General features: G+C 40.6%; 2 protein-coding genes and 12 non-coding genes across 14 annotated transcripts; 8 read left to right on the top strand and 6 right to left on the bottom strand.

Moving 5' to 3' along the window:
* The first annotated feature begins 20,337 nt into the window (after positions 1 to 20,337).
* exoc3l4 (exocyst complex component 3-like 4) lies at positions 20,338 to 41,368 on the top strand. The gene is made up of 13 exons (XM_070920435.1): positions 20,338 to 20,616; positions 22,651 to 22,770; positions 23,906 to 24,148; positions 25,134 to 25,752; positions 26,696 to 26,813; positions 27,525 to 27,650; positions 28,150 to 28,250; positions 29,518 to 29,616; positions 31,478 to 31,601; positions 32,126 to 32,248; positions 32,933 to 33,085; positions 34,543 to 34,664; positions 39,709 to 41,368. The coding sequence occupies exons 1-13, from the start codon at positions 20,388 to 20,390 to the stop codon at positions 39,926 to 39,928; spliced, it is 2,397 nt and encodes a 798-aa protein (XP_070776536.1). The 5' UTR covers positions 20,338 to 20,387; the 3' UTR covers positions 39,929 to 41,368.
* LOC139298335 (small nucleolar RNA U3) lies at positions 36,761 to 36,967 on the bottom strand. Its single transcript, XR_011598607.1, has one exon. It is a non-coding gene; the product is annotated as a small nucleolar RNA U3 (small nucleolar RNA).
* LOC139298332 (small nucleolar RNA U3) lies at positions 37,336 to 37,542 on the top strand. Its single transcript, XR_011598604.1, has one exon. It is a non-coding gene; the product is annotated as a small nucleolar RNA U3 (small nucleolar RNA).
* On the bottom strand, positions 38,171 to 38,377 carry LOC139298340 (small nucleolar RNA U3). The gene has a single exon (XR_011598611.1). It is a non-coding gene; the product is annotated as a small nucleolar RNA U3 (small nucleolar RNA).
* On the top strand, positions 38,762 to 38,968 carry LOC139298338 (small nucleolar RNA U3). Its single transcript, XR_011598610.1, has one exon. It is a non-coding gene; the product is annotated as a small nucleolar RNA U3 (small nucleolar RNA).
* Positions 41,369 to 42,733: 1,365 nt separating the features above from the next.
* Positions 42,734 to 42,940, bottom strand: LOC139298343 (small nucleolar RNA U3). Its single transcript, XR_011598614.1, has one exon. It is a non-coding gene; the product is annotated as a small nucleolar RNA U3 (small nucleolar RNA).
* Positions 42,941 to 43,324: 384 nt separating this feature from the next.
* On the top strand, positions 43,325 to 43,531 carry LOC139298337 (small nucleolar RNA U3). The gene has a single exon (XR_011598609.1). It is a non-coding gene; the product is annotated as a small nucleolar RNA U3 (small nucleolar RNA).
* A 596-nt stretch (positions 43,532 to 44,127) lies between these two features.
* LOC139298341 (small nucleolar RNA U3) lies at positions 44,128 to 44,334 on the bottom strand. Its single transcript, XR_011598612.1, has one exon. It is a non-coding gene; the product is annotated as a small nucleolar RNA U3 (small nucleolar RNA).
* A 483-nt stretch (positions 44,335 to 44,817) lies between these two features.
* LOC139298344 (small nucleolar RNA U3) lies at positions 44,818 to 45,024 on the top strand. The gene has a single exon (XR_011598615.1). It is a non-coding gene; the product is annotated as a small nucleolar RNA U3 (small nucleolar RNA).
* Positions 45,025 to 45,620: 596 nt separating this feature from the next.
* Positions 45,621 to 45,827, bottom strand: LOC139298342 (small nucleolar RNA U3). Its single transcript, XR_011598613.1, has one exon. It is a non-coding gene; the product is annotated as a small nucleolar RNA U3 (small nucleolar RNA).
* A 483-nt stretch (positions 45,828 to 46,310) lies between these two features.
* LOC139298333 (small nucleolar RNA U3) lies at positions 46,311 to 46,517 on the top strand. Its single transcript, XR_011598605.1, has one exon. It is a non-coding gene; the product is annotated as a small nucleolar RNA U3 (small nucleolar RNA).
* A 628-nt stretch (positions 46,518 to 47,145) lies between these two features.
* LOC139298345 (small nucleolar RNA U3) lies at positions 47,146 to 47,352 on the bottom strand. Its single transcript, XR_011598616.1, has one exon. It is a non-coding gene; the product is annotated as a small nucleolar RNA U3 (small nucleolar RNA).
* A 384-nt stretch (positions 47,353 to 47,736) lies between these two features.
* LOC139298336 (small nucleolar RNA U3) lies at positions 47,737 to 47,943 on the top strand. Its single transcript, XR_011598608.1, has one exon. It is a non-coding gene; the product is annotated as a small nucleolar RNA U3 (small nucleolar RNA).
* A 4,335-nt stretch (positions 47,944 to 52,278) lies between these two features.
* tnfaip2b (tumor necrosis factor, alpha-induced protein 2b) lies at positions 52,279 to 60,264 on the top strand. Its single transcript, XM_070920283.1, has 12 exons — positions 52,279 to 52,299; positions 52,816 to 53,013; positions 53,581 to 54,223; positions 54,985 to 55,096; positions 55,525 to 55,647; positions 56,228 to 56,322; positions 56,410 to 56,502; positions 56,587 to 56,713; positions 57,021 to 57,140; positions 57,542 to 57,697; positions 57,880 to 58,001; positions 59,565 to 60,264. The coding sequence occupies exons 2-12, from the start codon at positions 52,848 to 52,850 to the stop codon at positions 59,710 to 59,712; spliced, it is 1,905 nt and encodes a 634-aa protein (XP_070776384.1). The 5' UTR covers positions 52,279 to 52,299; positions 52,816 to 52,847; the 3' UTR covers positions 59,713 to 60,264.
* The last annotated feature ends 684 nt before the right edge of the window (positions 60,265 to 60,948 follow it).

The following is a 60,948-nucleotide window of genomic DNA, read 5'->3' on the forward strand; positions in this document are numbered from 1 at the left end:
GCAGCCTACATGAGCCACAATTTATAAAAATATATGTAAACATTCAGTTGAATATACTTACACAATATTGCTTGTTTAAAATAAAGTTTAAAGAATAATAATAATTGTAATGTATTTTATTTATGGCGTACGTCAGTGTGACCAATTCTTCCTCTTCAAGTTCTTATTTTAACAAAATATGAAAACGTTTTGTGACATAAAAAACAAACAAAACAACAGTGAAAAGTTATATCAAGGAAACAACAAAATGATTTGGTCCATGGTAATAACAAGAACGTCATAAAAGCATGACATTTATCTTGTTATAAGGTGAAAGGGGTCTTTTTAAAATAAGACGCTTTTCATGTTTTGATGAGAAATTGAGCAAATAACTTTTTATCATGCTTGCAGTAATATTCTGCTGTAATTAAGGGCTTTTCTAGACATTTAACGACGCATAACAAGTAAGGTAAGTAAAACACAAAAACCACAGCTGTGCAGAGCTGGAATTTAAGTCAATCAACTTAAACTTCATTCTATATCAAATTCAGATTCATTTCTCAGTTTAATCAGGCAAATTCAGATTTTAAACACGTCTTCATTTAATATTTCAGACTATACTGTATTTGCACATGAATTTAAGGTGAACTTGATCGGAATAGTTCAACATTTTGGGAAATACATGTATGAGAGTTAGATGAGAAGATTGACACCACTCTCATGTTTGTACGCTAAATATGAAGCCACCTAGCTTAGCATGCAGACTGAAAACAGAAGGAAACAGCTAGCAAAAGACCCGGCTACTACCGGCATCTGTAAAGTTAACTGATTAACATGTTATATCCTGTTTGTTTAATCAATACAAAAACTGGAGTGTTGAATACGTCAAGTTGTGGTTTTTCGGGGGTTGTGTGTCGGATTTCTTGGATATAATAATGGATATAACTTGTTGGTTAATTAGCTTTAGAGGCGCTCGTAGTTGGACTTTGTTACCTTTGGACAGAGCCATGCTAGCTGTTTCCCTCTGTCTCTAGTCTTTGTGCTAAGCTAAGCTAACTGGTGGCTGTTTGTAGCCTTATATTTAAGATACAGATAGAAAGCGAACAAGCCTATTTCTCAAAATGTCAAACTATTCCTTTAAGAACAAAATCAAAGTTTAAGAGGTTAATCTGTTAAACTGTAGTTGAGCATCTTACAGTCTTGAGGTTAGAACTGAGTCTTGTCTTCTTGTCTATTCATGTCTAATGTTGATGCTTGTATTGAACATTTTATACCTGAGATGTTAACTTTTGAAAAGGCTTGTGATTGGCTGTCTATCATTATGTCCGTAAAAGCACGACTTTATAAACACAGCTCTCAGCTGCTGAGTGTTTACAGACTTCAAGTGTTGCCTTGAACCAAGAAAAATGTTTCAAAACAGAACAAAGGTTTGGTCTCATTATATAGAATTGATGCTGACAATGTGCCGCACAACATAAGAAGAAAGGAGATTTCTTGAAAGGCCGAACTGATGAAACACAGCATGAATTTGATGAAACACTTAAATGTGCACTGACCAAATTAAAGAGCAGCGAGATGCAGTGTGTTTGATTGTATGAAGAGCACTTACTGTATGGACGGCTGCCAGCGAGGAGCTCCGTCTCCTCTGAGGCCTCTCAGCCTTCGAGCTGGTCGCCCACACAGTGAAAAAACACCTCCATGTTAGACTCATCATGGCCGCCCAGCACGGCGCTGCGACTGGAAATGTTTAGCAGAAAGCTAAGCATCTGCTAACTTGTAGCTGCTGCTGTAATTGTTTGGGTGACTTAAGGTGGTAGATATTGTTTGTGTGTGGCTGATGCCTGTAGTTCAGATAACATGCAGCTACATGTGGAAGCCCAATTAGAGACACTGTTTTATGAGAAAGTATCTTTCTCTTTTATATCTTCTAATTAATGAGATACTATTCGTAATTAGGTCATTTTTTATGCCAAAACTCATTTAATAATGACGAAAAAACATTACTTCTTTGGTGGAAACGACCTCTGCCACAAACAGTTTAAAGTAGAAAGCAGTAAGAGTAAATGTGTCATGTAATTTCTTATTTCGTTAAATAACTGAACTTAAATTGTGTCTTTTTCTGCCACTCAGAAGTTTTTCTTTTCAACGATGAAACAATGAATTTAATGATGTTTGTCGCTTTTGTGATTGCAGTTGGACTTAAAAATAAAGTTTAAAACTATTTTAAATGGGCATTGTGTGGAGGCGAATAAGTGCATTTTTGTGCATCAACACAGACACTAATAGGAAGAAAACATGGAGGCTGTGTTTGTAGTGAGTTTTAACACCATGGTCAGGTCGGTTTCACCACTGAGAGTTCAGGTAGGATGGAACAGAAGTGTTGTTGCCATGGTTACCTGCAGGTTAATATCACCCCTTTGTTGCTGATTAAGAAAACCGAAACTCTGATACACAGTTTTAACAGACACCCGCCAGCCAATCAGATTCTCCGCGGCCGTGTTGTAAAGCAGCTTTACGTTGAAGTGTCTCCTGCATTTTAAACAACAAGAGAAATCATTCAGAAAACAGACACAAGCTCAGTAATGTACGAGAAAGTTTTGATCGTCATCAACTATGTTTTGTGCAAAAAAAGGGGCTCCATCAAAATACTAGAATATTGATTTTACAGTAATAATTTAAACATTTTTTTCTTCTATCTTTAGTTTTTAAAATATAAACAGAATGGGGGGGGGGGGGGGACGGGGGGGATTAATCATGATCTCAACCAAACACACAGCAGATATGCATATTATTCATAATTACACAACCGGTTTGTCATTCAGCTCCAGTACACAGTCGTTCAGTGAAGAGAGCCTCTTCATTTGTTTGGGAATAATGTTCCACTCAAACATGCGGCACAGCACAGGGTTACTCTAGTAACCTTTTCTATGAATAGTAAATGTCACCGTAATCAATTTTAGATGGGGCGGCTCTGCAGGTGGAGCCTGGAGCGGGTTGGGAGGAGGAAAGGAGGTTGATGTGAGCTGCTGCTGCTGGAGTGAGTGTGCCTCCGCCTACTGTAGATGGTTTTATAAAGGCTTCGTGAGGTAAACAACCCTGAGACTTAAAGAGGCTGAATATCTGCTGTGAAGAGCTGAGAGGATGAGATGTCAGACACCAAAGTGCAGCGTGTCTGTATTTCATCAGTGTCGTGAAATGGTATTAGGTATTGTATTATTGTGATACAGCTTACAGTACATTTATTTATCTATCAAATAAATAAATAAAAGGTGAAACAAGAAGGAAAACAAAATGGCAGCTATCCCCTACAGAGCTTCCTGACACAGACTTAAAGGTGCCATTTGGAGTTTTTGACCACTAGTAGTGCTGTGGAGCAATTTTCTACATCTGTTTGTGTTTGTTTGTTGTCTTGCACGCACACACAGGTGGGACACACATTACAGGTGGAGGTAATGAGCCAAGAAACGCTGCAACGCGCCAACAAAGACGGGGATGAAGAAAACTGCTGGCAAGTAAATATGGATGTAAACAGTGCAGGCGTCTCAGCCGAAATATCAGCTTTACAAATTATTGATGGGGAAGGAAATGGATTCAGCATGTCTGACAGACCTCACATACTTAACTTTAATTAGTTAACAAATCAGCAGCCCCTCAGACTTTCTGTGCCCCCAGATGGTCTGTGATTGGCCGCAGATCCCTGCAGTGGTGGAATTAATATTTCTACATTTGACCGATTTAGCTCCTTTTCAGATTACAATTATTCATGCCCTTCCTGTCCAGTGAAACACGTGTGAACATCGCCACATGTTTCTGATAAACTGAAGGATGAAGAGTTCCTTTATGTGTTGAGAACATCCTCCTCCTCCTTCAGCTAAATAAACTATAAACCCTCCTTGGATCAGCTGTAAAAATGCATGATGATCTTATGGAATATGATGCATCGCTGTCGATTAAACTACCCAACAGTATATAAAGCAGTTAAACATCTACAGCAGTAAAATGAATCCAGAAACATCAGTTATAATAGAAACACTGACAGGGAGCATTTTACTGCAACATGAGTATTAGTACTTTTACTTAAGTAGAGGATGTGAATACTTCTTCCACCACTGCCAGATTCACAAACCAATAGTACGAGGTAGGATGACCTAAAGCTGAGGCTTTGGGAGCAACACATCACATTAGCACACTTCCATATATTGGATGTAGTTTGAAGTACAGCGGGTGAGAAAGAGTCACACGAAGAAAATATCTTTATATGTAAAAGTTGTGGGGGTTTGAATTAGTATAATTTTGTTCAGTGGTCCTGATGCTCCGTCTGTGAATAAATAAATCTAAAATTCAAATCTGCCTTTGGATGTTGTCCTGTTGGCTCAGTGGATGACGTTGGCACATGCCTGTGTTCAGGAGTAAGAATTCAGCTCACGAAGTGTTTTCTGCTCTCATTTCACTCGCATTTTCTTTTTCTTCTCCTTCCTGTGTCTGCTGCATACTGTCTTAATAAAGCAGCAATATCTTACCCAGCAATTTCACCCGCACAGCAAACACAAGAACGCAGACAACGGGGAGAGTGCAATCAAGGAGCAGGCGGTGTTATTTTACTCTTTTGGGAGTCGCGGCAAGCCCACAAAAACAAAACAAACTCCTGCAGACGGAGCTCCTCGCGCTGTTCTTGGCCGGATGCAGTGACGGGCTGGAGTCTATTAGACTGCAAATACTTTTAATAAGTAATCACCGAGTGCCTTTATGTTTTTAGATTAGATGAAGGATTCAAATTACTCGCGCAAATGTTCAACACTGGTGAACTTTGACTGGTGAATTCACACTGTTGACCAATAGCAATCTGACAGTGCTGATCTGTGAGTGGACGGAGACCTGGAGAGCCCAAAATAGAGGGAGCTAATTGCACCGTTTACTTTTATTTAACCTTCTCTGTCGGAGTAAAAACTTCTCCGAAATACAGTAACGGTTTGCAGACAGTTATGAGACAGCACTCGATGGTACAAAGGCGCTTAAACTGCGAGAACTTATTGTTCTAACCGACTGCTCCTGTGAGTAGTCACTGCGTCACCAAGTCGTATTTGTCCGTGGACGGACAAATGTCACCTTGTGTCGTGTCTAAAAGTCCCAACTTGTGGTGTGGACAAGCACAAAAGGGAGATTACATACTGCTGCTGCTGCGTGTTGCTGATTGATTTACACCGGATTTCTAAATATTAGTGTTGTCAATTTCTTCTTCATTCCCCAGATGTAGGCGATGATCCGATGACGGAAGGAAACTCCGCTGATACTGACTTTTCACATAATATTCTTTATTTGCATCAAAGATCAGGATCAACAGGCCTGCGCATCTTGACCTGGACAGCACCCGTAGCCGAATCAGTACTGCTGCCTCGAACACTGTTCAAGCTCGTCTTTTACACCTTTAGACATGCATGGGGTCCTACTACAACACACGAGTCTGTAAACTTCCGTTCCCTATCTAGGGGTCAGGAAAAGAGACCTCTCAGAATGACCTTTCACATACCAAGCAAGACCTCGTCTAAACAACAATACATCTTATCTTTACGCGGCCCCAACGTCTGCTAGTTGTTTACCTGGAACATTGCATACGTGGCAACTTTGCACTGCCTATCATTTTATAAAAAGACTACTTTTATGATTAGTATCAAATAATACACATCATTAGAAAATATTTCTGATATTTCAGTTGAGTGAAGGTAAATTATACAGTCTGCAGCTGCATTTGTCTGATTTCCCTTCAGAAATGTGGAGGGAAAAGCAGAAAAACACCCCAAAAAATTGAATTGAATATAATTGAATATACTGAGAGTAAAGTACCTCACATTTGTACTGCATGTAGTTACGTTGCTTCTCTGTTGACGTAAAACCTGCTTCAGTCATGAAGAGGAGACGCAGGCGAAGGGGAAGAGACATTTACAAAGGTATTCTCTTGATGTTGTAAAGTAAATATCACCTCATTGAAATTGAACTGTTCTTCATTTTGCTCGTTGACCCGCTCGAAGCCTCGGAGGTCCGGCAGGTCGCGCAGAGCCTCGGGGGCCTCTCAGGCTGAACCCAGTCTCTCTGCATCTTTGGCTCGTCCACATGACACAGAGCTGATGATGCTGCATGCATTATTTAAAGTCTATCCAACTCCCAGTGTCGTAGCATTTTAATTTGCTACCTCTCATAACCCCCTCTGCAGGGCTTGTGTTACGTCACCCCCCCCAGGTGGTACTGACAGGCAGAGTCGAAGAGAGGGCACAGATATTTCTTTCAAAAGATAACTCTGATGTTGTTTTATCTTTTTATTTTTATCATTAAGTTCCCCAAAGAGACAAAGAGGAATGAATTTATGCTGCTAAAAATTATTGTCTGTGTAGCTAAAACTTAATATAGCTCCAAAAAGGTATTAACAACAAGAAGATCTGGAACATCCATTTTAAGTTTGTATAAAATGGACTGGCAATACTTTATTTACAGGTACGTGATTTCCCTAACTTTACTGAAAAGGTAGATGTGATTGACAACGACATTAGTCCCACCCAGCAGCTGATTAGCTAATTGTTATTCTCCCGCGGTGTTTCAACCAATGCCAGACCTGGAAGACCAAAATACATATTCATTTACATTTTTATTTAATCTATTATCAGGAAAAGCGTGCCCAGTTCTTTAGTAAAGGAACCTAAATGCCCCAAAATAAAAAAAAGGATGTGATAAACCCATCACCTGCCCAGCATGTTCGTTAGAGTTATAGCTGGTTCCTCAGGAGCAGGTGGAAACAGAGCTGTAAGGACCAGCCTGGACGATGAATCCGACTGACTTCGGTGATCCCCTTCAAAGCCACCAAATGTCAGCCTCGGCTAAGATGATCACTGGATGATAAGAAAGCCCCCAAACTCCAGTGAAATTACTGGATAAAAACCGTGAGGTGGAGCCCCAGAGTGACGACGGAAGTGACGGATAATTGTCTTCATGTTTCGGACTGCGTGCCACGCTTTAGATGTTTTTTGCTGAGGAGACAACTCTTCCAACTGATTCTGGCAACGTGGCAACAAGGCGACCCGGTGTTTCTAGAGGAGGATGGTTAGTGACGATAGTTAGTGAGACCCGGCGTTCCTGAGGGAGTTTGATGATGTAGAGTAGAGCTGTGTGACCTACTACTTGGCATGCTTCACCATTTATCTCTTGTCCCCCCTGAGGAAACTGTTTCTTCCTGCTCTGTACAGGATTTCTCTCTTTCTGTTCGGATCGTGTGAATGTTTGTACAAAATAATGAGTCTTGGAAGAAGCAGTTTGTCTTCATTTCTGAGCAACTGAGAACAAAATCTGACATTTAGCATTGATGCTGAAATTGTGATATTTTGCCTCTTTTCAACTCACATGTTGACAAAAACATCTCGACATGATTTCATTCTCATCTCATCTCTCTCTCTCTCTCAACAACATGAATAAAATAAAACCCAAACAGCAAAGTGGATCCAGGAGTTCAGAGTATTTCACAAATACCTGTTATTTACCTGTTATTCTGTACTTTTACCAGTGGAGGCCACGTAGGAGGAGACATACAGATGGATTCAGCTCTTTGAAAACACACATCCCTGAAATTATAGGCTGCAGGTGGAAGGCAAATACATGTTGCCTCGTCTTGCCTTTAGATGACTTGTAGGGATTTTATCAACAGAGGAAAACATCAAGCAGTGGTGGATGACAGATATCAACCAGTAGGGACTCTGCTTCCCCCTAACGTTCACGGAATGAGCTCAATTCAAGAAATGTGACTACAGTCTGAACGTATATCCTGAATGGTCTCTTTCAAGGAAAATCTTACTTATCACCTAATGATTACTCGAGCTGAGCACAGACTACATGTCCATAGACTGAAATACTCTGAAATTACACAAATTAAGACTATCAATTAGAGAAAATAGCTATAAAGAAGCTGCGTGGCTCTATGGATGGTCACGGTGCCCAGACGATGAATCCTACTGACTCTTCCTTTAGCGCCACCATGAGGTTGACATTCGGTGGTTTTGAGAGAAACATCTCAGCAACAATAGAGCGCTGCAGGGATGTGAACATGCCAAACATCAACATGGTAGCATTGTCACTGTGAGCATTTTAGCATGTTGATATTAGCATTTAGCTCAGTAGTACAGCTAGTTTAGTCGTGTTGAAATGTAAACACCTTAATGGAATACTTGTTTACTGAAGTTTTACAGCTGCCTCACCGTGTGCACCGTACCGTGTCAATGCTCACCCTGAGCATTAGAAGAACAGCTGGGCCGTCGTGTGGAGGCCTGCGATGGTGTCCAAACTGCAGGAAATTACACCAGAAGAAGAAGTGGAGGTTCTGCAGTATCCTTGTTTTGTTTCCATCAGCCTTTATCGCCTCTTCTCTGTTTCCAGTCACTACCTTTCCCACCTCAGCTATGGATAAAAACTTGTTTGCAATATTTAAGTGGATTTTTTATTATCTTTGATTGCCGTTCGGTTGTTTTTTTTCTTTTTTTCAAATTCAAAATGTGCAATACAACAGCTGGAGGAACGTTTGTAAACCGGATGATATCATGAGAATATAACGTCATAATGTGGATGGATCATTAATCAGATTCTGCTCCACAAACAGAAGATACTCTCCTGCTAAATCGTAACAACAACGTGTTAATTGAATTAGAGTCTGTCTTAAGTGCATAAACATAGAGCAGAAGAGAATAGATAGATCATGTGTAACCTGCAGTAATCCCCTGCGGCGGCTTACATTTCCTCCCCTGGTGGCGTCCATATGCTGGCAGAGCCGGCCAGGTGTGTTATCGAGCTCACAGCATCACCTGAGGCCCCTCACACAGCAGGTGGAGCATGACTTTCACCCTGAAGACATTCCTGGAGCTTTGGGTCACCAGATAGGGAAATAAAAAAAACTCCTGTATTGCTTTATTTATATTTATCCTGGGGTTGATTTTCTGAACTTATAACCTTTTTTTTTTTTTTTTCTTTTCTCAAATTCAATTTCATCAACATACCTGGAAGCTTCCCGGTCTGACTGCAGCCCCCCCAACTGTTGGCTTCGCTGAGGGCGTTTCTAGATTGAAGCGTTCTGCTTGAGGGCATCTCAACCTCAGCTAAAGGAAGTCCAAGTAATATTCTCAGGTTTCTCCCCCCCCCCCCCCCCCCCCCCCCCCCATCTTCTCCTACAATCCAGCCCCTTTTCCTTTTAGCCTGCAGCGGACACAGTTTGAACTCGTGCTCTCTCCACTTTGATTTGATTCAGTATTTCAGCTAATTCATCCAAACATCTACGACTGGAGCTCCTGTCCTCTCACATCAAAGGTTTTTAAAGTCACTGCTCATAAATTCCACAAGGAGTGATTGCATCAGATCCTGTGCAGCAGAATATATACGAGGTAACGCTTCTGTGTTTAACCTGGATTCGACTTCAGTGTCAAGCAAAAAAAAAAGCTTTGTCTGCAAAGTGGAAAATAACAGAGCCTCATCCAGACATAAAAATTGAGGTGATTTAAATTGTTCATTTTCTGTCTCGTATTTCCTCTCTCTGTTGTAGAAACAGTTTGTTGTGACTGAACAAAGAAGCTCTAAAGCTTCTGTATGCTACAAGCAATCATGGTGTCATTTACATCTGAACAACACGAGACAGGAAGACCATTGTGTGTTGAACACAGACAGACAGACAGACAGACAGACAGACAGATGATTAGGGTTACACTGTTTTACAAATGAAAAATGTAGATTTCCCCCAAAAGTCAGCCAGACATGCTGAAAACTTTGGGCTTTGAACAGTGTTTTGTTCCACAGCACGAGTTTGTAATTATTGGCTTAATCATTTATATTTTAAACAAGTGCAGACACACTTGAAAATGTGACTTACAACAGAGTGAAAGTGAGACTGAACGCATGTTTGATGTTCGCATCACCGAGCGGCGAGAGCGCTGGTTCAGGTCTTTGAAAGAGGATCTCTGATGTCAAATGAGACTTTCATTGAATAAATGTAAGTGTAGGAGGTTGTGAAGTGTGATGAAGTTTGACTCATTGACAAATAGAGCTCCTTACATTTCAATTCAATTCAAAATGTACTAAAGAAGTGTCCTGATCACGGGCATCATTTCAGAAATCTCTTCAGTCCAATCTGAGAAATGTCCTCATTTTGATCTCAACTACACACCTGTAAAGTTTCGTGGTGTATCAAAGCCCTGACCTCAACCCCATCCAACACCTTTGATGAACCAGAAAAACACGACTGAGAGCCAGACCTGACCACCAACATCGCCGCTGGACCTCACTGGTGCTCTTGTGGCTGGATGGGATCACATCCCTGCAGCAGGTGTAACACCTGGCGGAAGGAGCAGCAGATTAATACTCACGGTTTAGACTGAGATATGGATGTGATGTCCTGCTGTCGTGTCGATAGACAGACAGATACGCTTTTCATAATAAGATGCCAAAGTTAAAAATGTAATAACATGAAAATGGAAGCAATAAATAAGCCATAGAGAGGGAGTGTGTGTGTGTGTGTGTGTCTGTATTAGATGTGTGTGTAGGTGTTGATATTGCTTTCTCTGCACAATAGAGAAAGAGTGTGTGTGTGTGTGTGTGTGTCAGAGAGAGAGCGACTCTGACAGCCCGTCTCACAGCTGGGATACCCGGTCCTCAGGAGTGGGGCGATCAAGCCACGGGGGCGGGTTATTTTGGGAACCACTGAGGAGGAAGCGCTTATTTTCGCCGGCATCCAAACCTCCCCGCCACTCGCACCCCCACCGTCTGACAGCTCCCTCTGTTAATTTGCACAACCTCAATTAGCCTTCAGCGGGGAGAATAAAGGAAGTGGTCAGACAAAATCCTCTAAAAGGGTCTATTCAGCGCAGACAAGGGGGGGTGAGTGTGTGTGTGTGTGTGTGTGTGTGTGGGGGGGGGGGGGGGGGGGGGGGGGGTGTAAAATAAGGGGATAAAAATACATCTGAGACAGAACGTGTGTTTGATGTTTGTGCCACGCAGCAGCGAGGCGGCTCAACCTCTGAACAGGGAACAGGTCTTTGAAAGCAGACCTGTGATGTCAAACGCCACTTCCATTGAACAAATGAAACATAGGACAAATAAATATTTATATATATATATCTATATATATATATAGATATATATATATCAAAGAACCTGAACGTATTTATCACTCGCAGGCGAGACGCTTTTTCTTTAAAGTAGATGTAACAGGTGAGTACAGGTGGAAAAGCCAAACTCCCTTGATGATTTCACCTATTATGCAGTAGAGGGAAGCCAGGTTAAAGTTGGATTTTCATTATCACAGCTGTGACATATAGATTGTGCAAATTGGGGTGAGGCTAAGCTTGAACACGGTGTCAAATTTCCTATATACCCGAGACGATCTGGATCTCAGCTTAGACGTCTCTTGCACTAAGCCTGGCAGGTATCAGGAGTTACAGTTCTGATGATAAAAGGTGTCTTGGTGTTGTCTTTAGTCTGTAATATGTGGATATGTTTACTGTCAGTCCTTTAAATGCAACAGATTCCTTAAAGGATAAGGCTGTATTTATATTTTTTGTCAACAAATCCCATAAAAAGACCAAAACCAACAATGTGTTAGACCGTCTCTCAATACTTTCTGACTTTCTGTCTGTGGCCCAAAGCCGATTGGTTCCTGCTGAGGATGTAAATTTTTAAAAACAGATCACAAATACATAGCTTCATGTTTTTTTAAAAAGGCTCAGTAATTACCTAAAACAGCTGGGCACCGTAGTTTTTAGCAAACTTCACTCAAATAGGAGTAAATAATTCATTTGTTAGGGACTATTTTCAGTGGCGGATTCATACACATTTGGTGCTCTATTGCGTATTACCAGCAGCAGGACAGTGTATGTGACTGACTCCAGATAAAGTTGGTAATCAGTGTGGAAGTATGGAATTAGTAGATATAACAAAGAGCTTTACGGGGAACAAAAGAAGAAAATAAAAATGAAAACGTACTTTCATAACAAGTCATTTCAAGTAACTATTTACCTCCAACAGTTCCTCTGCCTCACATCTGAAACACACACTTTGTTAAACACATAAGTGACTGACAACTTGCTAATGTATTACATAATGCATTTTCTTCGCCTCGTGCTTCCATACGAATCTGCTTTTACTGACAACACTTGATGCTGCAACACGGGAGCAACATGCGACGGAGAAAAGGCTCCTGTTAGGGTTCGTTTATTCTCTGAAAGAGGCAGCGTGGAGGATGGTGTGTGTGTGTGTGTGTGATCTGACCCAGGAACCAAAGTGGCCAGATGTGAGCTATGTGTCGTACCCAAGTGGACTCTCTATCAACTGATACCACCACCGTCATGTGAGAAGGAGATTACGTGAGAATCCAGCCCTGATTTGCAACATAGCCTGCCTCAGATATATAGCAGAGACACCCGGAGACAGCTCCAGCGGTGGAAACCGTATGCTCCTGCTCTAACACATCCTGTCCTTTTAGCACCATTCTCAGGACAAACTTGTAATTTCTAGCCTGAAATCTCAAAGAATGGCAGAACCTCCAGGGTGTCAGTAACTTCTTTGCTTGTGGAGTCTCATAAAAGCAGGGTTTTACACTTTTACGCTTATTCAGATCGGGTTATAGGCGTCTCTTTCTTCTCTCTTTTCTCACTTCAGCCTTCATCCAACAGGGCAGCCACGCTGATCCATTATGTATTTTTCCATTCATTTTCAATGAATGTGTGCTGTCCAAACAATTATTCATCTCCCCCAGACTTCCATCTTTCTTTCATCAGATATGGAGCTTAATTAAACTGAAATCTGCTGGACAAACTGACTCACCAATTAACATTGAAGGTTAATGATGGCAAAATACCAAGACCTTGGAATGTGACTCATTATAAGAGGATCACAACAGCAGAATATGAACATGATGCTCCGATTAACAATGAGACGATCAAAGGTTCACCAGGTCGGGTTTTTTTATTGTATTTATTCTGTGCCAGGAGATATTAACTGTTTTTTATTATTGCTTTATGAGTCAGTGTAGTCAAAAACAATTACATTCACATTAAATGACTATAAGCTGACATTAACTTCCAATTAATTAATTCAGATTTTTGGTTTGTTTTTATGTGCATTTGGTCTTTATTAGAGTTTCTGGATATAATTGTATATTTAATACATTTTCAAGACATCGGACTGTGTGTTTAATGTGATTTGAGTCCTCAACATCAGTAAGTCACAACCTTGTTTGCCTGTGAATTCACGTCTACTTGTGAGCTCTTGTCCCGGGTTCAAAGAGTGCTTTATGCTCCTCTGGTTGTTTTACTTGAGTATTTTTTTTTAAGAATAAAAAGGTTTTGTGCAGCTTTTGTTTCTCCTGATCCGGTGATCAGCTGGCGACCCCTTTGATTCGTCTCCTGACCCCTTGTAGAGGTCCAAACCCAGAGGCTGGGAACCACTGCTTTATAGCCGTGATCTGAGAATGATGTGAGAAAATGTTTAAATACATACCAAGACTTCTTAATTTGGTGTAGAGTTTAGACTCTTTTGCTTTGCCTGCGTTTGACTGAATCATGTGTGTAGGACTTGAAGGAAACTGTAAGAAAACTGAGGCGGATTCAGGTGTGAACAACACATTTGCAAGAAAAAAGAAAGTTCGCTCTCTCCCTAAAACCCAATTTTCACGAATCCGATACCTCCAGTTCACCATATCCTCTCTACATGTTCCAGCTCCTCCATTAAGCTTCCCCCCCCCGTACTCTCTTTTCATCTCATGCCTTCACCCCCCCCCCCTCTCTTTTTCTCTGTCAGTCTCCCTTTCCCTGAAGCTCATCTTCTCCGTGCACGTCCTCATCTTTTGTCTCTTTTTCTTTTCCTGCTTTCCCCAAAACCCATTTTCATAAAACCATCTGTGACAGCACAAGTATAAGAACTCACCTCACCTGTTATTTTCTCTTTTCTTCGCTCTCCCCTGAGCAGAGAAACCTGAAAACATAATGAGTCACGGAGCAGGAATCCAACCAGACAGATGAAGAAAAAGACAAAAAAGATCACTCAGCTTCCACTTTGCTTGTGTGGCTGACACTCTCCTGCCATCTGCCTGTTGACTTTTCCTTTCTTTTTGTTCTTGAATTTTTCATGTTGCTCCGCTGTTTGACACAGTGGTTCCCAAATGCTTTTAATGTCAAAAACCCACTCCAACACTTAACATTTCGTTTTTAAAACGTGATCTGAGATGAGACAGTTTCATTTTAGCAAGGATGTCACATTTTGAAAAACCTGCAAATACGCCAACTGTCCTATAGGTTTTTATGTTGTAACCAGAGGTTAACGTGTAGTGACGAAGTCACGGATTCTTAATTGATCGTCCCCCTCAGTTACTGTTGCTACACCTTAGACGGTACAGATTTACTATCAGAAATCTTAGTAATATTTCAAACAATGAGTCCTTGATTACATCCAGATGTAGACAAAAGTTGGCTTTGCATTAAAACATGACTTTCGCTGGCAGACTAAGCTAATGTTAGTTCCATGAGATGGTCGTAAAACACCATCTACGGCTGACTTTTAATGGTTCCAGATGATTCCTTAATATGCCGTTGATGCTACATAATGATGTCATGCTAAATGCATGCATGTGAGGAGCCTGCCTTCGTCTACCTCTGTCTGAAGTCAAGGAGCCATTGTTTCAAAAATTACTGATACTTCTGGTGAATCTCACACCGTCGTAAATCTGCCTCTGTAAACTGCATAGCAACAGCAACTCATAGAGGCGGGTTTTAGCACCCAGTTGATTTTTGGCTTTTGAAACTCACATTTCAACATGTTCCCAATCCCTCAAACCTGTGTTCATAAGTTAATTAAACTGAGTCGATTCGTTATATCTGTCTTTCTCATTTTTCTAGAAAATGACCCCTCAGTCCTTGACGCTGCATAACAACCTAGGGTGAGACGGATAATGAAAAGATAAACAGGCTCTGCAGCTGATAGACGGACTGACAGCTCGAGACAGAACAGAAATTCACCCGGGGCAAGTTGATGGGAAGGTTAGTGGGGTATTTTTTGTCACAGCGTTCTGGGGTAAAAATAATATAAACCCTCTAAACAATGGTGGTAGACGGCCAAATAATATCCACTCTGCATTTAAACGAACATGGCATGAAGGGGATGCAGATGAGGGAGAGAAGATGGGCTGAAAGTCCTGAAGAAAGTGCAAAAGATAAACCAAAATACACACAGATAAAAGGCATTCCTGTGTTATTTTTAAGGATGAACGCATCAGACACAGTGTGCAGCTTTGTTCAGTTGATTATCCTGGTTCAGTTGTCTCCAAAGAGCAGAGTTCAAACCTGAGGTGCCGTATCTGGATAAGCCAGAGCTCTATCTGCAGTGAAGCAGTGGTGAATAGATGTGAAGCTCCGTCGGGGTGATTTCCTGCCTGGTGTTACTGTTTGAGTGACGGGAAGAAAACCTCCGAGCTGTCTGGGTCACCTGAAAACCAGACAGCTGACAGGCATGAATGGATCTAATTTCCATATGTCGACTGTGTAATTTTCACAAAGCCGAATGTAATATTTTGTCCAAATAACACGACTGTGTGTTATTTCAGTGTTGAAGCTGTATGAGCACTGAGCTTTCATTTAAAGGAGAAATACCAGCATCAAGATTTTCTCTTTACTCCAGGGCTGCCCGTGGATACAAGGTGACACGACGTAGTGACGTGGGTGGTATATGATTCTGTGTGTGTGTAGGTGTGTGTGTGCAACTGGGACTAACAGCTAAAAAAACTGCAGCATAATACAGCCGAGGTAATCATAACTTTTATTTACAGACCAGAACAAATACAATATACCTTTTGGCAAATTGGCACCATTAAAAGTATGCCGAATTAGCTATTAGCAGTTCCTGTTTGCAGTGTACCCATGGATGCACAGGCAGATATCACTGGATTACTCTGATACTGAAGAAAACTTAAAAACCTGCTTATTCTCAGGCAAGTTCTGGATTCCCAGGAGCATTTTTTCCCTCTATGATCTCTAAGCGGCTTTATGGACGTTTCTGCAAGAGGGATATCAGAGCTAATGATATCCTCAGACGGTGTAAGTCACACTGGATCTAAAAATATGTGTATCATGTCTGTGTGTTCAGATGGTTTCTGTGTGGGTGAGCGTGTAGGAATTACATGTTAGTTTGAGTTTGTTCAAATCTGACTTTTTGAAAAAAGTGACAGCCCTATAATCGTGTTTAACCACACAGAAATGTATTTTTACCTAACGTTATGTAATGTAGGGTAGCATGTGGTGTAACATAGCACAGCAAAGCATAGAATAGTCGTCCAGCATAACATAGTTCAGTATAACTTAACTTAAGGTCACAATGAAACGATCCTTAGCTTTAGCATCTTTAGCTTTAGTAATGCAACTTATTTCCAAGTCAGGCCTTTTACTATGACATTGCTCTCCTAGACACTAACTGACAGTCAAGTGCAGTTTTATATGGAGGTTAGCTACCACCCAAAACGTATGTATAAATTATTATAATGAGATAAATGATCAATTATCACAGGGACGCAGGATTAGAATTTAGCACAATACATGACATTTAAACCCTGATGTCATTTAGCTATAATCATCGGCTATTTCTAAGTTGGTTGTTTTGAAACAAAATGTGCAAAGTGCTTTAATGAAATCAAACTGAGAAGATTTTAAACCTGCCGTCTGAAGGAAAAGTACACCGAGTAAATATCCGAGTACAGCATGTTGGTCATTTGCTTCCTGTGCTTCACACGATACAACAACAACAACAACAACAACAACACACTATCAGATAATCTCAATTACATTTCCTCTGTTTGTTGACAATAAGGGTTTTACAGCACTGCAGTATAATTGGACATTCAACATGGTCTAAGCTCATGGATCTGGACACACACACACACACACACACACACACACACACACACACACATCATTGACACACCATTATGCAACATTAATCTAAAGCCTGGGCTCTTGAAAAGCAGCCATTGTGTGGCGGCAGAGCTGCTGCTGAGTTCAGCAGCGCAGTGGAAATCCCTGGACTGTTGATGAAACCGGTTACTGTCATTAAAAGAAGGAAGTAGATAATAAATATGCTTCCATAACTGACATGGAGAATAAAAGGACAATTTAAATGAAAGGATAAAGAAATGAATGGATTGTGTCACACCTTTTTCTGAATCAGAATCAGAAACCAGAAATACTTTATACAGTACTGGTGCTCCCATTCAAGAGTAGAGAGTTTAGAAATAAGAGTATGCACAAAAATATAAAAATAAGAAATAGAAAATAAAAAATATACACATTAACAAGTCCAAGCCCTTCTAACAACAGGGATCAACAGATAAACACTTCATGCTTCGGGTAAGTGTTTCATCCCCAGGTACGCTTGTCAAAAAGAAACAGACTCTTGACATCAGACAATGAAATCAAATACTTCAAAACAAGAATAACTAGCAATAACTGACTCATATCACCACCTTTAAGTTGAACTCGTTAGCAAACAGTTACTTATTTACACGTCGTGTGTGTCCAGTATTCACTCTCTGTTAACTGCACACACATTCATGTTCCCCTCAGGATGAACTTGAAATTAAACTTGTGTCTATCTGATGTTAGCATGCTAAGAGGCTAAACTAAGGTGGTGAACATGGTGCACAGTATAACCATCAGCATGTTGCTAGCGTGGCTTTATACGAGTAAGAGACGGCATTTTGTAGAATGTAATAATATACAGTAATGTAGTAAAGTGAGTAGTTACTTTTGATACTTTACTTATTGTTTTAGTACAATTTTGAAGGACAACTTTTACTTGTAATGGTAATAATTTTACATTGTTGTACTGGCACTTTTATTAAAGTAAAGGCTCTGAGTACTTCTTTCACCACTGCTGAAGTATTACACCTATTCATTTATGACCCACCACCTTGACGCAGGAGTTTCCGGGGGGCACTTGAATGCAGCATGGTGGTGGCCTGCTTTAACGCCACATTCCAGGTAAGAAAATAATCTACCTGTAAGCTGATCAGGGGGTTAAAAACAAAACAAAAAAACAACTACATTTTCTTTGCTATAGTCACAAATCCTGAAGTGAAAAGAGTTTGTAAAGAAGAGTTTACGACACTCCTCCCTCAGTTTATATCCGTCTAATCATTAACTGATTCTCTAATGACAGCAGAGGCAGCGAGGTGATCTTTGTCATCACGGCCTTGTGTTCACGAGAAGCTGCTTTCACCCTCCTGACGCACAACTTGACGCCGACAGCAGACGGTGAACTCTACTTTGTATTTCTTTTACAAACCGGTTTCACAATAAAAGGCAGAGAAAGTGAAAGCAGGTAGAGAGGAGGCGATAAACGAGCAGAAGGAGGGCTGGCAGAGTATCTTCTACCTGAGCGCCGCAGGTAAGGACACATCCTTTCTTCTCTCTCTCAACATGAAGTTAAACGAGCCTGTAACTCTTTAACTTAATGCACAGTTTGTGTGCACTGACCAAATGTTTGTGGTGTTAACCACATTGGTAACTTTTTAATGGGTTGATCATGAGCTGGTTTAAAAATAAAAACTTTTCCGACATGAAGCATACTGCTATATAATATAATATAATATAATATAATATAATATAATATAATAGAGTTTGAGTAAACTTTAAAATCAATGTCTTCAATGATTCTTGGACATTTTCCTGGATTATAGTCCTGATTATGTAAATATACATATAAGCCTCATCTTGTGTTTTAATTCTCTTACAAACACTGAAGAAATCTGTTCAATTCAACAGTAAAATCTTAAAAGTACAGCTGATTTTAGTGACTTCATAGTGTGCTCTATTTCAAATAAAGGAGCTGACTTTATTGACATGTAACACACACCTACCTTCTTAACAAAAACACTTCTGTGCTTCTTCCCGCTTTTACTTTAAGGGTCAAATGAATGAATGACTTTTATTGCATCTAAATGAATAACACAAGTGCAGTCGGATAGTTTCGCTGTTAACTCCTGTGGTGGAGGATACTGAAAGTAAAGAGCTGTTGTTGTTGTTGTCGTTGAGCCGCTTGTTTACTTTCACTGAACTTAAACTTACTTTGACTTTACAGACAAAACAATTCTGTGGCCAAAATAAAACTGAAAGTATCCACATGGTTCGATACCAATGAGTGAATGAAACCTTTGTTTAAACAGCGGAAAGTCCTTTTTTGTTGTTGTTGTTGTTGCAGGAGTGCAATGTTTACATTGATATACAAAACGTATTAATTAAGACATTACAAACTCATGAGCCCAACGTTTCCAAATACACCAAATATGTACACATTTTATACACACTTATGCATATTTATACACATTGTGTGGAAATGTGTACGTGCGGTCTTTGGTTTGAATAAGAAGAGCTGGAACAAGTTAATACAGAATATATTTGATGCTGTCAGACAGTTTGGTAAAAGATGATTTTTCAAAATTGGTGGACTTTCCTTTTAAATAAATTAAACATATTACTGCAGCATTTTATCTCATAGTTATTGGTTACTTCTTGATCATGAGTATTATTTTGTTCTGTTTATTTGTGCACATAAAAATCACACAAATGACTCGGAAACAACACTGAGAAGGAAAAAAGCCAAAAAGGACCTTTATGATATGGAAACAAACGTGATAATACACAAGCATAATGGTAGCATAACAAACAAAACAAAGACATACAGCTGCGTATTGTTAATGTGAAAATGTTAAAACCTTACTGCTTCCATTCAGGAGAATATTAACTGTAAACAGAAATATAACTTTTTTTTTTTACCCGAAATAATGTAGAGAAGATGGAGGTGCTTATATCAGCCCAGAGTATAGTATCTCAGGCTGCAACACCCTGAGAGGCAAAACCCAGGGGAAAATAAAAAGGCATATCACTCTCTGCAGCAGACTGCTTACGTTTTTAGCTCTGAGCGCACTGTAAACATTGACAGGGACTCAGATGAATGTATCAACACTTTCATACAGCCAGAGGACCATGTCCTCCCATCCCCAGTGCAAGTTACACCCTTGAGTCGAGGGTCTGAGGACAGAGGCTGTTGTATGCTGGACAGATTGGAAAGCCCCTTGAGGCAAATTGTTACTTGTGATATTGAGCTATATGAATATAATTGACTTGACTTGACTTGACTTGACTTGATTCCTTGAGGGCATCATGTAGCTGCTGACAAGAACTGCACGACAGGCTGTGATGTTATCTGTAAACAAAACTGCACCTCCTGTCTCTGCTGGCTGCAGCCACTATGACCAAAGACACACCTTAACTGCCGTTTCACACACACACACACACAGCAGAGTGCAGGCAGACACTTCTTCCTCACAGTTGGATGTTATTTAACAGGATGAGATGTCTCAAATGATGGACAAATCTACTGAAAACCCGGAGGAGGACAGAGTGTCCCTCAGGAGCAACGGGAAGACGCCGACCAACGGCGCCGCGAAGGGGACACTGGGCGTGATTCAGACGTTCAGACAGAGCATCCGGCGAGCGGCGGAGAAGAGCCCGCTGTCGTCCGGAGGCAAGGGGTCAAAGGTCAAAGACACAGAGCCGGGGTCACGACCGCCTCCGTCACCCAGTGAGTACCGTCACGATTGCAGGTTCAGTAGATAGAAGAGGAAGCACAAGGTGAGATGTGGTGTTTCTGAGCCCGTTCATCTGGCTGAAAAGTCACCACGAGCCGCTTGGAAAGTACCGTATCAGGAGTGATTACATTTTCAGCCTGTGTGTGTTCTGACCCACTCAGCTGCAGACAAGTTCTTACTGGTAACATAAGAAAATATAAGACAAGAAATCTCTGAAAATCTGTCTCTTTCTGTGTTGAATTACCTGTTTTATTGAACCTGCTTTGCCTCAGATTGCCTCCTCTAATTCTCCTTGAATTAGTGATTGCCTACATTTCCCAGAATCCCCTTTAACACCCACCAGAAAACGTGTGTGAACTCGTTCCCCTCAGGTGTGGGTGATAGTGTGTGTGTAGGTGGAAAGAGCAATAATGTGGGAATATAGTTCAGAAAGAACAAGAAAGCCAGTTTTTCTAGTTTAGAAAAAGCCAAGCGTCGTTAAACTTGACTGAAAACAAAACTTGTCTTCCTGCTGAGTGATTTGTCTCTGTGTTTCTGCTACAGTAGGTCTTATTTGTTGAGCATCAGCGCAAAACAACAATGATGTTTGATTGGAGGAAGTACTCAAATACTTTATTTCAATAAAAATACTAGTCCTGCATTGAAAATGTCACTTAAGTAAAAGTATGTGAGTATTAAAGCAGTAAAATGTCCCCATGTGACTGTTATACTGTTATATATTACATCATTACATTATTATTCTTCATCATTAGTGTAAAAGCAGGATTTTACTGTCGTAGTTTGTTGAGGTGGAGCTCATTTTTAACTATTTTGTATCGCACTAATGATTATTTTCATATTGGATCAATCTGCTGATTATTTTCTCCATTAATCGATTAAATAGTGATAAATGTCGTCACGGTGACCCAGAGCCCAAAGTGGCTTGTTTTGTCCAACCAACAGTCTCAACCTCAACATTGTCAACAATAAATTCAAATTATTAAAAAGAAAAGGCAGCAAATCCAGGAAATGTTTCTACATGAAAAATGACGGAAACGATTATAATAGTTGCCAATCAGTCGACTAATTGATCTGTACTCAGTTACATTCCACTGCTGGTGTTGTCCCTCAGTGTTTGCTCCTTTCTGACCTCCACGACTAAATAATCAGTGTTCGTAAATGAATAAGCTTGAAGGGTTGAACAGTAGATGATTAACAGCTCGCTCCTTCGCTCCGACATTAACGTGAACTCTTCCTCGCTCAGTCGCGGCTGTTGTTCTGAATGTGTTTGTGGCGTCTGACACTTTAAAATGAAGCAATGGCCGGTAGTGACCCCCCCCCCCCCCCCCCATCACATGACCTGTACGTATCAATACGCAGCCTTGAGGTCTGTCCCAGACAATAGAATACATAATGTTGTTTAACAGTTTCATCTTGTGCCCCCCTGAGATTTATCTTTTGAGACAGAGACGACGTAGATCCAGAATCAGGCTTAAGTTTGATCCACATGACCTTTTGTTAACAGCTGTTAATAAAGTTTAGGAGTACAGAGAGGCCGAGAGTCACATGGTCATCTACATTTTGGCTGATTAATAGTGAGGCTACATTAAGCTCTATCTAGCGAGGCTAGCTTCAGCAACATTTACAAAGGTTACAGTCGTTCATTTTAGACGTGCACGCGAGGTTATTTAATTTCGACTGTGGATTCTTTTAAATCACTCGGCCGGCAGAAATGAGGACAAACTGCTTTCAAAACTCACCTGTGACTTTCACTTTCCCCTGGATCTGAGCCAGACGAACTGGTGTGTTTTCATCATGACTTAATCTTTGCATTCCTCAGTTGGTTTAGTTAAAGGACACAACGCGTCCAAGTCGTGCACACACACACACACACATAAGTGTAGATATGAACCTTAAGGAAATGAAACCGTATCAATGTCAAGACTGATTTCTTTTCCCTGCTGACGTGACAAAGAGAGAGACGTGATTGTGAAACCGTGGAGCCAGTTTACTGAGAAACTTTCTGCCTGTCTCTGCCTCTCTGCCAGGTCTGAGCGCTGGCTCTCCGGTGACCTCTCCTCTGAAGATCATCGGAGGCCTTTTCCAGAAGAAAGAGGAAGACGAGGGCGACGTCGCTCCACACAAAAGGCTGACACGTTCAAAGACAGGTAAAGCAATCACTTAATACTAGATCAATACGTCTCCTGGCTGCTAATATTAATGTTCTACTTACATTTTTACTGTTTTTATAGATTCTTCTTGGATACTTGAACATTACACTCGTATTTGATTGCGGAACAAACCGTGGGCGTTAATCTGCAGCTGTAACAGCCTCCTCTCTCCTGGGTTTAGTCTTGTTGGAACCTGCTCCTGATCAAGAGGTTTAGTGAGGTAGTCGGTGTTCCGGTTTATACAAGGTGCTGGATGGGGTTGAGGTCAGGGATCTGTGCAGGCCGGTCAAGGTCTTCCACATCAAACCGGGAGAATCATTTCTTTGTGGAGCTGTTTTTGTGCACAAAAGAATTGTCATGCCGACTTTAAAACCTTTCTAACGCAGTTTTAGCAATTACTATTATCACTTGTGGTCGGTCAGCTAAAGTTACACAGACTTCTTTTAAGGACGTCTCATCCACGTTGGCTTGAAAGTGAACAACGGCCGTGTGGTGAGATTGTTTTCACGGCTGTTCCAGTGTTCCAAGTTTTCTCTCTGTTGGGGTCATTTCTGCCTATCAGAAATAGACACATGGAAAATCATACTACTACTACTAGTATTGGTATAAATATAGGTATTAGCCAGTATTACCATGGAAACATGCCTTTTTTATACAGCAGACATATTTGTAAGGTGTATTTAATAACATGACTAATTACATTACTAGTTTGATTGATTGGCATTGTGCATGCTGGCACGCTGACATGGTTTAACTAGGTTAACCTGTGCTTTTCAAGACACATCAAAATGCCCGCTATGACAAAGGCCTATTATTGGTTATGCGGTTGATATTGGCAGAAAGTTCCTGTGTCATCATGTATCCCTGAATATAAGACCTGTGAATGTTCAAGCTGCTGTACACTCATACAGGCCAGACTCCATAAAGATAATCAGACAAAGATATGTTTTCAATCTGTCCATCTTAAACAATAAAAAGTGATTCCAAAGAAACGTAAACTGTAAACTAAAACATTTTATTACAGCAGCACATTAAAAACTATAATCCATTCATTTAGTGATTTTGGACATTAGGTTCCCAACACCAAACACACTTGCTGCTTTAACACAAACTGTGTGTTTTCCACCCTCAGATCCCAACATGGGCGGATTCGGTGACTCTCTCATAAGAACAGGAGCCTCCATTCGCCGAAGCCTAAAATTCGGCACCAACAAAGATAAGGATAAAACCTGCAGACAGGAGCCGCTCATCCCCGTTTCTGAAGGCTCTGCGGAGAAGAGGAAGGAGGAAATAGAGGAGGAGGAAGAGGAGGTGGTGCAGGAGGAGATCGAGGAGTCGTACACACTGCCAGAAATACCACACACACCGCTGTCAGGTACTCTCACACGCTTATTTCCCGAAGAGGGTTTGCTGCTTAAAGGCCACATATCACCTTCCCTCTGGCAGCCATGTTGTCTTCAGTGTCATGTGACTTTATATGATATGGCTGTCTTCAAACACTCTCTGAGCTGTCTGGACATAGAAACAAGATGAAGAGTCTACAGCCATGCTAGTGGCTCCATGAGCTCTGTGCATAGGCACAGTGGTGCTTTGAGCTAAATGCTAATATTAGCATGCTACTTCCCTTCAATGAAACACTCTGATGTTAAGCAGATATAATGTTTACCATGTTTACCATCTTAGTTTAGCATGTTGGCCCTGGGCTCTGCAAAATAAGTCCACAAATCACTGAAGCTTTAAGTTTTCTTTCATGATTTCACTGTAAGAGGAACTGCTGACTGTCCTTCAGGTATATTTAATTCATTTTGCTTATATTTGCATCAGATTGTGTAGAAAAGTTTATACTTGTATCCTTCAGTTTACATCAAAATGGGCTGCCGACCTTGTAAGTTTTTAAAGACGTTCTTCGCTGCAAGCTATGACTGCAACCTTTTCTCTCACAATGTTCCCAAACATTCTTCCTGTCTCTTTCTCTGTCTGTACATTCAACTTTCTCCTTTATCTTTCCCTGTTTTGGCAACAAAAGCAGCCAAAAGATAGGAATCTCATTCCTGGTGTAAATACACGAGGGGTTCAGCTTGTCTGTAGACACCGACACCACAGTCAGTGTCTGAATCCTGAGTGTTTAAACAGAGGAGTCGTTTCTTTAACTGTTAAAATGACAGTCACAAGTGATTTCTTCTGATTTTAAGAATCAAATTTCCTCCCTGAGTTTCGCTGCTGTTCTTTCTCTCTGATTTATGACAAATGAACTGAGGAAGAGTGTGTGTCCCCCCCCCCTTGCCGCTCTCTTTTCTTACCCTCTGCACTTGTATTAAACCCTTTTAAGAGATTCGTCATCTTCTCTATTTCTCTCCCAGTGATGCAGATCAATAAGCTGATAGAGATGGAGGTGCTGGAGGAGGCTCACCTGAACCTGCTCGCCCTGCGGCAGGAGTTCCAGCAGGAACGGGAACGCTGCGGCGAGGACTCTCCCATGGAGCTGGCCAAGAAGGAAAAAGACCTCAACCTCCTGTATGGAGAACTGAGGAACAAGGTGAACACCATAGTGCGCGACTCCAACTCTCTTCCCTCCAGAAACAAGCAGCTGCTGGTATCCGTGGCTCGCATCATCCAGGAGGAGGAGAGGAGAGCCGAGGAACCCGGCGGGCTTCAGGGCAGCTGGATGGAGGCCTGGAGGGAGGCGGTGGGCGAGGGGGTGCAGGTGACGGTGGAGAAAGTTCACCTGGAGCAGAAGGAGCAGAAAGCCTCCTGGTTGGCAGTTCATCTGGGTCTGCTGGGTAAGGCCATCGTGGAGGACTTGGAGAAGGTGAAGAGGGAGCTGCGGGGGTCGTACCCACCCAGCTTTAAAGTCTTCAGCACCTACGTGAAGAGTTACCACAGAGTCGTCGGGCAGCACCTGAAGAGGCTGGAGCGGCAGGTGACGGAGCTGAAGGATCTGTACGCTCTGCTGGACTGGATCATCAACCGGTACAAGAGGTCAGTGAAACTTACTGAGCCTTTTTAAAAAATTACATCCTCAGTAGGAACCAATGGGCTGAGAGCCACAGAAAGATATTTTCATTTGTTTACAATAAGAAAAATAAAGAATAAGGCCTCCCATGTTTTAATCATATTTACCATTGTTCCCAGTATATCCAATGCCGCCAGTACTCCTATGGTGGAATAATACTTAGTTTGTGGTAATTTGCAGTAAAAGTTCTCAGTCAGACTTGAGACCTCTTGGCGACATTAATCAGACTGATTGTCTTCCTGCAGCAGTGTTTATAGTCTCTAACCTGCAGGAGAAACCCTAAACACATCTATAAACACTCCTCGACTGCCCACGTACAGTAACGATGTGTTCAGACAGACATGTTTAAAACCAAACGCCACCACAGCAGCAGAGTGAGCGTGCGAGGAGGCAGCACTGCTGACATTATTTGTTGAATTAGGCCACACCGAAACCAAAAGACTGTGCTCGAAAAAACAACATTTGGGAGACCAAAAATAAACAGCTGATCTGATAAAAAAAAAAAAGAGGCACAAGACTCTCTGGAGGCCAAAATGGAAAAATTTAAATCAGGTCGAGTTCACATTTCTCACAGATCATGTAAAGCAGCATCCTGGAAAAGACTTCACATCACACATACTCTCCTTTTCATACAAATAAGTTCTGTGGAAATAAACTCCATCGTCACGATATCCTCTACATCTCGGGTGTTTTAGTTAAACTGATACTTGATACTCAACTGCAAAGACGTTATACTTCATTTACAAATAACTGCGTTCCTTCCTCCAAAGCATTATTTAAAGATTATGTTGTTCAAATCCCATCGGTGATCCCAGCTTGTAACCTGATCTCTTGTTTCCCTCCGACATGAAGCAACACGTCTTCTGCGTTCTTTAGTGTCGTTCAACGTGTCTTGTTTCACCCCGACAGCGAGAGGATCATGGGAAGTTTCTCCCTGCAGCCGGACATGAACGAGGAGAGCGCCGATCTGCAGCTGGAGGACGACTTCCTGAAGCAGCTGAAAGAGAAGTACTGCTGCAGGGTGAAGGTGAGCAGCTCCCATCGACATTTGGGGGATTTTAGCTGCCTTGGATGGTTTTTTTAGACCCAGTATTTTTTCCACCAGGATTCAGTATTTATCCACAAGAGTCAAAGTAAACAGGCCCTTTAGTCCTTCATGTTGGGAGATAAAACGTCATGTTTATTTTATGTACAAGATTAAAAAAACAACCCTGCACAGCATCGATCACTTCTACTCTATTTACAACGTTTTCACACCTCCTCAACTTTGTAGTAATTGTTTTCTACAAGATAAAAAAAAAACACATCCAGGATGAAATCTTTGTGCTCACATTCAATCACAAAACCAAAACATAACTATAAAATATAGCTAGAAATGTAATTATTAGATCTTTTAGAGGTGAGCGGCCCTCCAGTTTTGACACTTTTATTTTGACCTTCAAAATAAAAGCACAAAAGCCTCTGATTTCCCCCGGGGATCAATAAAATATTTCTGATTCTGATTTGGAGGCTGAATTCTTCTGGGACCTTTAGGCTCCTGTAGTAGCTCATTCATGCCAATAACAATAAAAACTGGATCCCTAATCGTTTATACATTATTACTAGTTCTTGTCATTAAAACTGAGTTTACGTTTAAGGTCGCTGAGGGAAGAGGGACTAAAATAAAGTCATTTCTCAGAAAAGCTGAAGTTTTTACAGACTCTTCAGTGAGGACTTCTCCCTGTGTTTGTGGCTGCAGGAGGACATGAAGTCTTCACTGGACAGAATCATTGAGCTTGAAAATAAGGAGCACTGGGAGAACAGCAGTACTCTGGAAAAGGAGGACAACTTCCTCGAGTCTCAGATTCACATGGACATCTGGACGGTACGACACCTGTTATATTTCATTATGAAAGTACCATCAAAGTGTGCCAGTAGTGTATTAATTCATTAATTAATGAGTAGTTTGTAAAAGCACATAAAAGACACAGCAGATATTCTCTCATATTGGAAGAAATGTACATTTTGCTTAAAATCCTGCAATTTTCAACTTACAAACCTTTTATATTTGAAATTTATTTGAAAAACATTAAATATTTATATGTTAATAAATTTAATAAATATTTTGTATGTGGCTGAATTGGGTTTTTGCTATTTTTTTTTCCAGATTATTATTTGTGTTATTTTTGTGGTCGTTACTATTTGTTTTTGTTTCTTAAAAAATGCCCAAATAAGGTGAGTTTAAATGATTAGTGGACATTTAAGTTTGATTTAGTCAGAAGTCTAAATGACAATAGTGTGCAATGCGGTGAATGGAGCATGTGGGGGCAGCAGAGAGCTTCATATGAATCTCCACTGGCCTGAATGCTGTCTTCTCTCCACAGAATGTGAAGAGCAACGTTGTGAACTCTCGAAAAATTGACGCTCAGCTGGAACAGAAAGTGACCTCTTTGTGCCTCGAAGAGCTCAGACAGTTTCCCAAGAGGTACATCAACACGGAGACACGTATATTTCTTTGTAAGCTGCTTTATGTGACTGAGCACAGACATAAACTGTTGATTTACAGGACATTTTCACACTGTGCTGCATATTCTAGGCTTTATTTTCAGCTATGCCAACGGTGTGACTCTATGGACGGTAATGTTGATTTGTTGTTCCACGACTTCGGTCCAAATATCTCAACAACAAGTGGATGTATTGCCATTAATAACACATAAACACTAAATTAGCAATATATAAAAGTTTGTCTTTATCTTCATGTTCCACATCTTTTGCGTTTGCTTATTAACTCATTCACTACAAGTTCTGTTAATATCTATAAGAAAAGTACCTGAAACTGTCATCATTTTGTGTCTTCATTTATTAGTGAGGAGGTCAAAGGTCAAATGGCAGCACCAGGCTAGAAGAACAAGTAAATCGTATGAAAGCCAAATGTATTTAAGAATATCAATAAAGAAGTAAAAGAGGAAAATAGAGGTGTGAGGGAGGAACCTGCCCACAGAAAAACAAACCAAAAACAGGAATCTGGCCTCTGTGCTACAACCACGCAGTTGTGAGATTTTCCTGTTGAGTAATGTGAGAATATTTCCTTTTGCCTGATTTATGACTAATATTGTTTTTGGCTGAATCACGCAACATCACAGTGCTACAGTTCTGAGTTCAGAAAAGATCATGTGTCCGCTCTCTCCTTCATCCATCATTCTTTACCTCAAAGGCACAGAAAGATTAAATGAACCTTATTTGTTTTCTCCGGAGACGTTTTATCTCTGCAGCAGCAGCAGCAGCAGCAGGTGCAGCGGGATGAAACCAGAAAGTACAAAGTAAATACACAATAAAAGGGATAAAACTGGAAAAGCTTAGTTAAGTAAACATTTCGTGCACACTATCTCAGCATCTGAAGTGCAAAGTAAAAGTGTGAAATATGGAGTACATTCATGGGTATATTTACTGTTGTTACAGATACAGATGTTGTTACCATAACTCTTGACTGCTCACCTAAACACAAACATCATACATAACATGGGATATCGTGTTCTTGTTATTTTGTCCACCCGCTCAAGGCTTGTTCTCTGTAAAGTCCCTTTTAATGTTGAAGGGATTTGTAGATAAAGTCGACTTCACTCCATTATGGACTTGAAGGGCAAATGTCAACAGGAAGTCCATTTAGGGTGGGCTGTACCAAACCCTTTCCGTCGCCTGACAGGCTGAATCCATCCATCTCCTCTGACTGAAGTCTCCTCTTTCCTCTGCAGGTTTGAGACAGAGTTCAAGCGTCACTGCGGCGCTCTCAGACCACAGCCTCTTTGGACCGAGTACCACATAACCTACATCAACACCTTCACTGCTTTACAGTAAGTCACGTGACTTCCTGAATTTACCCATAATGCACCGCGATAAACTTACGGAGACCATAAGCGGGGCAGCCCTGAATTGCAACTTGTTTAGAAGCGTGCTGAGCTAACCAGAATAACAGGAAGTAATGCTTCTGGGTTGAGTTTCAAAATAAAAGCTCATATTTGTACAAAAACATACAACAGTGGTGGAGGAAGTATTCAGACTTTACTTAAATGGTCATTCCAGTATTTCTAAACCATGGCCCTATTATTTTACTAATTTTGGGGTCTGAATGAATAGTTATCAAAAGTTTTGGAATTGGTCCAGTTGATCGACTCAGCCGACAATTGCAGTCTGCAATGGCTGCAACGTAAACCTTGAGGGAAACTGCGCTGGTGAAAAGTATGTCCACTAAGTCACAGGCTCAGATTGTTACTCATAATATTATGGAAAGGAGACAGAGACACACCTGAGTCACTTATTATCTTTTCCTGGAAGTTTAAGCTGTATCACACCATCTTGTCTCCATGACAACTGGGCAAACTCCAGCCACTGATAAAGATGGTGAGATGTGGTGGGCTAGTAAGAGGACCTTTTAGATCAAACAACTGTTTCCACGTTTAAGAATTAACTCTAGAACTCTATTTGTAACATGTTTGCGCTTTTATTTTGAAGGTTGCCGACAACAGAAGTTGCTTTTATAGCAATCTGGGCGATTTATAAATAATAATCCAGTTATATTTTGGTTTAACGTTTTTAAACCAATGATTTAAAATTGTATCTTTGTTTCTGTATCTTGATAAACAGAAAACAAACGGTTAAAAAGCGCACAGAGGAGGATGCATGTGGGTGATTCATCTCTGAGCTATTTTAGATTTGCTGGGAGATTCCCAGCAATCGAGTCAACATAGACTTGTGCTTGAGTCTCATTTATACAAAGAGCAGCGGCAGAGCTACATTCCTTCACAAGCTTGAAGTTGTTTAGAAGACTGTTTCTTTAACATGCGCAGCCGAGTTCATGCCACTGTGAGAGATGACAAAAACGTGCCAGCCTTGGAGAGAGTGCCGTCCCACGTGATTTCGGGGAATCAGGGCTGCAAATGAGAAGCGCTGCTGTGTTATAAGTGGGGGGGGGGGGGGGGGGGGGGGGGGCGGGACCGAGCCTACAGCCTGCTGAACCTCTAAAACCCCCCCAGCTGCTTCTGTCTGTCACAACAAAAGCAGATGTGAATTACGGCGGGTTGTTCAAGGACATCGTGGACGTTTGTGGCTGCAGATTTGACTGCTGCTCTCTATGTTTTGCTGCTCTGAGGTTTTAGAAGCAGTCTGTGGTTGACTTCAGTTTCTCGCACCAACAACTCCCCCTCGCCTTTTAACCTCTACCTCTCCTGGGTGTCAGTCTTGTAGTTCATGACGTTAGAGGACAATGTGCAACACCTCAAAAATGTTGCATTTATTGTAATGTACATAAATAAAAACGTGGTTTCATGAGTTTCTGATTTTGATCTGAGAAGAAGTTTAAAGGGAAACTGCTTGTAACTCGTGGATTGGTGAAATATGTGACAAGGGGCCCAAAATAGACACTTCTTTTTTTGAAGGTCATAAACCAAAAAGAACAAGAACCACTGGTTTAACATGTATTAAAAACTGTCAGATAAATGTAGCAGAGTAGAAATGGAAATGCTCAGGTAAGTACAAGCACCTACATATTGTACTGTAAGTTCAGTACTTGAATAATCGGTGAACACAGTCACATTTTGACAAATACATTGTACTTTAGTTCATCACCAGAGCAGTTTGTGTCCTCACTGAAATGTTTTACAAAAGTCAAATATCACATGATAACCTCAGTCAGTGATTGTTTTCCTGTTCCTGCAGGCAGCACATGGAGGGGTACCGGGACGCCTGTCCAGATGAGGTGGAAGGGTTCAGAAAAGAGGTGAAGTGGCTGATTGTCAGGCTCACACAGGACCTGGAGGATCAATTCAAAAAGGACATCGAGGTACAATTACAGCACAGTGAATAAATGTTATTACAGGTGAAAGACCAGTTCCGTTTTTATCTATTTCATTCCTCACTCAGAGGGCAGCCATCTACTTTTGTGGTTTCTAAAGGGGGAACTGAAAAAGGGATGCTCCTTTCCTGAACCTCTATTCAAAAACAAAGCAGAGATGCTCTCAAGCAAAGTACTTACTGTATACGATCACAAAAGAGTGCTAGGAAACAGGACGCAAAACAGATAACCTCACAACAACTCGTCCAATCTAGAAGACAAAACAGGTCATTTGTGAGCTTCTTACAAAACGATCAGCAAGGACAACAACGTAAAACAGTTAGCCGCCGCCATGATTCAAGATTTGGTCAATAGTGAAATAAAACCAACATTGACTGTTTGCAGAAAACAGGGTACAAACAGCGGCTTCTGTTGTCAAAGCTGGACGCTTTTTATGTCCAACAATCAAATGTATAATACGTGTTTTGTTTGAGGTTTTTCACTTTGAACCTGCTTTCTGTGCTGTTTTCCAGCCGTACCTGAGGAGAATGATGACGAGGAAGTGGCTCACCGACGATGAAGACTTCAAGCATCTTCGGAGTCGGACAGAGCTGCTTTCTCAGCACTGCGCTGTAATGAGGCCTCCACACGCCCAGGTGAGGAGAAGGAGGTGGTGGGCTGGAAAAAGCCGTCAGGGGGATTCCAGCCTTTACAAAGAACTGTATTTAGCAGCCAAATCATTTTACTGACAGGAAAGACCCCCACCTCTTAATGATGATTACCTGCCAAAGTGTCGGATATGATCCAATAAAGTTCCTAGCTAGGGCCAAAGAATTCCTGGCATTTGTCCCATCCTGATTAGACAAATCCCACATACATGTAACATGGACTGTAAACAAATTCCCCTAAATAAGTAAAGCTTGGCAGGTGTGTTTTCAGGGTTAGAATTTAATGAGGACAAAAGATGCAGATTATCAGATAAAGATATACTTCAGTTAGTAGTTGTAATTGCTTTGGAGGTCAGGCGAGGAAGTCCTGATTTACTTTTTCGTAGGCCGTCTTGGAAGTTCCAGTGAATCAATTTGGGCTCCATTGTTTTCGGCCGGATGCTGAGACTGCAGAAAGCAGTAAAGCGGGAGGATTAAACCCGAATGAATAGGTGGAAGTGGAGATGTTAGCTCAGATGATCTGATGGCTGCTGGTCGTGTGACAGACGGATAAAGACTAGCACACTAACATTTCTCCTTTTTTTTGTGCCCATCCTGTTACTCTGCAACATCACTCCCACTGTGTGTGTGTGTGTGTGTGTGTGTGTGTGTGTTTGTGTTTCCCGGCAACAGGAGTTTGCGAGCCGATTGCACTACCACGTGGTGAGGGAATACGTCGGCCAGCTCATGAAAAACAACTACTCGTGCAAGAACCGCAAACACGAGAAGGCAGCGAGAAAGATCCGTGAACAGTGGGATGAACTCAGAGATCTGTTTGAGGACATGGTGATAAACTCTTTACTTCCCCATCAACATGAACACCATCTGTTCTGTTTGGCCTGCGAGTTCAGAGAGTAAAACAGAGTCTTGATGCAATAAACTTCAAACCATTTGGTGATCTAAACAGGTTTAATGGAAAGTAACATGTACAAGTACATTTACTCATGTACTGTACTTAAATACTTCGAATTACATGTATATGACTTGAGTATTTCTATTTAATGTTACTTTATACACCACCACATTCCAGAGGGAAATATACTTCTTCTACTCCACTACATGTATCTGACAGATGTAGCTACAGCTGTACAAATTCAGATTTTACATTTAAAAAACACACAACAATTCAGGGTTAAATTAAATTACTAAATTAAGTAAGTACAAACTAGCTAACTGTGTATAAAGTAGTAAAGACTAGTAACTGTGTATAAAGTAGTTAAAACTAGCTAACTGTGTATAAAGTAATAAAGACTAGCTAACTGTGTATAAAGTAGTAAAGACTAGTAACTGTGTATAAAGTAGTTAAAACTAGCTAACAGTATGAAGTAGTTATAACTAGCTAACTGTATATAAAGTGGTAAAAACTAGCTAACTGTATGAAGTAGTTATAACTAGCTAATTGTATGAAGAAATTATAACTAGCTAACTGTATATAAAGTAGTAAAACCTAGCTAACTGCATGAAGTAGTTATAACTAGCTAACTGTATATAAAGTGGTAAAAACTAGCTAACTGTATGAAGTAGTTATAACTAGCTAACTGTATGAAGAAATTATAACTAGCTAACTGTATATAAAGTAGTAAAAACTAGCTAACTGTATGAAGTAGTTATAACTAGCTAACTGTATATAAAGTAGTAAAAACTAGCTAATTGTATGAAGTAGCTATAACTAGCTAACTGTATGAAGAAATTATAACTAGCTAACTGTATATAAAGTAGTAAAAACTAGCTAACTGTATGAAGTAGTTATAACTAGCTAACTGTATATAAAGTAGTAAAAACTAGCTAACTGTATGAAGTAGTTATAACTAGCTAACTGCATGAAGAAATTATAACTAGCTAACTGTATATAAAGTAGTAAAAACTAGCTAACTGCATGAAGAAATTATAACTAGCTAACTGTATATAAAGTAGTAAAAACTAGCTAACTGCATGAAGTAGTTAGCTAACTGTATATAAAGTAGTAAAAACTAGCTAACTGTATGAAGTAGTTATAACTAGCTAACTGTATATAAAGTAGTAAAAACTAGCTAACTGTATGAAGTAGCTATAACTAGCTAACTGTATGAAGAAATTATAACTAGCTAACTGTATATAAAGTAGTAAAAACTAGCTAACTGTATGAAGTAGTTGTAACTAGCTAACTGTATATAAAGTAGTAAAAACTACCTAACTGAATCAAAGGATTCAAAACGTATTTAAAGTAATTATTTTGTATGTTTTATTATTTTTTTCTGTCGTAGAATTCGACTCATGAGTGGCTCTACGCTGTCGGAGACGACCTGAGCAACATCATCACACAGACAAACAAGACGAACATAAAGAACCATCTGCAGCCTTTAGTGGAGCATTACCCAGACTTCAGGTAAGCATTTTAACTCATTTAGAACTTAATAATCATACATGACAAACCTGGATTACCAGCAGAATTCGCTGCAGAAAATATTTAAAACAAACAATCAACTCTTTCCGCTGGCTAAACTCGCTTATCATGTTAAACCAGCCAGACACTGTACAGATTAGACACGATTTTAGAATCAGAATTGTTAGAATTAGAATTTCTGCCTGATTGGTTGTCGCTTGACGTGCAGTCTGAGGTCACGACTCCTGATCAATCATGACGATCGCAAAGACAAAGTCTGCAAAATAACTCTTAACTGTAGCTGCACATGAATTGTGTAAAAAGTACAATGTTTCCCTCTGAAGTAGGAGTATAAAGTAGCACAAAATAAAAATACTCAAATGAAGAACAAGTTCCTCAAAAATGTATGGTACTTAAGTACAGTGAGTAAATGTAATTAGTAAAATTAAAGTGAAGATGTGGGGGTGAGTGATGATATTACCAATGTTTTTAGTCTGTCAGTGTTTCAGTTACAATAGTACCCAACAGTGGTTTATTCACATACTGTAGGTCATATTACCCAAATATATTCAAGAGCGTATATTCTAGTTTTATATGAAAGTGGCCCTGATCAGAGTTAAAAGTGATATTTTTCTGTCATTACAGAACAGATCTATGGGGAAACATAAGATTTTATCTGTTGTTTAAACATTGTTATGATCAACTAGCTTGTCCAGAAGAAACCTCAGGTTCAACCAGGTACGAGGACGACGCTGAGTTTTCAGCTAATGAGATTAAACGTTAGCTATCACTGTAACCGCAGACGTTGTTGTCATCCAGCAGTTTCAAGGTCATACAGGTTGAAGACGGGGGGGGGGGTTCCTGGTTTGTAAAAGTGAAACATTCATCGAGGTTATAATGTGTCTCTATGTTGAAAAGCAGCGGTTTTGTTCAAAATCAACAGGCTTTGACACAAAAAAGCCCAGAGTGACGACATTTAACCCACATCCTGATTTTAATTTCTATTTGGAATTTTAAAAAAACGTGTTAGGGTTTTCCCTTTTGTAATTGTGGAAGTATGAGACAACGGTGTTTAGCTGGAGGAGAGAGAGGGGTCAGCCAGGAATCCCCCCATTTTGGACTGTGGACTTAAAATAATGTAACCAGGAGAATGAGGAAGTGATGATGAAAAAAACAACAAAAAAAGGTGAACAAGATGAAGCGGAAAGAACGTTTGATGTTACTGATTCAACCAAAACAGATAGCAGTGGGCAGTGGGCTGCCTTCAGTGTCTACATAAAACCAGAAGTCGGTGAAGTATCCAAAAACTCTACTCAAGTAAAAGAACTGTTACTTTGCAAAAACAAGCACTCAAGTAGAAGTAGAAGTAGTCCTCAAAATAACTACTTGAGTTGGAGTACAAAAGTATTTACTGACAAGACTTCAGTAGCTGCTGTCGACTGTCTTTTATTTGATGTGGGTATGACGAAGTATTTCAACCACAGGTGGTCTTCCTCAGGTGAGGTAAAGAAGTGAACATACACCTGTGTTTATTTGCATAACCTGCCACAGATACACTAGTCTGTATCTCTCAAGTGTGATCACAAAATATGACATTAATATTATTCCAAACCAATAAGTAAAAAGTAAATATGTGAAGTTGTCTCCTATATTATAAACCCCTGACATTTGTCACAAGAAAGCTCCAGGCTTCCTTCATGTTTTTGGTCTGATGCAGATGAAATATGAGCAGGCCTATAACCCCAATAAACTGAATTGATTACACTGAAAAGGTACCGTATTAACCAGATTTAATGGCTGCCAGGTGATGTTGACCCCTGCTCTGAAATCATGTGTTATAAACAGCTGAGTGGCATTAAACCAAACTGCCAAACTTTAACCAAACGTGAGAGAATGAGTCAACCAAACAGAAAAAATTAATGAAAAGATGAAATGATCACTGCTGTGATTGTTTATAAAGTGTATAAAAACTCACGTATTCTTTGTCCAACCTGGCAAGAGATGGCCAAAATCCTAAAATACATCCTTTAATGATAACAAGTTAACATAACTAAAACCTCCATATTCTGTAAACCACATGGAAAAAAAGAAAAAAAAGTTCCACTCAGATCATGTTTCCTCCATCAGAGTCTGGTTCACAAACTCTGAACAATCTTCAACAGTGGAGAAGAAACAAAGTCTTCCCACCAGTTTCCTGCTCTGAAGGAAACATCTTAACTCTTCATCGTGGGCAGCGAGACCAAACTCTGTAGAAACACATTTCTCAAGTCAACGACTACAGAAATGATCCCTGAAAGTATAGTCTTGGTTTGTTCTGGATGTTTCTCAGGGTCTTATGTCTGGAGACGAGGACTTTTACTGCTGGTGGACTCATGTGGTCCAGAGGGACCCTCCTCCTGCAATCACAGCAGCACTACTGATGCATTAAGACCTCAATCACATCAGCATTCAAGTTAAAATCTCTTCTTTTCCCACACAAATTACATGAATTACCTTCTGCTGTCACACATCAAAACAAGTAACGTTTTCTGACGTCACGTCAGTGATGACTCACAAATATGAACAAATCGATCAGTGATTACAGGAGGAGGGTCCCTCTGGACCACAGGAGTCCACCAGCGGTAAAAGTCCTCGTCTCCAGACATAAGACCCTGAGAAACATCCAGAACAAACCAAGACTATACTTTCAGGGATCATTTCTGTAGTCGTTGACTTGAGAAATGTGTTTCTACAGAGTTTGGTCTCGCTGCCCACGATGAAGAGTTAAGATGTTTCCTTCAGAGCAGGAAACTGGTGGGAAGACTTTGTTTCTTCTCCACTGTTGAAGATTGTTCAGAGTTTCTAAACCAGACTCTGATGGAGGAAACATGATCTGAGTGGACTGTTATGTAGCTGTAAAAAACAAACGAAAGAAATGTGGTTTATTTAAGTTTAGCTTTAAAACTTTCTTGTTTCTTTCTTCTATAGAAACAGCAGTAAACTGTATTTGGATTAACAGCTCAGTGGATCAGATTTTAAACTTCTTGGATGCGTTCACACTTAACTTGAACTTTTCGATCCACACAAGATGCATGACGTGACTCTGTGTAAATGTGGTAATTAGTGCTGGGAGTTTGGTGACTTGGTATTTCCCAGCAATCCTCCATCCAGCTTCAACCTGAGCAGAAGTCTAATCAGCCAGAACAGTTGAAAACACCTGTGCAGGTGTACAGGAGCTGTGAAGACCCTGCACACTCATGGTCCACCAACACAGGTGTTTTCACTACATGTTGCCTGATTAGACCTCCTCTCAGGGCATGTGCAGACTGTGACTGGTTCATATCTCCTTCACTCTTCTGCTAGTTTTGGTGCACAACTTCAACACTTATCATTTTATTAGAACATGAAGTTTAGAGACTACAGATTAATTCTGAACAGAGTTCTGCTCAACTTCAACCTGAGCAGGTGTCTGTTAACCAGCTTTAATGATCATTAAAGACAAAGTCTTCTTCTTTGAACAACATAAACAGTCCACTCAGATCATGTTTCCTCCATCAGAGTCTGGTTCACAAACTCTGAACAATCTTCAACAGTGGAGAAGAAACAAAGTCTTCCCACCAGTTTCCTGCTCTGAAGGAAACATCTTAACTCTTCATCGTGGGCAGCGAGACCAAACTCTGTAGAAACACATTTCTCCAGTCAACGACTACAGAAATGATCCCTGAAAGTATAGTCTTGGTTTGTTCTGGATGTTTCTCAGGGTCTTATGTCTGGAGACGAGGACTTTTAATGCTGGTGGACTCATGTGGTCCAGAGGTACCCTCCTCCTACAATCACAGCAGCACTACTGACAGACAGGCCTCTTTTTTTGTAGAGTAACAAAGCCGACAGCAGCACTAACACTATCTTACTAGTCAGGTTTCCATTTAAATGTGGAGCAAATTTTAACTTCCAGAATTTCCAGAAAAATTGCAAAAGAAAATGCAAATCAATGCATGTTTCCTTCCAACACTGTCATGATGTGATTGTAGGAGGAGGGTCCCTCTGGACCACAGGAGTCCACCAGCGGTAAAAGTCCTCGTCTCCAGACATAAGACCCTGAGAAACATCCAGAACAAACCAAGACTATACTTTCAGGGATCATTTCTGTAGTCGTTGACTTGAGAAATGTGTTTCTACAGAGTTTGGTCTCGCTGCCCACGATGAAGAGTTAAGATGTTTCCTTCAGAGCAGGAAACTGGTGGGAAGACTTTGTTTCTTCTCCACTGTTGAAGATTGTTCAGAGTTTCTAAACCAGACTCTGATGGAGGAAACATGGTCAGAGTGGAGCTTGTACAGTTGATAAGAGGTCTAAGTTTTGTCTTTGTTCTTCTGTAAATAAAACTCATTGTTCAGTTGAGTCTCATGAGGGTCACTGAGTCTTTCTCTGTAATTCTGGACTGTAGACCTGAAGTCGTCTCAGTGCAGCTCAGACACCACAGAGTGACTTTAGTACTTGTTCTGGCATGAAATTGGTTAGAATGAGAACTCTGCTCTGCTCTTGACCCTTCATGACAAAAGACCGCCTATTTTAAAGCACCATGCACATCTGCGCAGCTGTTTCCACTCATGTGTCCTGATTGGACGTCTTCTCAGGAGTGTGTCAGCTGAAACTGGCTCACATCTCCTTCTTCTTCACTCTCCTGAAAGGTTTGTTGCACCTGTTTGAGCAGAACACCTCAAATCTTTACCATTCTAAACACAACATGGAGTTAGAGAATCCATGTTGATTTCAGCACAGTTACAGCCACAAATCTGCAGCTGTGCAGGAGCTCTAATAGAGAACGTGCCCAACAGACTGGATCTTTTTAAACAACTGCTCCACTCAGATCATGTTTCCTCCATCAGAGTCTGGTTCAGAAACTCTGAACAACCTTCAACAGTGGAGAAGAAACAAAGTCTTCCCACCAGAGACACTCCTCCTACAATCAGTGACAAACTTCATAGTTCTTGAACATCTTAATAACCTGCAAGAAAAATGTGCTAAACTGACTTCCTATATTTGTGTTTTCTTCTTCTCCACCTGCAGCAAGAAGCACCTGGTTGCTGTTCTGTACTTCAGAGGCCTGCTGAGAGGCAGCGAACACCAGCTGATCCTGCAGCGACTCGCAGAGCTGAAGAAGAAACTGGGAAACACCGACGGCGACAGGAGCCGAGTTTTATTTGGTGACATGCAGGTCGCCGTCAACACAGACTGTCTGTCCAATCTGTCTTTCTCCTGCTTCAGCTTCCTGCTGCCCGACAACTAGTGGTACAACATGGTGGACGAGTCGCCATCTGAACTCAAACCAACTGTCCTTTTTCTAATAATCCGGTTTACCTTTGTCTTACCTTCAAAATGTTGATGACTCTTTCCTGTGTAACCAAACCAACAATAGGCCTCCTGTGAGAACAGATTCGTTCTTAAGTGGCACGTGTGAGCGATTTAACGTCATTTGTGGCGTTCACCAGTTTTCTCTTATGTGAGAATGAAGTTCTCGAGTGGTTCGGACCTGTGAAAAGAGTAAAACACTAAAGTTTAAATATGACACAGAAATGAACCGAAATAAAATATATAACCAAGACAAACTTAATGCAAAATGAATATTCTATTTACCACGTCATCCTCAGCATGACCTGCCAATTTATTAATGATTTGTTTTAAATTTGTTTTAAAGTTACCGAGTCTTTTTTTTTTTTAAATGATACTATATATTTGTTTTTAAAGATTTACCAAGAAACACACATTGTTGGTTTTACTATAAAATCCCACCAGCTTTATCCTTTGAAAGTTTAAGTTAAAAATGAATCTAATAACATGTTCTCTGTTTTTAAACTACAGTTCATATTGTGGCAGATGAGTGAACTTACTTCTGTTTTTCAAAAAGCAAAAACTAGTTCAACATGTTCTTTAATGCCAAATGTAGAAATGCCACATATGTTATCTCTTACAAAGCTTATAAAATGTGACGCATGCAGCGAGTTACATGTTAGAGGGATTCCAGCATTGTGAGGAACTGCAGAATTATTTTCTGGGAAGGAAAACAATTCACCAACTAATCAGGATGAGATTCAGTGTTTAGAGGCATGAAAGGTTGTGAAACTCTCAGCGTGGGTGAATGTGAAGCAGATGTACCAGATAAATTGCAGGTGTCAGTGCCAAAGAGTTTGCTGGGAGGAGGTTTTCTCAACAACGATATTCTGCTGTGGAATTAATATTTCAGTTTGAGTTTAAAGCGTCAGATCAACTAATAAAAACTAAAGAAAGAGAAGCTCTCTGCGTGTCTCAGCCATGAATGTGTCATGTGCTGAGCAAGGAACTGAATCTAGCAGATGTGGAATTCATCATGAGCCCCCAAAGTGCCTGCAGACTCAAATATGAGAGTTTCTTTGTGAAATAAGTGTGTTTCTATTGTCTTTTTGTCAAATATCTGATTTCAGGCGACTCTGTTGGACCACAGACGCAGGAAACTCTGCCAAACACAGCCCGATGTGATTTTCTTTGCACATTTTATGTATTTTGATTATTTAGTTTGTAAATTGTGGTGGTAGAACTGGTACCGAAAACTGACACTTAAGTGAATTGTTCTTATGAATTTGAATATGAAATGCTTTAAAATGTGTAGAGAGAGCCCAAAGTGGTTATACAGAAATATATAGAAATGTCAAACCTATTTAATCTTTTTTTTTATTAAAACATATGAAACTAATCAGTGTCATGAATCTCCCTCGACTGCATATGAACTCTGGTTGACACGTTGATAAGAAACCAAATAGTTATAATTTTTCATGTAAATGGTCATTTTAAATATATTGGCACTGACCCAAACATTTAAAATCCTGTCATTCATTAATCTTTCATTAATAATAATATAATACTAATAAACATTGTGCAATTCAGCTGCATATATATAAAAAACATTAAGATACATTACAATGCAGAATTAGAGTTAAAATAAGATTCAACGAAATGAAAATAAACTTAAATAAGTTTGTCAGTGAAGTGGATCTTCATGTGGATAAAGGGTCAGGGTCATCAACTGTCAGGTTTTTTTGGGTTGTGTATCTTTTTTGGATTAAAAAGTCCCTGATATGGATTAAAATAATCCATCAAAAGCACCCAGTATCACTTCTTATTTACAGTAATTCCCAGCAGCACGTCAGTAAACAGACCACAGAGGCCGAGTGTTTGACGGCTGCCGTGCAAAACATGACAAATGAAGACTCATTCTTATTATTTATTGTGCAAAGAGGAAGAATTTCAGGGCTTATAACTTCACTTTAAGGGGTGATATGTGAGTGCAGCTTGAAACCTCGCAGTCCTTTATTTTGGGAATAAACAAACAAAATAAAAATGCTGGTTTTGACCATCAGATAATATGAATACTGCTGCTGCCCCCAATAATAACAATAATTGTGAAGGTTATTTTGGGGCGTTTATTGGACAAACTGAAGATACAGACAGGAAACACGCAACATCTTAACTGCTTGGTTGGATACCTTCAAGGACAACATAACAAAGAATATATTTAATCCACAACGTACGTCATCTTACCGAGAATGTCACAGATGTTGAAAAGTTGGAACAAAAGTTTGAAATAGGTGAGGAGAGGGAGACACATGCCGAGGTCACGTACAGGGCTTTTGATAGTGTTGATAATAGAAGTTATGTAATAATGGACAACAGCAGAGTGTTTTACAGTAAAGAGGCAACGTGCTCATGTTGAGGACAGTGAAAGGGTGAGTGGACTCGATGAATAATGATTTCCCAATCCTTCTCAGAAAAGCTCACATCTAAGTCTGAGTCCCTTCAAGGATTATATCGGTATCAAACAAACAGTTTGGACCTGAAGGGCTGAATATTTGATATCAGTTTGTTCGGTAAAAGTGTTAACCTCAAAAATAAAGGCAAACATTGTGGACTTTGGTAAAACCAGGAATGTGGCTCCACATGGACAAAACTTTACAGCAGCAATAAATAAGAAAAGAGAAAATGGGAGCCTCAAGACTCCTGTAGAAAGTAGTCACATGCTATAACAAGAAAAGCTAACATTTTCATCTTTAACTTAATAAAATCCACTCAGACCATATTTCCTCCATCAGAGTCTGGTTCACAAACTCTGAACAATCTTCAACAGTGGAGAAGAAACAAAGTCTTCCCACCAGTTTCCTGCTCTGAAGGAAACATCTTAACTCTTCATCGTGGGCAGCGAGACCAAACTCTGTAGAAACACATTTCTCAAGTCAACGACTACAGAAATGATCCCTGAAAGTATAGTCTTGGTTTGTTCTGGATGTTTCTCAGGGTCTTATGTCTGGAGACGAGGACTTTTACCGCTGGTGGACTCCTGTGGTCCAGAGGGACCCTCCTCCGACAATCACATCATGACAGTGTTGGAAGGAAACGTGCATTGATTTGCATTTTCTTTTGCAGATTTTCTGGAAATTCTGGAAGTTAAAATTTGCTCCACATTTAAATGGAAACCTGACTAGTAAGATAGTGTTAGTGCTGCTGTCGGCTTTGTTACACTACAAAAAAAGAGGCCTGTCTGTCAGTGGTGCTGCTGTGATTGCAGGAGGAGGGTCCCTCTGGACCACAGGAGTCCACCAGCGGTAAAAGTCCTCGTCTCCAGACATAAGACCCTGAGAAACATCCAGAACAAACCAAGACTATACTTTCAGGGATCATTTCTGTAGTCGTTGACTTGAGAAATGTGTTTCTACAGAGTTTGGTCTCGCTGCCCACGATGAAGAGTTAAGATGTTTCCTTCAGAGCAGGAAACTGGTGGGAAGACTTTGTTTCTTCTCCACTGTTGAAGATTGTTCAGAGTTTGTGAACCAGATTCTGATGGAGGAAACATGATCTGAGTGGACTGTTTATGTCGTTTAAAGAAGAAGACTTTATCTTTAATGATCATTAAAGCTGGTTAACAGACACCTGCTCAGGTTGAAGTTGAGCAGAACTCTGTTCAGAATGAATCTGTAGTCTCTAAACTTCATGTTCTAATAAAATGATAAGTGTTTAAGTTGTGCACCAAAACTAGCAGAAGAGTGAAGGAGATGTGAACCAGTCACAGTCTGCACATGCCCTGAGAGGAGGTCTAATCAGGCAACATGTAGTGAAAACACCTGTGTTGGTGGACCATGAGTGTGCAGGGTCTTCACAGCTCCTGTACACCTGCACAGGTGTTTTCAACTGTTCTGGCTGATTAGACTTCTGCTCAGGTTGAAGCTGGATGGAGGATTGCTGGGAAATACCAAGTCACCAAACTCCCAGCACTAATTACCACATTTACACTGAGTCACATCATGCATCTTGTGTGGATCGAAAAGTTCAAGTTAAGTGTGAACGCATCCAAGAAGTTTAAAATCTGATCCACTGAGCTGTTGATCCAAACACGGTTTACTGCTGTTTCCATAAAAGATAGTAACAAAAAAGATTTTTTTGTTTTTTACAGCTACGTAACAGTCCACTCAGAATATGTTTCCTGCATCAGAGTCTGGTTCACAAACTCTGAACAATCTTCAACAGTGGAGAAGAAACAAAGTCTTCCCACCAGTTTCCTGCTCTGAAGGAAACATCTTAACTCTTCATCGTGGGCAGCGGGACCAAACTCTGTAGAAACACATTTCTCAAGTCAACGACTACAGAAATGATCCCTGAAAGTATAGTCTTGGTTTGTTCTGGATGTTTCTCAGGGTCTTATGTCTGGAGACGAGGACTTTTACCGCTGGTGGACTCCTGTGGTCCAGAGGGACCCTCCTCCTGCAATCACAGCAGCACCACTGACAGATTGTTTCATTTTTGTGAATCATCACTGACATGACGTCAGAAGACGTTACTTGTCTTGATGTGTGACAGCAGACTTGTCACTTCCAAAACTGTCAAATCAATCAGGAACTAAAGAAATTATCCCTGAAAGTGTTGTTGGCAGAATAAATGTGTGTGTCACACATCACAAATACAAAAACACTGACTGCAGTGATTCCATTAAAAATGAATTGAATTCAGTCCAAAATATTAACTTTATAAATGCTTAATGCGTCAGTGGTGCTGCTGTGATTGCAGGAGGAGGATCCCTCTGAACCACAGGAGTCCACCAGCGGTAAAAGTCCTGGTCTCCAGACATAAGACCCTGAGAAACATCCAGAACAAACCAAGACTATACTTTCAGGGATCATTTCTGTAGTCGTTGACTTGAGAAATGTGTTTCTACAGAGTTTGGTCTCGCTGCCCACGATGAAGAGTTAAGATGTTTCTTTCAGAGCAGGAAACTGGTGGGAAGACTTTGTTTCTTCTCCACTGTTGAAGATTGTTCAGAGTTTCTAAACCAGACTCTGATGGAGGAAACATGACCTGAGTGGACTGTTTATGTTGTTTAAAGAAGAAGACTTTGTCTTTAATGATCATTAAAGCTGGTTAACAGACACCAGCTCAGGTTGAAGTTGAGCAGAACTCTGTTCAGAATGAATCTGTAGTCTCTAAACTTCATGTTCTAATAAAATGATAAATATTTAAGTTGTGCACCAAAACTAGCAGAAGAGTGAAGGAGATGTGAACCAGTCACAGTCTGCACATGCCCTGAGAGGAGGTCTAATCAGGCAACATGTAGTGAAAACACCTGTGTTGGTGGACCATGAGTGTGCAGGGTCTTCACAGCTCCTGTACACCTGCACAGGTGTTTTCAACTGTTCTGGCTGATTAGACTTCTGCTCAGGTTGAAGCTGGATGGAGGATTGCTGGGAAATACCAAGTCACCAAACTCCCAGCACTAATTACCACATTTACACTGAGTCACATCATGCATCTTGTGTGGATCGAAAAGTTCAAGTTAAGTGTGAACGCATCCAAGAAGTTTAAAATCTGATCCACTGAGCTGTTGATCCAAACACGGTTTACTGCTGTTTCCATAAAAGATAGTAACAAAAAAGATTTTTTTGTTTTTTACAGCTACGTAACAGTCCACTCAGAATATGTTTCCTGCATCAGAGTCTGGTTCAGAAACTCTGAACAATCTTCAACAGTGGAGAAGAAACAAAGTCTTCCCACCAGTTTCCTGCTCTGAAGGAAACATCTTAACTCTTCATCGTGGGCAGCGGGACCAAACTCTGTAGAAACACATTTCTCAAGTCAACGACTACAGAAATGATCCCTGAAAGTATAGTCTTGGTTTGTTCTGGATGTTTCTCAGGGTCTTATGTCTGGAGACGAGGACTTTTACTGCTGGTGGACTCATGTGGTCCAGAGGGACCCTCCTCCTGCAATCACAGCAGCACCACTGACAGATTGTTTCATTTTTGTGAATCATCACTGACATGACGTCAGAAGACGTTACTTGTCTTGATGTGTGACAGCAGACTTGTCACTTCCAAAACTGTCAAATCAATCAGGAACTAAAGAAATTATCCCTGAAAGTGTTGTTGGCAGAATAAATGTGTGTGTCACACATCACAAATACAAAAACACTGACTGCAGTGATTCCATTAAAAATGAATTGAATTCAGTCCAAAATATTAACTTTATAAATGCTTAATGCGTCAGTGGTGCTGCTGTGATTGCAGGAGGAGGGTCCCTCTGAACCACAGGAGTCCACCAGCGGTAAAAGTCCTGGTCTCCAGACATAAGACCCTGAGAAACATCCAGAACAAACCAAGACTATACTTTCAGGGATCATTTCTGTAGTCGTTGACTTGAGAAATGTGTTTCTACAGAGTTTGGTCTCGCTGCCCACGATGAAGAGTTAAGATGTTTCCTTCAGAGCAGGAAACTGGTGGGAAGACTTTGTTTCTTCTCCACTGTTGAAGATTGTTCAGAGTTTCTAAACCAGACTCTGATGGAGGAAACATGATCTGAGTGGACTGTTATGTAGCTATAAAAAACACACAACAGAAACGCAGTTTATTTTAGTTTAGCTTTAAAACTTTCTTGTTTCTTTCTTTTATGGAAACAGCAGTAAACTGTGTTTGGATCAGCAGCTCAGTGGATCAGATTTTAAACTTCTTGGATGCGTTCACACTTAACTTGAACTTTTCGATCCACACAAGATGCATGATGTGACTCAGTGTAAATGTGGTAATTAGTGCTGGGAGTTTGGTGACTTGGTATTTCCCAGCAATCCTCCATCCAGCTTCAACCTGAGCAGAAGTCTAATCAGCCAGAACAGTTGAAAACACCTGTGCAGGTGTACAGGAGCTGTGAAGACCCTGCACACTCATGGTCCACCAACACAGGTGTTTTCACTACATGTTGCCTGATTAGACCTCCTCTCAGGGCATGTGCAGACTGTGACTGGTTCACATCTCCTTCACTCTTCTGCTAGTTTTGGTGCACAACTTAAACATTTATCATTTTATTAGAACATGAAGTTTAGAGACTACAGATTCATTCTGAACAGAGTTCTGCTCAACTTCAACCTGAGCAGGTGTCTGTTAACCAGCTTTAATGATCATTAAAGACAAAGGCTTCTTCTTTAAACAACATGAACAGTCCACTCAGATCATGTTTCTCCCATCAGAGTCTGGTTTAGAAACTCTGAACAATCTTCAACAGTGGAGAAGAAACAAAGTCTTCCCACCAGTTTCCTGCTCTGAAGGAAACATCTTAACTCTTCATCGTGGGCAGCGAGACCAAACTCTGTAGAAACACATTTCTCAAGTCAACGACTACAGAAATGATCCCTGAAAGTATAGTCTTGGTTTGTTCTGGATGTTTCTCAGGGTCTTATGTCTGGAGACGAGGACTTTTACTGCTGGTGGACTCCTGTGGTCCAGAGGGACCCTCCTCCTACAATCACATCATGACAGTGTTGGAAGGAAACGTGCATTGATTTGCATTTTCTTTTGCAGATTTTCTGGAAATTCTTGAAGTTAAAATTTGCTCCACATTTAAATGGAAACCTGACTAGTAAGATAGTGTTAGTGCTGCTGTCGGCTTTGTTACACTACAAAAAAAGAGGCCTGTCTGTCAGTAGTGCTGCTGTGATTGTAGGAGGAGGGTCCCTCTGGACCACATGAGTCCACCAGCGGTAAAAGTCCTCGTCTCCAGACATAAGACCCTGAGAAACATCCAGAACAAACCAAGACTATACTTTCAGGGATCATTTCTGTAGTCGTTGACTTGAGAAATGTGTTTCTACAGAGTTTGGTCTCGCTGCCCACGATGAAGAGTTAAGATGTTTCCTTCAGAGCAGGAAACTGGTGGGAAGACTTTGTTTCTTCTCCACTGTTGAAGATTGTTCAGAGTTTGTGAACCAGACTCTGATGGAGGAAACATGATCTGAGTGGACTGTTCTTGTCGTTTGAAGATTAAAGTTTTTGAATTTGGAGGTTTTTCATGTTTTGTTTTTCTTAACTGAAATAAAGGATCTCAAATGTTTAAGTGAGATGCCATTTTAAATTTTCTTACTTAAAATTGTTCTTTTGTTTTGTTTGTGTTTTTCAAGCAGTTAACAGAAAAATCCTCTATGCACAATATGTTTTTGTAATCTGCTGCTACGAAATGATAACTCACATCTCCCGACCTCACCAGAGCCAACACTGCTTGATTTGTTTATGGGGTCACCCTCTTTAACCTACAAAATATAATAACAATACAATATCTCAGCTTTGTGAACGTGAAACACTTGAGGGAGTCAGGCACAGCTCCTTCAATCACAGCATCATCACTGACAAAAATCTGAACTTCCCCGCAGTAATACATAAAATAAAAGCTTATAATAAACACCTTATTTCCTATAAAGGCTCTCTCTAAAGCCATATGTACGTGTTTGCTGTGGTCGCTGATCTGCATGTCTCAATTTCATGACATCTGCTTTCTTTCACTTTCCAGCAGCAAGCTGCAGCAGCTCTTCTGATACTTTCACTTTGCATTTGGCTCATGTTTTGGAAAACAGGTCATCACATGCCGACACACTGGTTGCATGTCAACTCGACCACAACGGTTCTTGAGTCATTCTGGAAAGAAATAGAGTCAAAAAACAAAGAGACTCAAACACTATTACTGAACAAATATTGAAAATCTTTTTCAAAAAAACGTTCAATCCATGATCCAAATGTGAACACAAAGATATCTATTATCATCACAGTAAGGTTGCCAGGTTTGGTGCCAAAGCCTGTGGTGACCCACTATATCTGGCAACCTGCGCTACAGCTGGAGACGCTCCTCAGAGGTTCTGGGTGGATAAACAGTTCCAGCACGTAAATCACCCTAAAACCAAAAAACGTCTAACGCATGAAAGTTTGGGTCAAAGTTGAGACCTTAGGATCAGCATGAATGAAAATAATCTCAACACAGAATCCACGTACTAGCTTTTCCTGAGCTTAGAAATGCATCAACCAGTGAAATCTCAGAAAAAGCTAGTTGTGGCGGACCTTGAGCTCCGTTTATGTTGTCACACACGTGTTGGACGGGGTAAATAAATGCAATATAACGTGCTGATTATTGAGCTTTAGAGGTGTTGGCAGGTGTATGAACTTGAACTTTCGGACAGAGCCAGGCTAGCTGTTTCCCTTAGCTTCCAGTCTTTATGCTAAGCTAAGCTAAGCTAAGCTAACCACATCCTGATACCAGCTCAGTACTTACGGTAACACACAGACATAAAAGTGGTATCTAATGTCTCATCTCATTCATAAGACCATCTGCCACAGATACTGATCAATAACTATCACATCGATCAGATCACATCATAATTTACTACTTTTGGTGCAGCAAAGTCATATTTATTTGTTTGAGTGAGTAATGATATCCTTAAATTCAAGTAAGCTGGGCCTACTGCTGTATGTGTGGTGCTGGAAACAACACTGCTTATATTATAAAGGTGAGTGAGAAACTGTTGTGTGACTTTAACGTAATTAAAAATAAAAGTTGTCGAGGCCAGAGCTGAAAAAACTAATTTAAACCTGAACTTCTCTGTTTTCTAAGGAAGTGAGAACACTTTTCTAAGATGTCAGTTTGTGGTGTGAACTATATTCATGCTTTGAAAGGTAAACATTTATTGTAAACGTATGCTTTGTATTTTGCCTGGACTTTGTGTTATTGGTTGTATGGAGGCAGTTACGCCAGGATTTATGGAGGATAAACAACGAACAAATGTTCTCTGGTCTGAAAAAAAAGTTGATTTGATTTTGCCTCTAAAATATCACCTTTCCCACAGCGTGAGAGGCCGGGGACATTTCTAAACTGTACGTGTACTGTTAAACCGTTCAAGCATTCATTCTCACACCATAAGCGTAAGCTCTCAGAGGAAATGTGCAATCGGTGCATTGGTGTATAAATGGAAAGCAGAGCGGACTTTCTCACAGTGTGACTTAACCAACATCCTGACATCAAATGTTTCGTCTGCATCTTATACCCCTCAGTGTTACGACGACCTGCCGCAGAGACGCCTGAACTCGACACACCTGTGAGACTCTGCTGCCTTCAGGAGAAATGTGTTTGACGCTTCGCAGTCGTTTTCGCTGCAGATCCTGCAGAGCAAAAGGTAAGAAAAAACATTTACAACAGAGCATCGGCTGGTTATTGAAGTCATCAGCAGGGTTTATGGGTGTAAAATGTTAGTATTGACCACAAAAGGGATGGAAAACATGGCTGACACAAATAGAAACAGTCTACTATTGTACTACTACTCTATTGTATGTGTAAAAAAATTGTTATTATAATTTTGAATGAAATGTATATGAAAATATCACATACAGTAAGACAAATATAATTTAATTTAAATCTTGTTCGTCTCGTAGTCTTCTAACACGAGTATGAAATCTGTACGAAACATCATGTGTGATATAAAACTGTTGGACAAGATATATATATTCTAAAAAGTCCCTTTTACAAGTATTATCATATGAAGTCATTTCATTGTACACTGCTCAAAAAAAATAAGGGAACAGTTCAATCACACATCGGAGGATGGTATCCTGGGGGGTCTCCTCCCAGACCTGGATCAGGGCATCAGTGAGCTCCTGGAGAGCCTGCGGCGCTACTTGGCGGCGTCGGATGCACCGATACATAATGTCCCAGAGGGTCTCCACTGGATTCAGGTCTGGGGAACGTGAGGGCCAGTCAATGGCATCAATGCCTTCGTCACCCAGGAACTGCCTACACACTCTGGCCCCATGAGGCGGGGGTTGTCCTGCACCAGGAGGAACCCACTGCACCAGCGTACGGTCTGACAAAGCTCTGAGGATTTAATTTATTATTAATTCATGAAACGAGCCTCGGATGAGTAGATCAAGTCCATCTGAGTGTCGTCGATCAACTCAAAGAAATCTGACCTTTTGGTACGAAGGAGTTAAGTTGGTCGAAGCCACAAATTTGCTTCAATTTAACTGCTGAATGACAATATTTCTTCATTTTACGTGTCACAACTTATTGTGTTTTTAAATGTTTCTGAAGCCTCAAACTTTGTGATTATTTGCAGGTTTACGTGAAAATATTTGAGATTTTCAATGTGGTCTCAGACTTTTGGACCCTGCTGTGTATATACATATATATAGATATATATATATCTATATATATAAAAAAACACTGTAATGGCTTCAGGACAAGTCTCTGAGCGTCCTGTGGAGACACCAGAAGGTCATGTTTAAACAACACGCCTCCTCCAATCTAATGCAGAGGATCTGTGAGGTATTAAAAAGTGCACATGTTGTTTCTATAAAGAATTTAAATCAAATTTGAAGAAAGTAGAGGGTCTCGGTACTTTCTGAAGACAGTAAATACAAATATACTGTGAAATAATGAATACACATATTATTAACTTCATAAGAATTTACATTTCTAATACATGTTGATGTGTTAATGACAGAATAACTCTCAAATAGTGTTGATTCGTATCCCTTGAATTCACAACAAGGGACAAAAGTGAACTATATAAGCATATATATATATATATATATAAGAAAAGAAAAATATATAAGCCACCATCAACCCATTTACAGCAGTTTTCTAATCTGCCCCTTTATGGTTTAGGTTTTGTTAGATTTAGCGACAAAACCTACTCGGTTCTGGTTTGGAAAAGATCGTGGTCGTGATTAAAAGAAACCAAAGTGAACAGTACAGTGGTACCGCCATGATTCACATGACCACAAGGAGAACTTATTGGGTAAACAACACAAGCACAGATCATTTATCTTGTAATCTGTAATGCTTATCACACACATGTAGAGCTGCAGCGATTTGTCAATTAATCAACTGACACAAACTGTTTTGATCATCTATAAATCCTTTAAGTCAGTTTTCAAGCCAAACATTTGATGGTTCCAGCTTCTCAGATGTCAGAATTTGCTGCTTTTCCTTGTTGTTAGATTTATAGTAAATTGAATATCTTTTTTTCAAATTAATTAATTAACTTACAAACAAGTAAGGATCACCAAAGTCATTAGGATTCATTCACTGAAGACCACGAACATCTGAGAGAGAGAGAGAGATTTCACTCTCAGCCACAGACAAGTGACCAATCTCCTCACTAGTGCTTCTAAAAGAAGTCTGTGTGTGTACTTCCTGTTCTGGGGAATCATTTCCATATAATCATCTAGAGCAGGGGGCTCCTCCTCCTCCTCTTCCTCCTCCTCCTCCTCTTTAAAAAGACCCTCCAGCTCAGAGCTGCTGTACTTGCTCCTAACAGAGCAGCGACGTGAGATCAGGGTGAGTAACGTCACATTAAGAGAGTTAGAGTTAGAGTTAGAGTCAGTTTACTCTCAAGAAAGTTTCTGAGCAACTTACTTCTCGGTACAGTTACTGTCAGATTTGATGTGCGGGGAAAGATCTGGTTTAAAACTACATTTGCATTTACTTATTTGTTCATTCGGATTTGAAAAGTGATGAAGCTGAAAACGAGCTGAAACGTTTATTTTTATTTCTGTTATTTACACATCTGTGTCCTTTCTCTTTGTATTATTCTTGAAATACAAACACGTTTTCACTTTTATTATACTGTGATGAGGATGATGATGATGATGATGATATGGTACCTCAGGACACGAGGCTGTTCAATGATTTTATTTATTTATTCCTTTAATGTAACTGTTGCTTAACAGATTCCTCAAAAACCTAAAAATGTGTTCATTAGAGTTTTATGTTGAAAATACCACAGGAAGCAACTTTTCACTTGGTTTTTTTTGTATAAATTAATAAACATTTGGCGGCTTTGTGTCTCCATAGCTTGTTGGTCCCGCTTCTCCGCCTGGATAACGATGCGGACAGAGACAGACGGCTTCAGGCTCAACTTTCTCCCGGATCTAAGTGGCAGATCTGCGGGCGGAAGATGGTTTAACTTCAGGAGAAGCCCCAGAGGTCCGGCCGGTGTCAACAGCGCGCCTGATGGACACCACTCACCCCAGGAAGAGGAGCCCCAAAACGGTCAGTTAAATCACAAACATCCGGCCGTTATCTTTTAGCGATGACCATCCTCTGTGAAGCATGTTGGAATGCGACCGCAGACCATCAGTCCACCTCCCTGTTCAGGAGGAGACTTAATGCTTTAGGAACCGACATGAAAGTTAATTATCTGTTAAAAAAGTCCCCATAGGAACATCAGAGGACTGCTGGAGGGATAATAAAACAATGAGTCTTTAGATTAATGAGTATTGTCACAGCTGAAAGGATTATTTTAATAATGCATTAATCATTTAAGTTGTGGATAGAGAAAATAAAACAAGCATTTGATGTGACGATTTGCTCCCTTTTCTTCTGTTACGTCATAGTAAACTAAATGTTTTTGCACTGTTGGTCATACAAACAAAAGCAATTTGAGGATGTCATCTGGGGCTATAGTGAACACCTTTTCTGACTCTGTGTAGATCAAACCATTAATCACGAATAATCGTGAGCTGCAGCCCTGAATATAATCTGTATTTCGTCCAGCCATTCCAGGGAGTTTACGTGCCTCAGTTGGTTATATAAACATCTGTAACATTTCCTCCTCAGTGGTCCTCACGTATGAGCAAATCCTTGAGGCACAACGCTTGTGTGAGGCCAGCCAGCTGCTGATGGACAGAGAGGGGCGTCTGTTTGGGGAGATAATGGAGGACGAGGCGCTCAAACATCACAAGGAGGAAGTAGATAAACTTGCTGCAGACTACAAAGACCTGGAAGGCCTCGTGCTGCAGACTCTGACACTTTCTCTCAGCTCGGGAGAGGTCAGCACGGAGGCTCTGAGGTCTGCCGTGAAGGCCGTGAACCAGGAGGAGGACCAGGACCAGCGGTGGAAACAGAGGGATCTGACGCCACCGTCCTGGAGGCCCAGATGCTGGAAGAAGCTCCACGACTCGACGCTTCGCAGCTTGGTGGAGGGGCGCATAGACAACCCCCCAACGCCCACCGCTGACCAGGTGGAGCAGTCGTCTGTCAGGGCAGACGTCCACAGCATGGGCAGGCGGCTGAAGGAGGACATGCTGTTGGTGGTGGAAGTGGTGAAGAGCTGCTACCCGCCCGAGCTGGACATCTGTAATTTTTACGTCAGGTTGTACCACCAAGCCCTCAGCACCAGACTCGGACAGATCGCAGACTTCGGTCTGGACGACAAGGACTGCACTTTCCTCCTGCGCTGGGTGAACGAGTTTTATCCACAGTGAGTCAGGTCTTCACTTGTTTATTAGAGCCTCATACTTCTGGGTCCATTCTGTTTTGTGTTGGTCCATGATACCAAAGTGGTTTGTCCCAGGACTTGTTGTGGCTATTCGTGGTCTCTAGAGGATGAATCCTGGTGTTTTTGCTGCTCACCTCTCCCACTCTTTTGCCACGATCGAGCCAAAACTTCCACATGTACCAAAGAAATATTACAATCAAACGAGCAGATTCATGCTCTCCAGAAGATAAACTCGCCTGTTTATTCTGTTTATCGCTTTCGTGCTACGCAGTGACTTTCCCGATCATCTTTTTATTAATCACTAGAGATTATTATATATAGGTAGATATCGCTTTGTTTTAAAGGGTCACAGGACATTAGCTTCTCAAGGGAGCACTGGAACAGCACTAAATTAGACTTTTTGTCTTGCTATGTAGAAATGCACACAACATTTACAGAATATAATTGTTCACGGTCCACATTTAAGGTATCAAAAAGACAAAAAACTTTCTTTAACCATTTCCTCGTCCTCCACCCAAAGCCATCCTTCAGGACTGTATCATTAAATCTGTGAAATGAAAAGAGGAAGCACCACTTTCACCCTGAAAGTGTAGAAAGTAGTTCTGCACCCTCGGTACGTTACAGAATACGCCCGAACGCAGCAGCAAAAAGACAGACTAGATTTTGTTCTACAGTTTGCTCTGAGTTGTTTCCACACAGTCACACTCTGGTGTTCAGTCTTTTATATCTGCTCTCTGTGTCAGAATGCTTCAGAAGCCGGAGCTGGCCTGTGAGATCGATGTCGAAGCGTTGGGAAAGCTGCTGCCTAAAAAGCTACTGGACCCTCTGGAGGAACAATACCTGAGAAAACAACAGGTAACCAGAGCTTCCTTCCTTCTGTATGGTTAACAGTAGTTTGATGTCCAGAGTCAGCTGTATCAACAACTCAAGGTCAGATTGCCGTGGATATTCACGGTCGCCAGCGGATGAATGCTAACGTATTTTGGGGGCCTTCTGACCTAATCTGAAGTACCACCAAAAAGCCACATTTTTAAACAGGAAATCTCAAAATCTAAATGGTAGATTGCCATGAAATTTACTGAGATTGTTCCTGCTCTCCAGAGAATAATCCCTTTTAATCTTATTGACCTATTCTAGTGTTTGTTCCAACCGCTCGTTGTGGGTGGTAGAGAACATTGTAGTTGCTACTGCAGCTTTAGAGTTTTAGTATGTAATGTGTGATGGGAGTAATTTATGATCAAAGTGTGGCTGAAAGTGACGGCAGCATGTTGTCGTGCGTTCAGGATGAGCTGACGACCTTCATCGGCCGAGTCCTGGAGGAAGCGAAGCAGAAGTGGAATAAAGGAGAGGAGCCGACGAGAGAGGACGGCTGCTTCTTCAGTCCTGTGGCCTACGACATCATTCAGGTACAGAATCAGTGAGACAACATGGTGCTGAGGCGGCTATACAGTACACGGTACTGTACTGTACTTTCATGACTTGTTCATTTCTGATCACGATCTCAATATAAAAAAGAAAGTTTTCACACAAAATGCTTCTGTTATGTTGAGTTGACTGTTACAGTTATTGATCCAGCTTATGTCAAGATGGCGTAATAACACTTGTTATGCTGAAATCACTAAATTATAACATGAAATGAAACGCTTCATGTGATCATGAGGCAACAACATTAACTATGTTTCATATATTAACTGAAGTCAAACCGGAGAAGAAACAAACTTTCTAAACTTTGAGAGAAAGATTAACCAACAACGAAGACAGTGAGGAAGCACTTTGAACTATTTATAGAAAGTTATTTGCTGTGAAGGTCAGCCTGCAGTCTGATAAGTCACACTGCCGGACTTCAGGGGTTCAGTTTCTTGACTGTGTAAAGTGCTTTTTGGGTCTTTCATTGACGAAAACTGTCACACAGGGAATGTTTTCTCTCAGTACTTTACAGTAGTACTAAAATGCTGTCATTGATGCGTATCCTCCGTCTGTCTGTAGCTTGTCAATGGTATGGTGACTTCAGCTGAAAAAGTTGTGGGAGACCGGCACAAGGCCCAGAACATGACGTGCCACCTGAGGGATTTAATGCAGAGGTAACAAGACTGAGGGTTTTTCTTCGAAATAGCACCACTTTAAAAGGCATTTTGTCTCATACTTAATAACAACGACACCTCCTGCAGGTTCAGGAGCTTCCAAAACGACATCATGAAGCAAAACAAAGCCAACAGCCGGCCGTTCATCAAGGCGAACCTCGGCTGTATCGAACAGTTCAGGTACGTTTCTGACATTCAGGCTCTGAGGCGTCGGTCTGCTTGATCTCCCCGTGAGCTCATGTGACTCGTGTGGTCTCTCTGCAGGGACGTCCTCGTTGAGAAGAGCCATCTGTTCCCGGAGGATGTGCGGCAAAACTGTTTGTTTGTTCTGAATGACATGAAACAATCTGCCCACACGTATTTATTAAAACCTGTGCACGAGGTCCTCAAGGTAAGTTAAAGACTATTTCCTGTGGATATTGCAATGTGTCAGATGATTTTTCCTTATATTTCCATAAATTCTATGTCCGTAATATGTTTTTCTTCTAATTTCACTATCATGCGTATTAATAGTCCAAGCAGCATGGCTTTATAATCAATAAATAAATGTATAAACGTCTAAAATAAACCTTAAATTTAGTTGTCTTCTTAACAGAAATGTATTAAATGCATGTATATTATATTTTATATATACATAAAAATTCACGACACGATGAAAGTGTGAACTGGCTAATGCGTCATGTTTGTACCTCACACAGCCACAGTACCGCAAACTGGGAACCAGTGACTGGCTGAATAAGTCCCTGTTTGAGAAGCTGCTGGTCAGCGCTGAAAAAGAGCTTCAGGATCTTCAGGGATCGATTGAATCCTGTCACCAGGTAGACTGAAGGAAGCATGAAACACAGCAACCGTTTTCCAAAGCACGCTGTGTTTACATGTTTTGAATGTATTTTTCCTTCCAGGCAGCCATTGGATTCAATTCATTTCTATATAGTGTGAAAATTAATTAGCAGAACACGAAAAAATGACATTTACTGTGATTAAACAACTCAAGCTAGTTTCTACAGTCTGCACACTGACTGTCGAACTGTAAAGAAATGAATGGAAACCAATGGCTGCCTGAATGTGAGGGAAAATGCACCCAAAACTCTGGTATGGTTGTATCTCTCAGTTTAACATCTTCTCTGGTTCATCAAACAAGTTAAAAGCAATTCAGTTTTAAGCTGAAACTGTTTCTCTGTTATACTGATTTCTGATTTGATGATTGGATTCATTTCAGAAGCTGATTGGCCAGCTGTACCAGGAAGTGACGGCAGAATACGTGAGGAGGCTCCTGAGAGGAGAAGTCAAACTGAAGGACAAGGAGCTGCAGCTGAAGGCCTACGCCACCGTGAAAGACGACGCCGAGAGCTTGCACGATTTATTCGTCAGAATGGTGAGACTCAAGTGTTGTGACGAAACGTTCGGTTTTGGTTTTAGCATGTGATAGTTCAACATCTGAAATGGCAAAGAAACCGAACAGACCACAGACTGTGATTAACATGTGATCCAGGGAAAGTCCAGTCTGAAGACTGATTACTGGACTGAACTGATGGAACTGATGCTTTATCTTCACAGGGATCAGAGGAGGATTGGTTGAAAGAAATCCTGACCAAGATTGCAGAAGTGCTGAAACTCCAAGACCTGCCCGCCATACAGATGCAAGTAGTATCACTGGGAACTGCTTTTCCTGACCTCAGGTAACCTTTGCACACACATTTTGGATTAACTTTTAAAACACTTCACACAGACGTGCACTGGTCTTAATTAGGTCTGTTGTGTAACTGACCTGATGAGGACAGAGAAGCGTCGTGATGTGAGTTGTTTGCATAACTTCAGGACGAGCATAAACAAGTCCTCTTTTCCGAGAGCGCTGAGGGGCAACAGGAAGCAAAAATATGTTCAGATGTTTCCTGGCAGCAGGATGATATTATGAGCTCAAAGGGGACATGCGGCAGTTTTATCGGGGAGTTGCCAGTGTCGGTTAGAGTGATGTGCTACACTTAAACGCAGGATAGTGAACACAAACCTTAAAGGAATACACAAGAATTAGATGATGAGATCGATATCATTCTCATGTCTGTAGAGCAGACAGCTGGAGCCAGGTTAGTTTAGCGTGAAGACGGGAAACAGGAGGGACCAGCTAACCTGGCTCTGTCCAAAAATAACAAAATGGTCCCACCAGCACTCAGGAAACCTCGCTATCACTAACGTGTTGTATCTCGTTTGTTTAATTTGTACACCAAAAGAATCTTAAAACGATCATTTGTGGTTATGTGGCAGAACTTGTGTATGCTTGTCCACATACTTATATTGTGTACATAGTCTGTGTTGCAACACCTAGGTTAGTTCTCTAAATGTCTTTGAGTCGTAGTTCTTAAATATGACTTTATCAGTGGTGGAAAAAGTACTCAGATCTTTTACTTAAGTAAAAGTACCAGTACCACGATGTATAATAACTCCATTACAACAAAAGTCCTTCATTCAAAATCTTATTCTAGTAAAAGTATTATAATCAGTAACTACAGCAGTAACAAGTAACTGCAACTGTCAAACAAATGTAGTGAAGTAAAATGTACAATGTTTCCCACTGAAATGTAGTAGAGTACAAGTATAAAGTAGCATAAAAAGTACTTTCCACCACTGGACTTTATAACAAAAAATTGTGGAAAGGTAAACCCAGGTCTGCAACTAGTTCCAAACACATCACAGCTTTATAAAAGAGCTGGAAGTAAAAGTAAAAGTAGCTGCGAGAATTTACGCCTGAGATACAACGCGGCCCTCCCCGGTTCCACACCACTGAATCACCGGCCACATCTTCCGCTTCCACTTCCACCTTTTTCAGCGGTTGGGTCGGGTGTTCGCTGTTCATGGTGCTCGTTGGCAGCTGTTTCCTAGGTTGAAAGAAAAAGAAGAAGACAATCGGAGCTTTGTAGGCAGTTTCATCTTCTTACGCCAGAAAAAGAGCCACATTCGTGACTAGATTAGATTAGATAGTATATTTCTTTAACTGACTTAAAAAAATGTTAAGTTAACTGCTCCGTGCAACCGTTACTGTACCTTCCATGTTGGCTGAAATAACTTCTATGGGATGAATTCATCACTCGCTGCTACTGCTGCAGATGAAACGATGAAATGATGTCTTTATTTGATCACCTTATCTCTTCACTCTACCATCGCGTCTCTGTCTCTGAGATCGTAATAGTAAATAATACAATTAAAATGTTGATATTTAACCTTTCCCTCCCTTCTTTCACCCACAGTGAGAAGCATGTTTCGGCGCTGCTCAAGCTGAAGACCAACCTCTCCAGAGCCGACAGGAGAACCGTCAAAGAGACTCTGTCGGACACTTTGAAGGAAACCAGCGTTGTCGCCACTCGGCCGTTTTTCTCCGCAGTTCATGTCAAATGATCAAATGGTAATACATCAGTTCTCCTCATTTCAGTCACTTTAAAGTGGGCTGAAACTTTGGTCGTACGGTATCAGTATTGTAGTGTTTGTGTGTTAGATTTGTGTGGAAGTATGACGAGTTCAAAAAAAATACAACACTGCAAAATACAAGTGATGTTATCTCAGTGTCATGATGAACATAACGGAGAAAGACAAAGCTTGCTTCAAATGTTGCTCAGGCTGGGAAGAAAACTGTAAACTGATAGAATGAGTGTTGCAGTGACTGTATGAATGTATAAGCTATGGGTCATATTGTTGCTGGTGAATATGGTGCTTTTTACTGCAGAGATGTCAGGCCAGTAGTGCATGAGTGTGTGTGTTCTTGCCGGTTTGTATTTGTGTTTTATAGGGAAATAAGTGTAGTTCTCTGACAGTGTATATTTTTTAAGTCAAATCAGTGTTATAGTTTCTTATTTTCATACTTACATGTGCAATAAAAGGAGATATCAAGCTGTTATTTTATAGTTCTTTCGTTTCACGTTCTGATTTACAGAATATTGTTAAAGTGTTAAATGTAAGTTAAGTTTATTAATAAATTTGGTGAAACCTTTGATTTGACAGTGATTTCTTAAAAGTCTTGAGCACTACATAACATACGCTCACTCTAAATATAACATGCTCACGTTAAAGCACAAAATATTATTGACACACCGGACATGAATCAGCATAAACAATATTTTGGACAATGTGGGTCGGTGAGTTACAAGTGAACAAGACACAACTAGCAGCTGTACTTCGGTACAATGGTGCTTTGGGCTAAATGCTAACATCAGCATGCTAACAATGACAATGCTAACATGCAGATTTTAAGAAGGTATGGCGTGTTAGCATGTTTACATTTGTTAATTAGCACTAAACACAAAGTGAATGTTATTGGTTTTTCAGTTATTTGGGCATAAACCAAAGTATTGGACACATTTTGACCAGATGATGGCACTAGATGAAAAGTTAAGGGATCACCAAAGTTCATTTCAGTCCATCCTGAGGGGGACATGAACGTTTGTACCAAATTTAATTTCACTTAAAACCAAAGGTCAACAGGAAAATGTTGTCATGTAATGTCTCCTGAGGGGAATATGACCAAATTTTATAGTAATCCATCCAATATTTTTTTTGATATTTTAGTCTGGATCAAAGTGGTGGACCCACAGACCGGCATTACCATCCCGAGAGCCACTAGCTTGGCCAAAAACTTCC

This window comes from Enoplosus armatus, chromosome 15, assembly GCF_043641665.1.
Source record: "Enoplosus armatus isolate fEnoArm2 chromosome 15, fEnoArm2.hap1, whole genome shotgun sequence".
NCBI lineage: Eukaryota > Metazoa > Chordata > Actinopteri > Centrarchiformes > Enoplosidae > Enoplosus > Enoplosus armatus.

Coding starts and splice junctions, on each gene's coding strand:
- exoc3l4 (XM_070920435.1), top strand. CDS start 20,388: ATGTCTCAAATGATGGACAAATCTACTGAAAACCCGGAGGAGGACAGA. Junction 29,617..31,477: donor AACACCTTCACTGCTTTACA/GTAAGTCACGTG, acceptor CTGTTCCTGCAG/GCAGCACATGGAGGGGTACC. Junction 34,665..39,708: donor GAGCATTACCCAGACTTCAG/GTAAGCATTTTA, acceptor CTCCACCTGCAG/CAAGAAGCACCTGGTTGCTG.
- tnfaip2b (XM_070920283.1), top strand. CDS start 52,848: ATGCGGACAGAGACAGACGGCTTCAGGCTCAACTTTCTCCCGGATCTA. Junction 55,648..56,227: donor TGGCCTACGACATCATTCAG/GTACAGAATCAG, acceptor GTCTGTCTGTAG/CTTGTCAATGGTATGGTGAC. Junction 57,698..57,879: donor ACGATTTATTCGTCAGAATG/GTGAGACTCAAG, acceptor TTATCTTCACAG/GGATCAGAGGAGGATTGGTT.